This window comes from Ursus americanus, chromosome 1, assembly GCF_024610735.1.
Source record: "Ursus americanus isolate L20-20 chromosome 1, mUrsAme1.1.p, whole genome shotgun sequence".
Taxonomy (NCBI): domain Eukaryota; kingdom Metazoa; phylum Chordata; class Mammalia; order Carnivora; family Ursidae; genus Ursus; species Ursus americanus.
The window spans coordinates 2,175,751-2,236,698 of record NC_142127.1 but is presented as its reverse complement, the minus strand read 5'-3'; the positions used below and the strand labels follow the sequence as shown (position 1 = coordinate 2,236,698).

At 56.0% G+C, this 60,948-nt stretch overlaps 1 protein-coding gene across 2 annotated transcripts; it reads right to left on the bottom strand.

Moving 5' to 3' along the window:
- Nucleotides 1-263: 263 nt before the first annotated feature.
- On the bottom strand, nucleotides 264-59,741 carry HS6ST1 (heparan sulfate 6-O-sulfotransferase 1). 2 transcript variants are annotated; one of them, XM_087869815.1, is made up of 3 exons: nucleotides 58,905-59,741; nucleotides 16,207-16,911; nucleotides 264-501 (listed from the first exon to the last, which is right to left on the bottom strand). In XM_087869815.1, coding segments are annotated over exons 1-3 (1,233 nt in total). In that variant the 5' UTR covers nucleotides 59,432-59,741; the 3' UTR covers nucleotides 264-500. The 2 variants fall into 2 exon arrangements, with proteins under 2 accessions (XP_087725941.1, XP_045633619.1); XM_045777663.2 differs by lacking the exon at nucleotides 264-501 and having other exon boundaries at nucleotides 13,329-16,911.
- Between the last annotated feature and the right edge of the window lie 1,207 nt (nucleotides 59,742-60,948).

Sequence of the window (60,948 nt, the reverse complement as noted above, 5' to 3'; positions counted from 1 at the left end):
GACCCAGAAGCTTGGGAGATGAGCAGATGTTGTGAGTGGAGTAGTGGAGAGGGGCATGATTTGGGGCTGGCAGTGGTGGAGGGACCTCGCTCTGCTTGGCCCGGCTGCAGGGGCTTGGAGTTGGGCCAGTGAAGCTGTGCTCTGTGGACCCTTCACTTGCCTGTGCTCCAGCCCCATCCCAACGTCCAGAGCAAACCCCAGGCTGTGTGGACACTATCTCAGTCTGCGTGGGCCCCCAGAACAAATACCACAGACTGGGCAGCTTAAAGAACAGAAATTTATTTCTCACAGTTCTGGAGGCTGGAAGTCCAAGAACAAGTGTTGGCAGGGTTGTTTCTTCTGAGGCCTCTCTCCTTGGCATGTAGATGGCCACCTTCTGACTGTATTCTCATTTGGTCTTTTCTCTGTGGTCACACATCCCTCATGTCACCTCTTCCTCCTCTCCTCCTTCTCCTTCTCCTTCTCCTTCTCCTTCTCCTTCTCCTTCTTCTTCTTCTTCTTCTTCAGATGGGGAGAGGTGGGGAGGAGCAGAGAAAGAGAGAAAGAGAATCTTAAGTAGGCTCCATGCCCAACTCAGAGCCTGATGCAGGGCTTGATCTCACAACCCTGAGATCATGGCCTGAGTCAAAATCAAGATTCAGACTCTTAGCCAACTGTGCCACCCAGGCACCCCGTGTCACCTCCTCCTCTTATAAGGACATCAGCCCTACTGGATTAGGGCCCCACCCTTATGACCTCATTTAACCTTAATTACCTCTGTAAAGGCCCTATTTCCAAATACAGTCACTTGGGGGTTAGGGTTTCAACATATGAATTACTAATTCCTCTATAACAGGTACCAAAGGTGGAGAGCTGCCTCCTGTTGGAGGTGAGGCTGGGGGACTCATGCCCCAAGGTATCCATGAGCAATCCCTGTTCTGAGGACTTACCACTCATTGGCTTATTCTCTGCCACACCCTTGTTATCAGGTTGTCCCACTGACTGGAGTGGCCACTCTCTCTCTCTGGTCCTGAGTGGAGGTGACACAACAGAACATGTGTTCTCACTCTAAGTTCATGGTGGGCTTCCTGGTGACAGTGAGCCCTGAAGTTGTATGTGTATTTTATGGGGACACACATCTGTGCCTTTTGCTTTTTCCAGGGAGAAGATCAGCAACTTTCACTTGATTCTCTGAGTCCAAAAGATGATAGAGACCATTGTTCCAGGTGCCGGGGGTGGGGGGAGGTTGGGCCTAGATCTGGTGTCCCCATGCAAAGCTCTGAAGGGAGCACGGCTGTGCATGGGGTCCATCAACATGCTGTGTGGCTGAACAGAATCTCTCCTTGCCCATAGTGCAGAGATGTCAAGAACATGCCTGCATGTAACATGCAAAACCCTTCAAAGTCCATCATCCATCTTATTTTGTCCTCCCAACAATCTGGGCACCAGGCAGATATTATTTCAAATACACTAATAGCTCAGAGGAGGAAACAGAGGCTCCTATAATTGGCCCAAAGTCATTCCTCTGGGAGCCAAGACCTTCTGGCTCCTGACCTGGGTGCTCTGCTACTCCCGACTGCATATACTCTCTAAACAAGCTATTTCATTTGGCTGGCTGGGAGGTTTTGCCTGTATTTCAAGGCACATATTAGAACTTATGAGCTCAATTCTACTTCATATAACTTGTGAAGTATTGGTCCATTTCTCACCAGAGGCCAAAGTTCAGTGGTCTAGATCATAATACTCACACTTTCAAGCCAAGAATAAAGCATGGATTTCAAGCACCAATTCTCAACCTTGACAGCCCATGGAGACATCCCCTGGGAGATTACATCCTATTTGAAAAACAGGGTGCCTGGGCCTCCCACTCAGGCCCAAACTGAATTGTGGGCATTCCCACTTTTATAAGCTTACTATGTGACTCTGTTGGATAATGAGAATGAAGACTTGCTGATTTAGAGAAATTTTGAAACTAAAGTGAAAACAGAAGAATAATTAGTGAGTTTTCTAATTGATCTTTCTTTATATAAATGGTTATGATTAAGTTCAGCTATGAGGAACAAAATCCTGAGCCATAGAGGCTTTTACAAGAAAGAAGTGCATTTTTGCCTCATATAAAGGAAGTCTGGAAGTAGATAGTTTAAGGGCTAATATGGTGTCCTCATGATGTCTCAGGCTCCTATTATCATGTGGCTTCCATTCCCAAGACCACCTCATTGTCTAATATGGTTGCTAGTGCACCAACCATCACATATGTGCTCCTGGCAGCAGGATAGGAGAAAGAAAGGTGAAGAGCATGCCTTATCCCTTTTAAAGAGGCTTCCTGGAAGTATTAGATAGCATTCATGCTGACATTTATTTGGACAAAAAGACCCAAAATACTAACCAAAAGAAACAAAAAATTAATAATTTAGATTTTATTAAAATTGAGAACTTCTGTTCATCAAGAGAATAAACAGCCAAGCCAAAGACTGGGAGAAGATATTCAGAATACATACATCTGACAAAGGATTTATATCAAGAATATATAAAGAGTTCCTACAAATTAATAAGAAAAAGACAACCCAATTTTAAAAAATGAGCAAAAGACAGATTTCACAAAAGAAGATATCCAGATGGTGCATAAGCATATGAAAAGATACTTAACATCCTCAGTTATCTGCGTAATAAAAATTAAAAACCACCTGAGATGCCTTTATTTAACAGCAGAATGACTAAAATGGAACAGATTGGTGAATGAAGGCTGGCAAGGATGGGGAGAAATGGAAATAGACATCTACTGCTTGTGATGGTAAATTAGTTCAAACAGTTTGAAACAGTGCAAATTTGTTATAAAGTGAAACGTACTTTTATATGGCCCAGCAATTCCATTCTTTGGTATTTGCCCAAGAGAAATTAAAACATTAACAATTTAATAACAACTATTTTATAAATAGCTAAAAATTTGAAACAGTCCAATGTCCAACAACAGGGGAGTGGATAAACATATTATGGAACATTCACATGTCACAGATTTAAAAAGAACCAAGGTCCTTTGCTGTGGGCCATGCTGTCATCAGGCCCAGCTTTTAGCACAGCGAAAAGGCTCTGGGCCTGACCTGGGATCTTGTAGCAGCATGTTGGTGGGTATAGTTGGGAGTAGAGGGAGCTCAGAGCTGGAGAGGGCTCAGCCTGCCACAGCCAGCACCATCTCCTCCTGGGACTGGACTCAACTGGCCAGTGTCTGCAAAGAGTTGCATGTAACACATATGACATGTAACGTATAGCTTGCAACACACAACATGTAACACATACAGTGTAAAATACACACGGCACATTACATATAGCATGTGTACATGTATAGTATACAACAGTGACTAATACTGCAGCATGTAACATACGTAGCATATTGTATGTATAGCATGCAGCACATAAGAGAGCACATGCTGTATGCTACACACAGTAATAACACACATCACATATAATACACATAGCATACAACATACACAACATAAGGCACACGTAGCATGTGACACATACTATGCATACATTTATAGCACATAATGTACATTGCCTCTAACATGTATGCATGTAACACCTGGCACATCATATGCACAACATGTAACACACATAGCACATAACACACAGAACATGTACCAGATCTGGCATGTGCACATGCATAGCATAAACCCTATGGCTGTGGTTTGCCCTTCCATGAGGGACATCTGCCCTGGATGGGCTGGCCGGGGAGTAGCTTTTTCTAGCGGAATAACCAGGCTTGTTTTGCCCCACCCATTACCCTCTACTCTTTCTTTCCTTCCTGAGGTGTGGCCTGAATAAACTAGGATAGAGAGGGAGGGATCTTTTGAAATGTGGCTATGAGCAGAATGGCCCCAGAGGCTCTTTCTGGACTGGCGTCTGCAGGTCAGTGTTGGCAGCACCAGACCTCTGGCTGCCCTGCAGGCCTGACTCCAGGCTGAGTGAGTGAGGGGAGCTGGCTTTTCTCCCCTTCACCCCACTGGGGCCCCATCGAGGGAGAAGCAACATGGAAGGAGGGCTTCTGGCTACCCTGGGATCAGGGTCTTCAGATTGTGTTCCCCAGAAACGGACCTGGATCAGGGATTCAACTGCAAGCAGCAGATCCAGGAGCTGATCCCAGGAAGCTCCAGTGTGTGAATGCGGATGTGAAGGAGGGCACTTAGAGGTCACTGCCCCTGGGACCCAGGACATCTATCCCTTCCTTCTCCAGCTACAGACGCCATGTCACAGGCAAGTAGCAGCTGCTGGCTGCTTGCTTCTGAAATCGAACCTGACTCTCCTTTTACAGCAGAAACATCCTCAGTGAAATAAGAGTTTGCCCCAAAGCTCTAAGTGGAGGAGCTAGGGGTCCAATTTTTATACTGGTCACTAGGCCGGGAAGCTTAGGACCCAGTGATGGCCACAGGTGAGTGTGAAAGGGGTGCCTGTAAGATTGCCTGAGGGCAGTGGGGCACACCCCCAGAGCCCCTTCTTTCCTGATCTGCCTCCCATCTGGATGCGAGCAGAGGTGGGACTGCGGCATGAGCCCTCAGCACCGCACAACCTGACTCAGTGCCTTCCCCTCACTCCACCCTGTCTGATGAGGCCCTACAGCCCCACAGCGGCCCAACCCTGAAGGGAGACCAAGCCCTCTCAGGAGAAGCTGGCTGCATATAGCTCACAGTGTGGCCTTCCAAGGAACAGGTCCCTTAAACAAGCTGAAACAAGAACCAGGGGAAAGGATGGTGGCGGTCTGGCTTCTCGCCAGGCCCTCAGACAGATGGTGCTGGCCTTGTGGGGGCTGTCAGTCCTCCCTCTGGCGGGGGAGTCAGAAACAGTGTGTTAGGAGGGCCAGGGCCAGAGGCCAGGCTGCTCCAGCCGATGCTTGCTGCGGGTGTCCTGAGTTGGCATTTGTTGGCAGAGGGGAGCAGTGAGGGCTTGATATGGTCATTGTTTTTTTCTCACCCCAACTTTCTCCATGACTGTGCGTGAGGTCTATCTGCATGGGCCTCCCTTAAGTTGATTGAAGGAAATGTTGATGCCAGTCCTGGGTTAAGAATAACCATGTCCAAAGGCCACTTGGCTAAAATAAAATAATAGATAGGGAACTTCTGTTTCTGGGAATATGGAGCAAACATACTTCTCCCCATTCCTCCTGCCAAGTAAAACTAAAAACCCTAAATATTTTATAGAGATAGAGATATTTTATATAGAATATCTATCTATGATTTATATCATCTATCTATATCATTTATCTATCTTTTAAAAAAAGATTTATTTATTTATTTGAGGGAGAGAGAGAGCGTGCATGAGTGGGGTGAGGAGGATCCAGAAGCAGAAGGACAAGGAGAACCCCAAGCAGGCTCCCTGCTGAGTGGGGAGCCTGACACGGGGCTTGATCTCGTGACCCTGAGATCAGACCTGAGCCCAAATCAAGAGGTACCCAGGAACCCCTATTATCTATCTACCTATCATCTATCATATTTAGACCCTGAAAGCAGAGAAAAGAAAATAGATCAGACAGGGATCTTGAGACATAAGGAATGAAATGGTAGGTTTTCTTTTTGCCTCATGTGTCCCAGAATTGGATCAGGAACAGCCAACAACCCAGAAATGCCAATGGGCATGGACAACAAGTGTCTCTTAGCCAAAATACCAGTAAAGTAGCAGCCCAGAAGAACTGAAAACTCAGGCATTAGCCACTCCACTCCAGCCAAACACTACAGGAAAATCTGTGGCCCCATGCCCACCTCCAATGGCAAAGGCCAAGTGAATATCCCAGACTATAAGAAGGCCCTAACATCCCTACCAGAGTGGGGTCAGAGAAGGCCAAGTAGGGAGCCAGGACTTTTATTACCATTGGCTGGTAAAAGCCACCTGTGAGTGTCAGTAATGAGGAGCCCCCACATCAGGTGTTAAGAGAGGCCAGATGGGGAAACTGAATTTCTACCTATAACTGGCAGTAACGAGGCAGCACCCCTTATTTCCCTGCTAGCTCAGTGTTTGTGAAAACCAGCTAAAACAGAAAGTTAAAATAAGGTCCAGAGTTTTATAATATAAAAATGTCCAGGTTTCAATAGAAAATCACTCATCATACTAAGAACTAGGAAAATTTTTTAAAAAAGATTTTATTTATTTATGTGACAGAGAGACAGCCAGCGAGAGAGGGAACACAGCAGGGGAGAGGGAGAGGAAGAAGCAGGCTCCCAGCAGAGGAGCCCGATGTGGGACTCGATCCTGGAACGCCGGGATCACGCCCTGAGCCGAAGGCAGACGCTTAATGACTGCGCTACCCAGGCACCCCAGAACCAGGAAAATTTTAAGCTGAGTGAAAAAAGATGATTAATAGATGGCAATACCAAGATTACAGAGATATTAGAATTACTTGACAAGATTTTTTAAGCAATTATGACAAAAATGCTCCAGTGAACAGTTATGAACACCCTTGAAGGACATTAAAAAACAAAGTCTTGACAAAGAACACAAGATATAAAGAAGAACCAAGTGGAAATTTCAGAATTGAATATACAATAACTGAAATACAGAATTCAGTGGATGGGCTCAGTAGCAGAATGGAAGCGACAGAGGAAAGAATCAGTGAACGAGAAGACAGACGATAGAAAGGACTCAATCTGAACAGTAGAGAGAAAAAGCAGACTGGGGAAAACAAAAACAAAAACAAAAACAAAACAGAGCCTCAGGACCCAAGGGACTATAACAGAAGATCTTACATTAATGTCATTTGAGTCCTGGAAGGAGAGAAGAAAGAAAACAGGGCACACTAAAGACTTGAAGAGATATGGCTGTAAAACCTTGCAAATTTATCAAGAGACCTAAACCTGCAGATTCCAGAAGCTGAGTGAATGTCCAACAGGATAAGCACAAGGAAATTCACTCCAAGAGACATCATTATTAAATTTTTTAAAACTAAAGACAAAGGAAAAAAAATCTTAAAAGCAGCCAGAAAAAACCAACATATTACCTATAGGGAAAGAAAGCGTTAGAATGACAGTGGGTTTCTCATCAGGAGTTGTAGAGGCCAGGAGGAAGTGTTATAATATTTTTCAGGTGCAAAGAGAAAAGGGCTATCAGCTCAGAATCCTATACCCAGTGAAAATATCTTTCAAGAATGACGGGAAAATCAAGACTTGGTCGGGGGCACCTGGGTGGCTCAGTCAGTTAAACGGCTGCCTTCAGCTCAGGTCATGATCCCAGGGTCCTGGGATCGAGCCCTGTATCAGGCTCCCTGCTTAGCATAGAGTCTGCTTCTCCCTCTTCCTCTGCCCCTATCCCCCACTCATGCTTGTACTCTCTCTCTCTCTCTCAAATAAAAAAATAAAATCTTCTAAAAAGAGAAACGTAGTCAGGATTATTCTCTGATTAATCCAGCAAAATTATGTGAAACAGATGTTTGCAAGGTCCCACGTTCCTGAGCCCTACATCTCAGCCTGGGAGACCCTGGCCCAGGCTGCTGGCAGGTGTCCCCTCCTGGTTCAGGGGCCTGGAGCCTGAGTGGCAGCCCGAGTCTCTGTGTTTGCCTCACATGCGGGCTTTTTACCATGATGGCTTCATTTTGAGAAACATAAAACCATATAGAAAAGCACAAAGCATAACATGACAAAGCCCCACGTACCCAGAAATGACAGTTGCTGTTCCTCTATCTGCCTTGTTTTCACCCTATAATATGTAAAATGTTCTAGATAAAGTTGAAGTTCCCATATTCCTCCAAGCTGAGTCCCACCCTCTAAAGAGTGAACTCTGAGAAAATCAGTGTCATGAATTTACCGCTTATCTTCCATTTTGCTTTAGTTTTAATTTTCAGCCATCTGTGTTTTGATCAGGTAATTTATTCATGTTTTCAAAATTCTGAAGGTACAAAAGGGTTCCCAGGAAAGAGCCCCTCACCCCCCAGCATGTGTATGAGCCAAGAGCAGCAGGTGGGTAGTCTTAAAGCAGTATATCCCCAGCAGTTGCTGGAATGGAGGTGTTGTCACTTGGGCTGCAGCCTTCAGCTGTATTGCCTTTGCAGAAATATCATCTTTAGTGGCTGTGCCATGTAGTCCATTGTTGTTAGGATTAGGTTTATTAAGGTGACAGAAGTTTATTAAGGTTTGTTAAGAGTGACAGAAGCTCCAAGCAGCAGCTTAAGCAAGGCACATGTTTATTTCTCTCTTATGTGTCTTGAGGTAGGCAGGCCAAAGCTGGTAGGATGGTTCCACAATCATCAGGGACCTATCCTGTTGCTCAACCATCCTCAACATGAGGCTTCTACTTCATGGTCCAAAATGGCTGCCTCACCTCCAGCCATCACATCCTTAATCTAGCCATTAGGTAGGAGTCAGGAAGGAAAGTCTTCTGTTCCTCTTTCAGGATTATGTCCTGAAGCTGCAAGTGCCATCTCCTGCTCACTGTAGGCCAGAGTTTAGTGGTGCAGCCACATCTCATTGTGAGGGGGCTGGGGAGTGTAGCTGCTGGCCGGTTGTGGTCCAATTGATCCGTGAAGATTCTGTTGCTACGGAAGGAGGGGAGGACAGGTATCAAGGGACAACTGGCAGGTTCTCCTGTGATGCCCGAGTTTAGAATCCTCTGAAGCAGACAGATAACTTCCTGCCTGAAGTGTCTGCTGAAAACAGGCAAGGACTCCAGGCCACTTCCCGAGCGACACCTCTCAGTGTGCTCAGCAAGAACGATGTGAGTGTGACAGGCAGGTCTTGGTTACCCTGGAAGCCTTGTTCCCCTGGAAGCGCTTCCTGCCAGAGCCTCAGAGCAGCCCTTGTGTGTGTGGCTTTGTCACACGGCTGGCCACTCTCTGGAGATGGCAGTGTGGAACTACTAAGCTGAGATATTCGGCTGCTCGCAAACACTGTTGTCTGGAGCTGCTGGGACCCTGAATCTGGCCTCGTGGCTCCTGGGGAAGGGCAGGCACCATCGAGAACAAAGCAGCACTGCCGAGCCCCAGCCGCAAGGCTCCAGGCTGGCTCCCTCGAGTCTTGGAGAGGCTGCGTCTTGAATGCTTGGCTTTATGTTTAAGAAAGAAAAGTGGCTCCTCTGCCTAGGCTTCCTTTCCCAGAGAAGTCTCCAGGGTTCTGATGAGCTACAGACGGGGGCAGGAAGATGGGGCTGGTGAGGACAAGCTCATCAGCAGGGAGGGTGGGAAGCTGCTCAGGAGGAGAGGAAGGGGAAGGCACCCCAGGGCTCCGAGCTCTGTGCCCATGGCCTTCGCCAGGGCCAGGCACTGGAAACAACATGGATGGGCTGAGAGAGAGGCAGAAAGAGGCACCATCCCCAGCCTGTGTGGGACCTTGGAGCCGGGCATTTGCAGGATGGGGCTGCCGCAGCAGAGTAGAAATGGGAGTGTGGCAAATGTGGACGGAAAGCAGGCCTCCTGTGGCTGATGGGAGGGTAAAAAGAACCTGTGCCTGCTGTGGGGTGGGGGTCCCCGCAGCACGGGGAGGGGCTGGAGAGAGGGGCAGCAGTGCCAGCAGAGCTGAGGTGGGGACTCATCACAGATCATCAGAGGGGACAGACTGGCTCTCAGGAGGCATCTCTGTGCCTCACTCAAGGCATGAGGCTAGACCCTGAGTCTTCACTGTCCTGCACACCCTGCAGTGGAGCTGGTGAGGACAGAGGCTCGCAGTCCCAACCAGGCCTGGTGGCCTTCTTGACAAGGTGGCTTGGGGTTCAGCAGGGGAGGGGGGGCGCATATGTGAGCACCCTGCCACCCATCACTGGGGGATAGGAGTGTCCCCTGGGCCTCGATTCACCCAGAAAGGAGGGGAAGCAGAGGGGGGAGCCCTAACACACCATTTCTAACCAGTACAGACTGTTAACTTGAACAAATTAAAAAAAAAAAAATTAAACCCACATCAGAGGGAATGGAGACTTGAAGCTAGGTTGTGAGCAGTTTCTTTACAAAGGGCATGTTTGGGGGCATATCTGGGCAGTGCCATGTGAATTCCTCCCCTGGGCCTGCCCAGGAGCCCAGTTCCCCACCTGGAGCTTAGAGTCACAGCGAAGAGGTCCCCCAGGACTCGGCGGCTGTGCTGGGAATGGAGGGATGGGGGAGGTCCAGCGGGTGTGGGGCCAGGGGAATCTTTGTATTTGTTTGTCAGGGAGAGAAGGCAGGCTGGGTGACCCTACCCAACTTCTAGAAGCAGGAGACAAGATGGCACTGACCAGGAGGGGATGCATGGGGCTGGCGGGCAGGGGACCTTGAAAATTGTCACAGTCCTTTGAGGGAAAGAGAGGGAAAGGAGAGGAGATCTGAGGTGTGCCCATAGGCTGGGGCCCGTGTGGCTTTGCTCTATGGTGGGCGGCATGGCACGGCAGGTGTGCTAGAGCTGGTGGTGGGAAGGGTCAGGAGTGTGCCCCTCCCCAGTGGCTTGTCTGGGATCACGGCTGGAGCTGGAGATGAAGCCCTAGTCTGCAGAGTGCCCTCCCCGGGTCTGGCTCCTCCTCTGGAAGCAGCCTTCCCACTTCACGGAGAGGGGCCAACAGCAGGTCAGTGGTCCAGTAGGAATCCAAACCCTGATCTGACAGCACGCGGTAGGTTTCTCCACTGCCACAGCAGGGAGAGGAGCCAAGACCAGCTCCTCATTGTGGGGGGTCTCCTGGGCCACGGAGATGAAGCCCTCCCAGCTAGGCCTTGTCAAGGGGGCTGGGTACCCAGTGCACTAGGGCAAGAGCTTGTGAGGAGGGGGCTGGTCAGCCAGAAGGGGATGTGAGGCAAAGGGTCCCCATGACACTGATGCACACGGCTTCCTGTGGAGGCCTCCTAGGCTTGGAGGTCCGTGAGACCAGGTATGTGCTCCCAGGAGGGGACTGTGGGCTGCCATTCCCTTGGGGTTGGCCTTCAGCCCCCAGGGAGCCTGTGTGCTGTGCACTGGGAGCATGGGGGGCAGAGGCTGGGCTCCTTCCTGTCCCACTGTTAAAAGGGCACCATGCCCAGGCAGGGTGAGTAGGGACTACTTTCCCCCAGGAAGAGAGAATTGGAACCACACGGAGCACTGTGTGAGGACAAGGGCTTTTGTGGTGAGGATCCAGGGAACGCAAGTTAGTAGCAGGCCCACCCCAGGAAGTGACAGCTGTTGGTCCCGGTAGGAGTGTCGGGTGTGAAGAAGGGACAGCAGGGGAAGTAGCGAGGGGCTGGATGGGGCTGGATGGCCGCTGGCCACGATGGGGAGGGGGGCTGGTCCAAACCCAGAGATCAGAGGAGCTTGGTCAGACTCGAGTTTGCCCAGCAGTGCAGGAGGGCCGGGGCCCACATGGGTGGATGGCGTCCACTCACTGGGTGACATGGGGGAGGCTACTGCTGAGTGCAGGGAGGGGGTGAGGGGCTGGGCAGAACCCAGGAGCCTCCCCAGCTTCAGGCTCAGGAAGGCTTGAAAGGGGCCTCCAAGAGCGAGCAGTGCTAGGGGGATGAAGGGAGGAGGGGCAGAGGGAGAAGAAGAGAGGATCTTCAGCGGGCTCCATGCCCAGTGCGAGCCCCATGCGGGGCTCGATCTCACCACCCTGAGACCATGACCTGAGCCAAAATCAAGAATTGGTCGCTTAACAGACTGAGCCACCCAGGCGACCCAAGGGGCCTCCAACGTAAACAGAAGTAGGATGATGGAAACTCTCGTCTTTGCGGGGAGGTATTCTCAGGACTGACTTTGTCTCATCGGGACCCTGTGTTCCCTGTTGGGGAATCAGGCTGCAGGCTCCAAATGAAATGTTCAGGGAAGGCCAAAGCCAGGGGTGGGGGGTGGGTTGGAGATGTGGCGTGCCGCACAAGTCTTTCCACATTGGGGTTCCATGTGGAATGCCTCCCTTGCGGGACTCTAGTTACTAAAGAGATGCTCCCTCATGGATTTAGATGGTCAAGAACGCTGTTTGGAGCTGAAGGTAGCAACCAGGCAGTGGCCACCTTTGTCCCGTGGGACTGCTGTGGGAACTAGCAGTGACCCCCACGTCCTGGGGTTCCGCTCTGCCCCTCAGCTGTTCAGGGCCTCCTCTGCGGCCAGGGAAGCCTCAGCCACCCTGCCCTTCCCCCTGGTACCTCCCCCCACATGGACAGGATGAAGTAGGAGTATCCAGACACAGAATTTGGGAGGGGGAGGAGGGCCTTGAGGTCTGAAGCACTGGCTCCAATACAGCTTTTCTGGAGTCTTGCGTGGGAAGTCACTGGGAACTGATTCAGCCTCCCGGGACCCTCGCGGAAAAGCAAAGTTGGTGCACTTGGGCCCCTGGCCCTAGCACCATCCAGCAACAGCTAGCTCCTGGCTGTGAGTAGAACAGATCCATTTCCCTGAAGAAAAGGCAGCGAGCTGACAGCTTTTAACAGCCCTGTGGCCACACGAAGACCCAGAAGTTAAGCAAGGGCTCTCCCTCCCTGTCTTATCAGAGAACTAAAACCCATCAGAGTGTGATGCCGGAACAATCTCCCATGTGGCATTTGTACCCCAGTGTTTGATGGAATCTGATCATGAGAAGACAACCCGACTTATGCAGACGTTTTAAGAGACAACTGGTCTATGTGAAAATGTCAGCGCTAAGAAAGGGAAAAAGTAGGTGGTGCGGGGTGGGACTCTGGGGTGAAAGGAGACGGGAACCGCAGGACAGCACAGCCCTCGGCTCACAAGTGCAACCTGAAGATGTTGTGGGGACAACTGGGAAATGCAGACACAGACTGTATGTTAGCTGACATTACTGAATTTCTGTTAAATTCAGGGAGATGATAATGGGGTTGTTTTATAGCAGAATGTCATTTCTTAGGAGCTGCATGCTGGTGTGGTTAGAAGTATTCTGAGGACTGCAACTTATTTTCAAACATTTCGGAAAACTGCGTCTGAGTGTATGTGTGACTGTGTACACGCGTGTCTGTGTGGACTCGTGTGTGCACGTGTGTACAGACAGAGCAAGTGTGAGTGCAGCACAACGAAACGTGACAGAATGTTAATTCAGGCAAATCTAGGCTAAGGGCTGATGGGTGACCACGAGCTATTCTTTCACTTTGTTGTTTGCAATCTTTCCAAATTAAAAGTTGAGGAGAAAGAGGTCACCGAGAAGCACGTGGTGTCTGCATTTCTCAGCCTCACTTGGAGCTGGGGTCCTATTCTCAAGTGCTTGCAGTGGATGGCTACTAAACCGGGCTTTGTGGGGACGACAGGCACACCTCTGCCTTTCACAAAGCGCTGCTCCGTGAGAAAGTGTGGGAAGGCCTCCTTCCTGGGCTGCCCGCACCTGAGGGAGGCCCCCTGCCGCCACCTCCACCCTTGTGCCGGATGCTCACTTTGAAAATCAAACCCCAAAGGTCTGGTCACACCGCGTTGGGCGGAAGGCTGTCACCACAGACCACAGCACACCCGCGCTCCTTGTCAAGGGTTTATTTCATCTGCTAACATTCATTCTTGACCTAGACAAAAACAATCAGATGATTATGACTTGCTTTTCCATCACCAACTTGTTTGTCTTGTATGAATAACCAAAAGATTTCTTCTCAACACTTTTTTTTTTAATAAGAAGCTATAAATAAATAAAGCTTTAAACGCTCCTGGGTTCAAGTTAAACACTTCCAGTTCCCAAGAAGGTCACAGACTCATTGCTTGGACAGTTCTGCCGTCCCTGGTTCCTCCTCTGGGAGGGGACGTTGCAGGTCTGTGTGGGGAGTGGGCTGTTTGCTCACTGCGTGTTGCCTCTGTCCTCTCAGCCCTGGCCGAGCCCCTGGGCCGGGTCCCCATTTGTGGAGCCCCAGCAGGCGGCAGCGGTTGGGGGAGATGCTGCAGGCACGAGGAACCTTCACCTCCACGCAGGCGGCCTGAGCGGAAGTGCTGGCCTGGAGGCTCGCGGGGCCTAAGGGCACCGGCAGCTGGTGCTGTCTCTGGGCACCTCGGCCTGGGTGCTGGCCCCAGACGGGACCGCTTTCCAGATGCAGCAAAGAAACCAAGGAGAGACCCGTGTTTCTGTGTGAATTGGGACAACGGATCATAAGTTAAAACATTCCAATATGTACAAAAACAGATCCTACACTCAAGCCTGCACACACAGGAAGCCCACCTCGAGGAGGGCCAGGTGCCCAGGGAGTGGGGCAGAAAAGGGCCGAGCTTTCCATGTACGTATGCCCTGGAATTGACCACCCCCTGATGGAGGCGACGGCAAGGCCCCAGCACCTGACGTGCTTGTGCAAGACCCCAGAGTTCTCACGAACGGGTCCCGCCCTCCTCCCTGGAGCACGCCCATCCCACAGGATGAATGTCAGAACAGATCCCCCATGCTGACCTTCACGACCCCTTGAAAGAACCACTCAGTCACTTGAACACTTGCCTGCTCAGCATGGCACACCCACTCTGGGGGGGTGGTCCTGGGCTGGGCTGCCACGGTGCCCATCCCAGGCTGCTGAGCACTGCCCTTGGGCTACCAGATGAAGTGGTCAGTGCAGGAAGCAGGAGCTGTGGACACCATCCCTATGCCAGGCCAGCAAAGACTAAAGGCTGCTTCCTTTCCTCCCGGGTGGCCACCTCATTTGACAACACTTTAGCATCTCCTGTGCTATGGAAGGTTCCTTGCTTCCACACCTCTGTGGTGGGACGGCTGTGATGGCTGAAGAGAACCTGGGGCAGGGAGGGCCCCTGGTAGATCTGCCCATGAGGCTGCTGCCCTCCAAACAGGCCAGCCCTGGCCCTTACTGCCCTTGTGCCTGCAGGCATGTGTGGGTCCTCTCCTGGAGAGACATGGCACTCACCCACCTCGGGTGTGGGACTCACACTCTGCTCCCCAGAGCCCAGGTCTTGGGCCCCATGTGGGGAAGAGCACCCCCAGAGGAGACAGTGGCCTGGCCTCCTGCAGCACAAGACGGGTAGGGCATGGGGTATGTGTTTACGACGGATATGGAACATGGCTTCTCCAATCTGCAGGGCTGCCAGGAACAGGGCCTGACCAGCTTGTGGGCAGGGGGTGGGCAAGGGGAAATGCAGGGAGAGCCTGGGGTGGGAAGGACTGTGTATCTGGGTACCAGGGAGCCACTGAGAGCATTTCTTCCAACTCTAGTTGAGACTCTGAAAGACTGAGTCCCCTTTCCTGGCCATACAGAACCACCATGGCCCCGAGATACGGTTCATAGACAGCAGGTACAGTCTGCCGTGTTCTAGCCAAAGGAGGCTTGATTGTACTTTTGCACACGGGGCTGTGGGAACAGTGGGGTGTGAGCCCTGAATAAATGTCCAAGCGATGAGCCCGGGGCCAGGGACAGTCTACCAAATCTCAGAGGGTCAGAAAGGTAAATGGGGCAGGGGAAACTCTCCTCCTGTCTTGCTGGTCTGGCTAGGTGGTCACCTCCAAAGGCCAGTTGTGGGGGGCTTGGACACAGGTGGCAGCATCCTTGGACAGAGCCTTACCACTCCTGGGATGCACTTTGCCCACAGAATGGGGGCAGTGCATGTGGGCCCATCTCCCTGCAGCCTTCCTCAGCCTAAGGACTATGGGAAATGGGGCGGAGGGGTCCCAGAAAGTGTGCTTTGATCTCATGACCCAAAGCATGAAGCCAGACTGTGCGTTCTGACCTTGGGCCAGAGAGTGGGCTTCCCAGGGGAAGGACTAGAGTCTTCTTGGTCCCGTGAGGTGGATGGCCCTGACCGTCAAAGACGGGTGAGCTAGGAGCTCCATTCCTGAGGACACCTCAAGGGGCTGCCTGTGTGCCCAGGGAAGGGGCTTCACTCAGGCCCAGGGGCCCCAGGGTCACCAGTGACCAAGGGACTGCCTGGGGGGCCTGAGCCTGGGAAGGTGCCTGGAGCTGGTGTCAGGCTGCTCATGGCTTGTGGTGGGGAGAGAGAAAGCAGGGGTGCACAGTGGGTGTAGGTCGCACTCCTGGCGGGGCAAGTCTCATCTCCACTCTCTGCTTTTTCTTGTCTTCAGACCTTCGGCCACTGTGAGTGAGCTGAGGCTAGGAAAACAAGGGCGCCGCCTGCCCCTGGCCCCTGCCTGGGGTGTCCCTCAAGCACACACTCCTCCGGCCTGGGGGCTTGTACTGGTTGACTTCTCACACCCCTGTCTGGGAGGAACAGTGAGAACCAGCCCTGCCGGCTGCCACGTCCCACTCCCTCATCCTTTCTCAGCACGCATCTACCTTCTGGTGAGCGCATCTAGGACCCTCTCCCCACCAGAGTTCTGGGTGGGTTGGTCTGTCTGATTTCACCTCCCCTCCCCCGCCCCCCCGCCCCCAAGGGGCCACCCCCCACGGCCGGCCACCACTACCACTTCTCGATGATGTGGCTCATGTAGTCCTCGGTGGGCACACGGCCTGGCTCCTCGGCATCCTCCCGCGGCAGCGCCTCCTTGGCGCGGTGCAGCAGGCGCTCCTCCCGGCTCTTGAGACGCTGCTCCCTGCGCTCCAGCTGCCGCTTGTACTGGTAGCGCTGCTGGAAGAGGTCCTTGGCGTAGTCGTAGAGCTGCATGTCCAGGTCGTTAAGCTCCTCGATGCGCCGGATGGTGTCCTCGTCCACCTCCACGCCGCCCGCCCGCGTGCTGTTGTACTGCATGAAGGGCCGGATGAACTTGAGGTTGAACGTCCGCTCGAACAGGTACTGCGTCTTGCGCTGGAACTCCGTCAGGCCGAAGAAGGCCATGCCCCGCAGGTTCTTCTTGGCGCTCTCCAGCAGCAGCTGGGCCCGCTTGCCCTCAGGGATGAAGGACAGGTTGTAGCAGCCCACCAGGCTCAGGTCGGCCAGCATGCGCACCTGCCGGTTGTTGGCCAGGTTGTAGGGGCAGTCCATGAACTCCTGTAGTGTGCAGCCCGACCAGTCCGTGCCCTCGTAGCAGGGTGGCAGCTCCTCGGGCGTGGGCGTGCGCCCGTCACACATGTGCAGCGAGGTCTTCCACGTGGCCCCCCGCTGCACATGCCGCCACTCGCTCAGGTAGCGGGACACGGGGTCGCGCAGCAGGGTGATGTAGTAGAACTTCCTGTAAGGAGACAAGGACGGGGGTAAGGTAAGGGCACAAAGGGGGGTTGTGTGGGGTAACTGGGGGCCATTTTGGGGTGAAGGAGGAAGGAGGCTGGAGCCCCACATCTGACTGGGTGTATCCTGGGGGACCCCAGGCACCTCTGATACCAACCTTTATGTCCTCCGAACAGCCACTTCTGAATGAGAAACCCAGAATCTGAGATGTGACCTAACCTGCAAAGGACACATGGCCACCATCGTGTCTGCCAGCTGTGGCCATCACGGTGTCGTCCTGTAGTGCCTGGCCTCAGTGCCTCCTGAACCCTGGCACAGGCTCGCCTGAGCCCCAAGGCCGCCCTCCAGTCTGCTCACTCCTCAGAAGGGACAACCTGTCTTTGCCCTGCGGTGGGCAGAGTTGGGAGCCCCAGAGCCAATGCCACCTGGAACCGGTGGCCAGCTAGGTTCTGCTCAAGGGGCCACTCAGCAGAGGTCACTCACAATCGCAGGCTGCATGTGCAGGCCTGGTCAGGGGCTCCAGCAGGCCCACTCCACCCCCGCTCCAGTGGGGGAGAGGCGCCAGTAGACCACCCAACCCAGGACCCCCAGGTGACCCATCATTCATAATTTATTATCTTGTCTCCCAGGAACTGCTTCCATGCCAGGAAGTCATGCACCCCTCAAGATGCCACGTCCCCGTGCTGTATGCAAGGGGCACCCATACCACGGGAGCAATGCCTCTCTGTATGACAGGCACCCAGGATGACTCATGTCCCTGCTCAGCAGCATGACTGGCCTGATGGCACCAAGACACAGCGGGCAGTGCAGCAGCTGCCAGATGCTCCTGTGACAGGCCTGGTGTGTGTGTGTCAACCTCAGAGAGGTTATTCTTGGAAGCCTCTCCTCCAGGGCTGGTAGAACTGGCTGCCAGTGCCTGGTGGGAGGAGTCCCAGGCCAAGGAGAACCAGGTCCTGGCAGGAGCAAGGAGAACCACTCCTGGGGTGGAGAAGCTCCAGGAAGGGACCGCCCCCCTCCACCCCCAGACAGCAGCGTGAGAGCGCATCCACACTGCCCCCTCCTCACTGAGGCCCAACAAGAGCAACTAATCTACCAACCCTCCCACTGCCCCCTGGGAGAGCTGCAGGGGCACAAAGCACCTCGAGGGGTCTGCTGGCAGTGTGTTGATCTGATTGCACTTCTCCCAGGGGGCCCTGGGGGGTGGGCATGGCAACTGGCAAAAGCAAAGGTGGTGGGGTGCAACTGCAGGTCACCCCAGGCTGAGGGAGGAGCATCTAGAAAACTGCAAGGGGACAGTTCTGAAGGGGCCTTGGGATCCCCCAAGCAGAGGGGCGGAGGGGTAGCCAGCCAAAGGCTCCAGGGTGGGGTGAGGGAGGCAGAGGGAAAGACTGGTCCTTCTATGCGGATTGCTGAGGAGACAGGGCAGCAGTCGGCCACAGGACAGCCCCTGTGGCTCCCATTGGCTGGTACTGTGCCACCCAGGTCGGGGGGTGGATAAGGCAGACAGTGGAGAGCACCTGAGCAGTGGGGGTCAGGGGCCTCTTTCTCAGCAGAGAAGAGAGCAGGACGGGCATCCTGATGGCCAACTCCTCCCTGATGCCTGGGATCTGCTCTGTGATCTCCGCCTCAGGCCCTCGTTCACTCTGGAATCACCCTCCCTGTGTACTGTGCCCCAGGCTCAGCACCGACCGCTTGCTTCCGGCCTCTGCAGGCAGCTCACGTTCCAGCTCCTGCAGTGCGGGGAGCCCTGCACCCCCCATCTGACCCCAGCTCCTGTGCAACACACTTTGGTGGCTCTTGCTGCTCTTGGAAGATGCACAAAGGGCCACCTGCCCCCTCCTACACCCTCTGACCAGCAGACTTCCTTTTGACCCTCTCTCTGGCTCCTCGGGAGAAACTCCAGGGCCTTGGCACAAGCTGTGTTCTCTTCCCTCTCTGCTTCATCAGCTGACTCTGGCTCACCCTTCAGACCTCAGGCAGTGCCACCTCCCAGGGGAGCCTTGTGCTCCACCTCGGGCCTCTGTCACACTGACCGCTCAGCTCACTTGACCAGAGCCTCCTAAGGGGAGGGAGTGGGCAAGAAGGAAGCTGGCTCCTGCGTGTGTGCTAAGTGGGGCCAACATGACTCCCCAGGGTCCAGACTGAGATGGTCAGAGGATCCAAGACAGAAGGCACCTCAGGGAGGTCATCTCACACAGCACCTCAGCCCCCATGGAGGACACCAAGCCTGAGAGGTTAAGCTGCTGCCTGGAGGTGCCCACTGGCTTCAGCACAGGGGTGGGGTGGGTGGCTTCTCCTCAGTGGCTCTCCTCTGCAGACCCTGGTTCAGTGAGAAAACCCCTACACGCGGCCAGGACAAGAAAGGTCAGTTCACTTAAGGGTCAACTTTCTAGGAATGAAGTAGAAGACATTTATAAATCCTGACCACGTCAAGTGGTTCTGAAGAGGCCAGGACAGGTAGACACACAGGGACGCACCCAGAAACACGCCTATGAACAAAGGCAGCCCCACGTGCAGGTGTCCACTGCCTGCCCTGCCGGGTCCTGCATGTGCCCTTAGGCCCCACGGGGAGGCTGCGGGTTAGCTGGACTTCCTGCACGCCTGTGGGGCTCTGATCACTCACATGGAAATGGGCCAGCCTGGTCGTTCCTCCTGAACACAGAAAAGCAGAGTTTGAGTGTCAACGGACAGAGAGGCTTGTCTACTTGGTACCAGCCGAGGCCAGCTGGAGTCCAACATGGCCCCAAGGTGACCTCTGCGGGCGAGAGCACACCGTGCACGCAGAGCATGGGCACCCCTTCCAGCGTGTGCCCCCACGGTCTTCAGGCTGAGGTCCCGTGTTAGCACTAGGCTCCATCCCACCACAGGGGCAGGCTTGGCGGAGGCTCAGCTGCTCCCAGACCCTCACGGGTCCCTGTGATGGGAACAGGGCCAGGAGTCCTCCCACTGCTGATGCCTCCAGGTCCTGGGGAGACCCGGTGTGGACATCCCTGGAGCCCCTGGCTGTGAGTCTCTCCTGTCGTACTGATGTCGGCCAGAGATGTAATGGGTTACCCGGTGACCTACAGCTGCCATCTGGACAGCCAGGATTGATGGGAGTCCTATCCTCGGAGGCAGGCCCACCTGCTTTTCAAGTCCCTCTGCTCCTAGCCCAAGAGGGTATGTGACCTACCCAGGGTCACACAGCAAGTCGTGAGGCAGGACGAGTTCAGGCTGCTTCCTCAAAGCCCATGGTACGAGCTGCCCTGTGCCTGGTTAGATAGCTGGGCTGATTCTGGCAGAGATGCCAGGATGTTTGGGGGCTGAAGGCCCCATGGGTGGGGTCACTGAGGGGTCTCCAAGGGCGCTGGTGTCTGGATCTGGCAGGTTCCAGAAGATGCGGACGAATCTTCTTGTCTTTGGAGCTTCCTGTCCGTGCTCTCTGGTGAAGCCTGAGACGTTGACTCCCACTGAGCCTCTGGGGTTCACGCTGATCCCACAGCACCCTGTGCACCACACGCGTGTTAAATGGAGTGGCTTCTCTTCTCGCTGCACCCCTGGATGCTGGCCCAGTTGGGCAGGAGCAGGGGCTCACCCATGCTGGATTACTGGGAAGGGCATCAGGATGGAACATGCGGCACCTTCCCTGTGCAGGACATTGCCATGCCCTGGGCGATGCCCTCCCCCCACTCTGTCCCCCAGACATGGCCTATGATGGAGAAAAAGGGCTCAGGCAGACTCTGGAACCTGCTCAAGAGGCCAGCAGCCCCAGGCCTCCACCCAGCTCTTGTCTGGACAATGTGGGAGCCTCTGCAGGCGCACACTCCTAGTCTGTTGGCCTCTTCAGGACCTCATGAGCCTGACACCCACCTCCACCTTGCCCACCCTAGTCCTCACTTTCACTGCTGCCATGACACAGAAGGTAGCTCTGGCTACAGGCCTGTACCCTGGCCATTCTCTGCCCAGGAGCCCTGCTCCTGTCTCCCTGACGCTGCCCTCTCTGCCCATTATACACACCACCAGAAACACTGCTGTTCATGTTCTGGTTTATTGTCTGATGAAAGAGGGTATGGGGGCATTGTCCAGAAATGAACAGAGGGCAGAGAGTGGTGTGGGGCAGAAGAACCCCCCAGAAGACTGACCACACCCCACATCAGGCAGCTTCCTATGAAGGTGCCAAGGGGCTCATGACTCAGGGATACAAGGAACTGGGCAGGGGCCAAACAACAGTCAGCACCCTCACTGGTGTCCCCAGCACCTGCCCTCCCTTGTCCAGACAGCTGTCACCAGGGTAATTGAGACCCTGCCCCAGAGCAAAGTTCTTCCTGTACTGACATCTGGGGTCCCCCATAAAACTGGGGGCTTTCTGCCTATCACTCTCCAGCAGGATCTGTCCATTGCCAACCAACAAGGTTTCCAGAAAGAGGGGAGTGAGGAGGCAGAGGGGAGATGAGGAAATAATGAGAATTCGATTATATAATTCGTTTAGCCTGAAATGGCTCCCCAGGTGCCTGCAAGTGAACGTGGGGAGCAGACCCAGGATTAAAGAGATGGCCCACGCAGCACCTGGACAGAAAAACAGAACACACAAAGAGGACTGGCTGTCGGAAAGGGACCCACTTTCTCTAGCCATACCATATGCTACATATCAATGGAGCAAGGGCTTCAAAATGCTGAGGGAAAAGGACCAGTGACAGGTCAGACCCCACCAAACTATCAAGCAAAAGTGAGGGGCGACTGGAGACATTTCAGACATGCAAAGACTCAGGACATTTATTTTTCATAAATCTTGCTTTAGAAAGACATTGGACTAGGTATCTTATTTAGTAAACAATAACAACAAAAAATTTAGCACGGGAGACAGGAACTCAAACCCAGGAGAGAGACTGAACGTGTCAATTGTGCGTCCCGCTGGGCCTCCCAGGAGCAGAGGCGCAGGGGTTCCAGGAAAAAAGGGGCATGGACAGATTACCTGCTGCAACAGGATATTTGTGGAAAAAAATTCACTTGGAAAAAATTACGTTTATGAAGATAAAAAACAAAGCAAGTAAAAAAAATAGGGCTACCATTAATTCCAGGAAAAAACAAGAATATAAAAAAAGAAAGTAAAGCATTCTATTAGGCAAAAGAAGTAAACAATGCTTTTAGAGACATCATAATGTACACAGTGACTATTGATTTAATAAAAACTTGAGCTTTTTACTCGACTTGGAGGATGGGTGGGGTATGGAGAAGGATGTGCAAAGGCTTAAGAACATTTAATCTTCATCTACCAAACAAGAAAGCAAACAGATAATGTTTAAATCAATAAATCAAGAAATAGCACCATAAATTATTTAGAAATATAGAAGTAAGTACATGAAGAATACTGAAAAGAGCTGCAAGTGATAATCTGGAGAGGATGGAAAGGAAAGCAGATCTGTTGGTTTTTACTACAAGCCTCCTGGAACTATTTGTCTTGAAGCCTGTATGTACACTATTTTAACTAAAACATTAAAAATACAACAATGAGGAAACTGGCCAAAAAAGCATATGGAAACATGCTTCCCCTTCATCAGACATTGAGGAAATGGCACACTGAGCCACGATGTGATACCCGCTAGACAGGCGAAACAGAAGCAGGGCAATGCCAGCTTTCAACAACTGCTAATGGGATGTGAACTGGGGACAGTTGTTATGGAGTGTCTTCACTGGAAAGCTGAAGGCACACCCATACCCTGTGACCCGATTCCTCTGGTAGGCACACGACCCAGGGAGACCCTGTTCAGGCACCCTGGAAGGTGGGGGTAAGACTGTCCACAGCTGCATGCTGGCGACAGCCCCAGACACCCGCCACAGTGGCATGTGACCGTAAGCCGTGGTGTACTCTTCCAGCGGAATACTGCTCAGCAACACAACTGAACCACCTATGGTTACAACAACTCGGGTCAATCCGATGAATAAGATGTTGCAAAGGAAAAGCAAATTAAGAAAATTTAATAGAGTATGATGATACTATTTATAGTTTCCAAATATAAACACAGCCAAAGAAAGTACTATTTAGTGATACACACATAGATGTTGAAATTAAAAAAAAAAAAAGGTGATGAGGTGATACACACAAAAATTCAAGGCAGAAGTTGGCCTCCGCGTGTGCTGGGCTGGGAGGGATGCTGGGGACGGCCCTAGGTCACGGCGGCTTCCAGGGCACTGATCACATCCTTCTTAAGGTAGGCCATGGAGGTGTGGGGTTATTTTATGTCTTATTTCTTATGTACATTATGCAAATTCTCTTGTATGTTTACAAAACACTTTGTGATAAATAACGGTTTAAAAACGTTTTACCACCACCACCAAGATTCTCCCTAGCAGGCTTTGCAGGTGAACTAGCATTTCTGCCAAACCAGGAGCCTCGGTTTCCCAAAGTGCAGCAGTCCCCTCTACCTTTGCTCCCATGCCTCCCATCCCTCTGCCTGCAACCCCCCCGCCCCCCGCCACCTACTTGTTAACACTGCCACAGTGAGTAGTGTAAGGTCTGTGGAGGACCCCCTGTGGGCATCACCTTTGGGGATGGTGAGGGTGGCCAGTTTTCCAGGCCAGCAGGGGCTGCCTGGCTTGTGAGCTAACCTTGGTAGAGTGAGCTGGCTGCTCTGTGACCTCTCTAGGAAGGAACCACAACTCCTCCCAAGCTGGAGCATCCAGTTGGTGGTTGGCGTCCCACCCAGGAGGTCCTTGGGGTGCAAACAGGGTCAGCTCCATTCTTGGGGCTCCCCTTCAGTGCTGCCAATTCCAATGCAGGGACTCTGTTTAGTGACTGGGCTGGCAAGTTATGCTCTTTTGGGGTGGCAAACTTCTGGCACCTTCTCTGTGTAGAGCCCTAAACCACGTCCTGGCCTAAGTGGGTGGCCATGGTACCCTGACCTCCAGGACAGGTGTCTGTGGAGCGCAACTGCCTGCTCTGCCCTGGGACAGGCCTGGGAAGTTGCCCAGAGCACGTCTCGGCCCAGACTGTCCTGCCAATGGCTAGGCAGCAGGGCTGACAGCACTGTTACCCCCATAAAGGACACATACTGGAACTGGAGGGGTGATGAGGAGGCCCCGCCCACATCTTCTCCTCTGAAGCCTTAGGCACAGGGGGTGCTCACCGCCATTCACCCAGTCAGTGCCCTGCATGGCAAAGGACACAAACTGGCTGTGCCCCCAGGTCCCTCACACCAGTGACAGCACCATGGTTACTGAGGCTCACAGCATGCCAGGCACAGCCCGGGGGCAGGCCTTTCTCCCCTTTCACAGAGGACAAGTTCCAGGCTTAGAGGCGGGGTATGGCTCTCAGTTATTCAGTGTCCAAGTGCTCTGGGCTGGGTGGGGTGGGCCCCACAAGGACAGTGGGAGGTGACAAATGGGGGGAGGGCAGAGGGCACTCGGAGGGGCACCCCTCCCAAATGGGGCAGGGCCTGGGGGGCTTCATGGAGATGGTGGGGGCACAGCCTACTGTGACTTGAGAAAGGGGGCAGTGGAGGCTCAGGCAGGACCAGATCAAGAAAGACCTTGTTCATCTGACAGGAAAACCAGCTCAGATGGGTAATGGCATGGAGGGCAGCATGCACATGGATTTCAAAGATTAAACTGGTACTTCAAAGAAATTTTATGCTGTGAAGTAATTCTTGTCCGCACGGGCTGCAGTCACTCCTGACAGCCCACAGGATTTATTGCCTGTTTCTTGCATTCTTGTGTTGATTACTCAGGTTTAATGCTTTCTGCGCACTTAGCTGCTCTGACATTTTTGTGTACACTGGTTTAGTGCGCCTCACGATCGTGTCAGATCCTGGTGGGCAAGGCCTGTGTCTTGTTCTTGGGTCCAAACACTGCTGTCAGGCAGTGGCCGGCTCAAGTTTCAAGTCTGAGTTTTTACAGGACAGCTCTGCCCCTGGTCTGGGAGCCCTGCTTTGTTGACAACATAACACGCAGTCTCTGGAAGATTCTGCAGGGTGCGGCAAATGAGCTTTGAGTCCCTTCCTGGAGAGGGGGTGGGGGGCAAGTGGGTGACAGCTGCGCTGTGGCTTCTGCTCAGCTCCTGCTCTGCTCCGGGGCTCGGGTCAGGGAGATGGCGCCTTCTCACTTTGTCCCCAGAAGCCCCTCCCCCTCCTGCCACTGCCTGTGGACATCAGGCAAGTCAGCCCACGACCGTCTCTGTATAGCTCCGTAGAGCTCAAACTTTATCAATTATGTGAAAACTGGGCTCGCAGGGGTGAGGTCCAAGGCCAGAGCCCGCACCTGTAGTTTAACTGGAAATCAGCCCTGCTCCCTTACCCCTCCCACGGGTTACATTAGTGGCCAGAGGAGGCTTTATCTTCCTTTCTCTGCCCCAAGAGTGTGGGTTTGATCTGAACCCCATGCCTGAACCCACCCACTCCCGCCCCGCCCCTGGCAGCCCAGGCCTCTGACTGCAAACCAGACTTTAAACCTGGCTCAGGCAGAGGGAAGCCCCGAGCTGAGTGAATGCACAAGATTCTGTGGCTGGGTGAGGGGCCAGTCGGCTTCAGCTTCCAGGAGTCTGCCCTACCAAGAAGGGCTGGGCTGTGGCGAAGCCGTTGCAGAACGCTGTCTGCATGTTAGCTACCCAGGAGACGTGGAAGCAAGGCAGGGAGGCGATTGCGGACACCCACTGCAGGCTGTGGCGGAGCAGAGACACTGGGAGGCGAAGACGGGAGGAAGAGCCCATGCCGACCCCCAAGCTGCACTTGGTGGTCACCGCCCAGCATACTTAAGCGTACGATTAAGTGGCTGCCTCAGGATGGTGAGAGTGTGGATTCTTTCTAACATTTCACTATAAACATTTTCAAACTCACAGCAAAGTTGAAAGTCTAGGGAATACCCATATGTCCAAATGGGTTACTTTAACATTTTTATACATTTCTGTATTGTCTACAATGAGTGCACACTGTTGAAATCACTGAAATAAAGAAACAGGGATTTCAAAAACATCTCTGCTGTCTGGTAGGGGTGTTGGGGTACACAGAGGCCGTAGGAAAGTGCCAGTTTTGCGTTGTTCATCAGCTATGACAAAATGTCAGCTGGCTGGCATCTCAGAGTGGCAGGCACGCTGCTGTTCACCTCCTTCCTGGGCCGTGGGCTCGCATGGCAGGAGTTTTGTGAATGAGGGTCCCACCCACCAGTCTCTCAACTCACACCCTGAAATAAAGGCAGATTTTTCTAACCAGTGCCAACAGAGCTGTAGCTCCCTAATTGTGGGTGAGGACACTGTCATTTACAGCCAGAATCACACAGTCTTTAGGTGGGGAAAAAAGAAATACTGCTGTATTACTTCTGGATACACAGTCACTGGAAGAAAATTAATGCTGTGGGTCACAAGAAGAGCCCCTGGAGGACTGGCCACTTTCTCCCCGCTAAGGATGACCTTACTGGGGGTCCCAGAGTGGCCAGGGAAGCTCCATGAGGGGTTCTCAGGCTCCCTTTCACCCCAACTGTGTACTTTGACCTCCCAGGGCCCAGGAATCCCCTTCCTCGAGGACAGAGGCCACACCATGAGGCCAGGATCTGGATGGTTATTGCTTTAAAACCATACTCTGAGAAGTATCTGGGAATTCAGAGGGAGGACTCGGGAGAACTTGCCTGGGTGGGTGGGAGCTGACCATAGTACTCCAGCCCTTGCTCACGGGCTGGCTGGGGCTGGTGTGCCAGGAGCCCTGCCTCCCCAAAGTCTTGCTCTGATTACTGTCTCACCCCAGGGCCTGTGGGGCAGGGCAGGCAGCTGGCACCGTCACCGAGGCCTGGCTTCACGTTACAGAAGGAAACAACCTTCAGGGGTGGCTGGAGCTGGAAGCCATGGCCTGACCTGCTGTGGTTAGCTCACTGAGCTGAGCCCCATCAGGACTGCTTGCTGCCGACTCTAGGCCAGGTACTGGTGGCCCCAGGACCCATGCCTAACAGCACCCAACAGCCCAGTCCTGCTGCTCTCGCTGGCCTGATGGCCTTGGAAAGGGCCGCACGTACACTAGGCCAGCCCTGGGGAATGCAGCTCATGCAGTAAAATAACCCAGCACAGAATCCAGATGGGGGATTTACCGCCTTACAAAAATCCAAGTCTGAGTTTTAGCTCTGATTTCCCGGGACTGCCCTACGTGGGGCTGGCTGCCGCCTCCTTCCTGTGACAGGAAGAGGCCTGCAGGTGCAGCTCCCCCGGGGGAGCACCTGGCTGGCCGTCAGCTGGGTCACCCCTCCTCTCTGAGCCAGGATCCTCAAGTGTATCATCAACAGGGCCTGGCTGGTGATCAGTGCAGGCCAAAGGGAGAGGGAGCACCGTGGGAGGGAGAGGTGAGGCCCTCTCAGTGCTGGCATGGCATTGGGAGGCTGCACAGGAGATGGGCCAGTTCCTAGGCAGAGCAAGAGTGAACCAGTGCCAGCCAGCGGATTCTCCACTGGCTCTGGCCATGACTTACCTCCCCGCACCATACCCAGTGCTGCGGGAGCAGGTCCCACCTGGCACCTGCAGGAAAAACCTAGATCACCAAGTGCTGAGTGGGCAGTGGCAGGCTGGGGAGTCCCCTCTCCAAATGCATTGTAGAAAATGACTCTGTAACGCCATCCCTTCTTAGGTATGTGTCCACAGAGCAGCTGTGACCAACTGACTCTGCTTCCAAATATACCTGGGTCTGTGATCAGGGGCTGTGTGAGTGCAGTGTGGACAGTCCCCGCCCCTCCTCCCAGTACAGGTAGAGACCCCAGCTGACACAAACCTTGGTGAAACACCAGAATGGGACCTCTGGGGTACGTGAAGTCTGACCGAGCCCCTCATGATTACAGTGACCTGTGAGAGCCAGGTAACTGGCCCGGCTGGAGAGGATGGAGGTGGGGGTGGCTTATGCAGAGAGATGAAAGACTGGCCCAAGACCACTTGGCCCCTGAAGGCAGAGCTGTGCTTGGGCAGGGACTGAGCAGCAGGGCCTCCACCCACGTGTTCTTTTGTGCCCCTCCAGCAGGGGGCGCACACTGGGCTGGCCTGCCTCACCCACCTCCCGCAAAGTGAGGAGGGCCTCCCAGGCTCCCCCAGTGAGCTAAATTCATCCAGTGGGAAGGGAGCCCAGCTACGGGGAGCAGACTCACACAGGCCCCAAGATGACTCCTAAGGCTTAGGAAACAGAAAGGAAGTCCCCGAGGAGGAAGAAGCCCAGGGAATGTTTCGTAGCCAGGTGTGGCTGTGTGACTAAGTCTGGCCATCAGGATGTCCGCAGAGACACCTTCCTCCCCCTGTTCTCCTGCCAGCTGGAATATGGATGTGACTGCACAGTGCCAGCAGTTATCCTGGATCATGAGGCAGAAGCCCTGCTCTCTGGGGATGGCAGGACAGACAGATAGAACCTGGGTTCTCGGGCTTCCTGCGGCTGCACCACCACTCAGGCCTGCCTACACTGGACAGGGAGGGGAATAAATGGCTACCCTATTTTGGTCTCTGAACCTAATCCTTCTATTCAGGGCCGGGGTAAGCTCCTGGGGTGGGGCCAGCCAGGTCTGGGGCGGGGCCCGGGGTGTCAGGGGCTCAGTAATGACTGAACTAATTCATTTGGTGAACCTCAGTGCTTTACCCTGGTCATCCTGGACACTCAGAGACACTCTGTGGAAGGAAGTATTCCCACTTTACAGATGAGAAAACCAGGCCCAGAGGTTAAATAACAAACCTAGCCACCGAGCTGGCTGCTGGTGGTGCTGGGGTTTGAGCCCACCTGAACCCAGACCATAAGTGCCTGATGAGAACTGCTTCCCCACGGGAGCCCCAGCCCCCAGAAGGCATGTACATATCTCCCAGCAAGGCTGGCCCCCAGCCACCTGCTGACCACTCACCAAACCACAGCCAGGAGTGGTGGTATTTTTTAAAGTAAACAAGGAACACAATCTCCAATCTATTTCCTTTAAGGTACACTGAGCTGGTTAAGAGAGTGGTCTCTGTAAAGAAAGATACACATCCAGACCAGCAGCTAGGATGCACGGAGCTGCTACACTTCATACGGCCACCCTGACTGTCCTCCCCACACGGTTTCCCTGGGGCGTTGGTCACGGGGAGCAGACAGAGCCAAAGCCCTGGACTTTGGCCTGGCCCAGGCAGTCCCTTGCTGTGGGATCCTGAGCGGGCCTCCTGGATGGGCTCTCCAGTCCTGCACGGGCCCCAATCCAGCTCCTCCTGCCTGAGGGCAGATGGCCACTGACACCGCCGCAGGCATGGAGCTGGGGTGGAGACCTAGCAGTATTTGTGTCCCCTGCTGGGAAGCCAGAAGGGTGGAGACCCGTCCCTATAGGGCTGGGGGATGCACGGGTGGTGAGTGTGACTCTCACAGGGCAGAGGCAAAGAGCAGTGGGCGTGAAAGCAGGGCTGCCATGAGTCCCCACCCCTTCCCCATTGCTGTCACACAGTCCAGCTCCCAGGGAGAAGTCCGTGCCCTAAGGAACCCCCACTGGCAGGAAGAAGAGGGCCCGGCGAGAGGCCCTAAGTGTGTCCAGACAGGCCTCTCTGGCCTTGCCCCCACCAACTTCCAGTCTCTGGGATCCAAGGCCTTGAAGACAGGCAGGGTGTATAGGGGCGTGGTATGGCTCCCAACGCAGTGCACCCCCTGCACCCCAGGGGCTGGTTTGCACACCTCAGCCCTTACTGTTAGGAGGGGTTGTCAGAATGAAAGGACATATAAGCAGAGCCCTTGCATGGGGGTGCCAGCAGGCCAAGGTGAGGCAGGCTGTCTGACTAGGGACCGATGGAAACTGAGGACGGGGCCTTCCAGCAAGCTGCCGGCAGCAGAAGGACCCTTCCCAGGCATCCCCTGCCTGCAGGGTCATGCACTGACTCTACCCATGTGGGCACCCCTGGCTGCCAGTTCCTGCCTGCTGCCGGCTCAGGCTGAGCGAGACCCTGCTCCCCACAGAGTGGTACTGGGAGCTGAGAGCCCCACCCCTTCCTTGTGCCGGCACAGAGCCATCACGTGCCCCGGGCAGGCTTCCTGGTTAGGAGGCTGGGAATGTGAAGGTGAGACTGGGGTGAGATGGAGCTCTCCGCATCGGGTTGGTTTGATCTGAGGCACCCTCACGGAGGGACCGCTCCAGTATCAGACTCTGTCAGCTCTCTCCCCTCCCACGAGGCCTGGGCAGAGTGAGGACCCCTCTGAGCCTTACTTACCACCTCCTGGCCTGCCAGGCTCCTGTAAAGGCTTCGTGAAAGAGCGTTACACCCGGATGGTGAGGAGCCCAGGCAGGTACAGGTGTGAGCCCGGTGACCTCACCTCTCTGCCTCAGGGCTCTGCACCCCATCCTGGGCTCCATGGTGCCCTCGGTCTGACTTACTCCTTTCTCCTTCAAAGGAGCACCTGCCGCATACAGGATGTGTACAGCTCTGCCCTCCCGGAGCACCTGAAGGGCTGGAAGAGTGGCCAGTGCCAGGAGCAGAAAGGGGGGGTGCCTAATTCCAACTCAGGGCCTCTGAGGTGTGACATCTGAGCTGATATCTGAAGGACAGGGAGGAGCGGCATTCCTGACAAATCTCCAGAGGAAGAGGAGGTGGGATGGGGGAGGGCAGCACGCAAATGCAGAGGGGGAGCTCGTGATTTCAATAAGGAAAGGACACTGTCATTAAACAGTGGGAAAAACAAAATTTCTGTTTAAAAATTCCAAGTTGTTGACAAAATGTGAAGAAGAACAAGTTGATTAGTTTAGGCTTAGGAAATACCTCAAGGGCCCCTTCCTCCTCCCCTGACAACATCTGTAGCAGATGAAAATACTCCCTCCGTTTACAAACAAGGTTAGCCAAGTTTTAGGAAAGCACAGTAAGGGAACTCAGCCCCTGGCTCTGTGGCACAGAGAATCTGAGGCACTGGCTGGGCGGCACCATGCCCCAGGCTGGACCCCAGTGCAGCGCATTCCTGCAGCCTGAAGCCCTCGCCTTCCCCTTGGGGCAATAGACCAGGGAGTGGGGCTCCACGCCTGGGGAAGCCCAAGCTTTTTCTCCCAAGGCCCCTGACCCTCGTGATCCCACTGGCCCCTCACAAGGGCCCTGGGAGACCTGTGGGGCAGGAGGTGACTTAACCATCAGGCCAACATGCTCCATGGCGTGTTGTGGAGGCCTCACCCACCACACCTGAGCTGGCACAGACTAGGGAAAGGTCCTAAGCCAGGGCTGGAGTGCCATGAGGGGCGCTCCTGGCTCCAGCCTGTGTGTCAGTCACTCTCCATTCTTGACCAGGGATGATCCCCCTTCCCTGCAAGAGCATCTCAGTGGACACATCTAGGACCTGGGGCTGGGGGTGCTCTGTGAAGGAAGTCTGGGTAGGGCTGCTTTCCCTGGAGATGCACTTCCCAGCTATGTGCAGGGCTACATGCCACTGTGCACAGCCAGGGTGCAGGACACCCTCAGCAGGCCTCTTGCTGGGGAGCTGTTTCCTGACAGCACTAACACCGAGGCGCCCAGGGGCTGGACGGTGAGGGCTGGGATGCCAGGCCCACAAGTGCCCCTCCTGGCAGGTGACCAGAAAGGCCCTTGGGGCCTTGGGGTTCTGGAAGCCCTGCTCGGGGGGGGGGGGGCACATCCTCCCAGCAAGGCCAGGCTTGGGGCTGCTCTCCACCAACCCAAGTGTGGGCCTTTCCACAGACATCTTCTCCCATGAGCAAAGGACTGGCTGATGGCATTCTGGGAGACTGCCTGCTGTCCCCAGACCAACCATGGCTGGAGTCAGCCGCAGCCCTGGATTCTCGTTAGAGCAGCACAAGTGGTGCTTGGTTCCAGGTGTGAGGAAGACCTCCTCACGTCTCCTTTTGCCTTCTGACTCTACGAAGCTCCTGCCTGCTGCTCCTGGGCAGTGCTCCACCGACCAGCAGGTGAACCCAGCCAGGCCTCCAGACACGGTGGCTGCCCATTCATATCTCATGCCTGCCTGCCTGGCACTTCCTGGCTTCCGACACCCAGCAGGAAAGACTTCTGCCTGAACATACACACTCACACCCCACGGGAAAGAGAAGGTGACTGTGCCCTACTCCTTCCCTGGGTGGAGCCATGTGCTTGCTGACTCAGCCCAAGACCTGCCTCCAGAGCCTTGGCCTCTGCTTGTTATCTGCCTGAATCCCAGACACAGGCTCGTGGGCTTGCTCTTGCAGCTTCCAGACCTTTGCTGAGGCTCCTTCCCCCACATCCGCACAGCCTGGACCGGCAGACCCGCCACAGCTGCCTGGACCCAAGGAGGACGAGGTGGGGGCCCACAAGGGAGGCGGGAGGCAGTGCCAGGCCCTGCTGGGCTGTGCAGCACATGTGCGGGCTGGACCTGCTCCTGCCACTTGCCAGGCAATAGCAACTTCTGGGACTCTGTGCCAAGATGCATCCTACAGCTAAGCCCGAGCACGGAAGGCCCATGCAGCACAGTACAGCTTGGTGGACACGGTCCCTGCCAGGCTACAAACAGCTCAGGGCTTAACCCACGCTCAGGGGCACACAGCTGGATACCTGCGCCCAGCAAATCCATGGCCACTGGGACATGTGGCCCTTTGGGGACTCTGCAGTGACACGGGAGCACACGTGTGTGCACCATGAGCAAAAGCACCACATCAGAGCTCGTGTTACACCTTGATGGCATTCTGGAAAACACACAAACTGGGCACAGATGGAAGATGGGAAGGAAATGTAACACGGGCCAAATGCAAAGGGGGCTGGTCCCAGGGCCTGGGCAGCTTTTACTTCTGCTTTTTTCTCATATTTTTGCTATTTTATATAACCAGGCATGTATTACAAAACAAACAAGACACAAAGATTAAAAGCCTTTTATGTACCTGATATAATCTGATTTTTCTCACAGGAGGTGCAGAGTCAGAGGCCTGGGCAGCTGTGGGCCTCCCTGGCAGCCACTAGGATGTTTCCAAAGCCACGAGACTACCAGCTGTCTGCTCTCCTGGGGGTCAGGAAGGCCAGAGCTGGGCTGAGGACCACTGGGACTCCCTCCAGGCTCAACCCGCTGACCCCACGGCTGGAGTGTGGTCCCACAGAGCCTCTGAATGGAGGGAAGGGGGCTGATACTCCCTCTTCCATGTGCACCCATCACCTGCACAAACACACAGCACGCCAGGGAGTGATGGCTTTGTGTGCTCTCTGAACGCAAACTGTTTTTCCCCAGACAGAGCCATTCAGAGCCTACAAAGCACGCTCCAGACAGAGTCATTTGATGCCCAAATTAACTGCAGTGTCCCACTTTCTTCTACCCCGTGGTCCCTGCTGACCCAGCTCTGTTCTCCCAGGGAGGGTGGCCACCTCTGGCTGATGTGCTGGGAGAGCTGCCATCTGAGCACCAACCCTTAATCCTGGGGTCTGGGACACCAACCTGTCCAGAACCAAGGACCCCTCTATCGAGTGCTTCTGTGGGGGTGGGAGGAGAGGCTGATACTTGGTGTGAGGAGTGGGGTCTAGTAGGCACTCACTAACTTTGCTCCTACAACCTCTGGGGTAGGCACCACCATTAGACCCCCTCTGTAGATGGGCAAACTGAGGCTCAGGAGAGCTTGCTCTGCCAAAGCCTCCTAGCTACCAGGGGCATCCACACCACTGAGCAATCCCAGGCCCAGGGTCTCTGAGAGGAGCTGGGCAAGGCACAGGGTCCCGAGTGTGTGGTCTTCCAACTTGCCAAAGGCTCTGCCACTTAGCAGCTGCGTGGCCCCGATAGGTAGCCCATTCCAGGGCCCCTGGACCCAGCCATGAGGGAAGGAGAGAAAGGCCTCTAGAGAACGAACAGCCACATGGACTCACCTGCTCTCGCCAGCCATGGGTAAGGGCACCAGGAGAACATGAAAGAGACAGAGAGAAAAGCCATCAGTCAAACATAAAAAGCGTAAGTAGCCCTATCACCTTAACAACGAAAACAATCAAAACAGTATTTAAAAATCCTCCTACGAGTAGTCAAGTACTGAGAGATGTCTACTTTGAAATCATTCTGCCAAAAAGAAAAAAAAAAAGCAGACACACATATAAGTAAACCTACATGTGTACGTGTAAGTATGTACACACAGATACACGCGGTACCCGGAGCAAGAGAGCTCTCGTGCACGAGCGTGTGTGCCCCAGGGCCAAAACAGTAACACTCGGTGGGTCTGGTGACGGTCGAAAGCTTTGCTACTTTGTAGGTTTGTTTTTCAAAACAAAAAGGTGGTGGGGGGAAACTCCTACAAAGAAAATGCCAGGCTATTTCTACCAAATTTTTAAATAACAGATTATCCAACTTTGTGCAAACAGTTCTAGACAACAGGAAAGAAGGCACCCCCAGCCCATGCTAAGAGGCCGACATCACCCCAGCACCAAAATCAGACAGAAGACAGGAAAATTACAGCCCTTTTCATTCACAATGCAGATGTAAAAAACCCACACAAAAATCCTACCAAATCCTATCCCCAAAATGCATGGAAGATATCATACTATGACCAAGTCAGCTGACCCCAGGTATGCAAGGACGGGTTACTGTGAGAAAATTTATACATGAGACTGATCATACAAATAGATCATAGACCTCGACGGACGTATAAGACATGTTAAACACCTATTCCTGACAAAACTCTCAGTAAAGTAGCAATAGAATGATAAAGTATACAAAGTAAACTAGAAGCAACACGGTCCTCAGGGAAGAGTCAGATGCATTCCCTCTAAGACTCTGTACCGGGGCGTCTCACCTCACGCAATAAAATGACAAGATGGAGCCTGTCCGTCCATCTCATCTTTGCTAAACACCTATGTGCAGGCACTGGGCTGGGGACTTTGCCCTCAGAATCCCAGCCACCGGAGGGACTTTTTCCCCTATCCAGTGCCCTTGTCCTGAGTCCCAGAGTGTCTGACAGTAAAAGGTGTGGCTCGCTCTCAGAGGTCTGCAGGTTCTGGAGGCTGGGGGCAGCCACACCACTGGAGGAGTGCGAGAGGCAAAGGCCTCATCAGCTGGCACCCTCCCTGCTCCCGGCATCCTCCCTGCTCCCAGCCTCCTGGGGGCCAGGCGTCTGGCAGGAAGGGCCCCAGGCACCAGGTGAGCTCAGCAGGTGCGTCAGTCACAGCACCTGCTTCCGAGTGAGCTTAGCAGGCTGGCCTTGGCCCCAAGGGCTGCATGACATGGGTCTCCAGAGGCTGATGCCTTGCCCGGAGCAAAGTGGATCGGGAGGGTCCACATGTAGGAAGGATCTGGGGCCAGGGCCCCCCCAAGCTTCAGTTCCTGTTTCATGGCACCAGCCTTTGCCACCTTACTCTAGCTGGACCCTTCTCCGTCTGTGGGAGGTGTGGGTATGCTCAGGAAACAGATGGCAAGCAGGATCCTGAGAAAGGCCTCTGGACAGACCTGCAGGAAAACCATCCCTGAAAGGACATGTGCATAAGACATGAGCACAAATGGCCCTGGGCCCTCTCACACTTTTATCTCAGTTAGTCAGGGGCCCACAGCCTCATCTCCTTGAAAATGGTTCTTGGTCCTCCCTTTCCTCTGTCCAACTCTCTCACTGCTCAGCGTCCCCCCAGTGCACATTACTCCTGATGCCCACCTTGGTGAACCCCTGCCAAGCTCCCTGATGCCAGGGCAGCTTTGGGGGAGAGGGTCTGGCCCAGGAGAAGGTCCCTGCACTTCTGGCGGAGGAGCCAGACCTTGTCTGGGGTGGAGGGAACCAGGTGGGGGAGGAGGCTGGGAGAAGAGAGCAGCGGCAGAGCCACGTAAGCCCCAGGCCCTCCCACTAGCACAGGAACAAGCCTCGGTGAAAGGGGTGGGATAGGGGACCAGAGAGGGACTGTTCCCAGAAGCCCTGCCTAACACCCCTGCTTTTTTTTTTTTTTTTTTTTTTTAAAGATTTCTTACTTGAGAGAGAGAGAGAGAGAGAGAAGGAGCACGCTCACAAGAGCTGGTGGGGGCGGGAGGGGCAGAAGGAGAGGGAAAGAATCTCAAGCATACTCCCTGCTGAGCGTGGAGCCCACGTGAGTCTCGATTTCATGACCTTGAGATCATGACCTGAGTTGAAATCAAGAGTCAGACCCTTGACTCACTGAGCCACCCAGGCACCCAACTTGCCCATCCTTTCCTGGAGTCCAAGCCCAGTAGAACACTGGCTAGGACAGGCTCCTGGCCCGGCGTTTGAGGGAAACTGGCAGTCCATGGGGCAGGGATACCCATACCATGTACAGACAAGGAAGAAGTGGGCCCCAGTCCACACTAGCCTGGACACAGAAACAAGCCAGGGCTCAAGTCTTGAACTGGAGGGGAAAGTGTGTTCTGTGCCCAGGAGCTCAGAGACTTTGCTTTCCATGAGGAGCAGGAAGAAAAGTGCCCATCAGCAGGGCTTTCTGGGGCATGGTGATGGGGTTGACAGGGGAGGATGGTGGAGGGTCTGGGGTGGGGAAGATGCATGCAGGAAAGGGCAGTGGCAGCACAAAGGGGCCAGAGTTCTCCTGGCTGTGGACACTGAGCCCGGGCCACCATGCAGGGGATGGGCCTAGCACGTGGGTGGAGACACTGAAGCGAAAGGAGCAGTATCTGAAGAAGATTCAGGGCCCTCTGAGGTCTGAAGGATAGGGCACGTGGTGTGAGGAGGGCCAGTGACTCAATGGGCGCATGGGGGGCGGGCTCAGGGGGCAGGTGGGGTGCCGTCAGCTGACAGGCTCCAGCTGGAAAAGATGAACTGACTCACACAGGAAGGTGTGTGAGATGCAGGAGCTTCTGAGACGGGCAGCCTCCCAGCGGGGCTGTGGTCAGGCTTCTGCTGTCCACATGAAGGCCCCTGGTCACTGGTGCTCCTCCTCTCTGGTAATGACAGGTCCCCGGCACCCACACAGTACCCACCCCACCTCCCCATGGCTGGCAGCAGACAGAACTATGGGGACCTCCTTCCCAGGCTCAGACACAGGGGGTTATGCCAGCGTGTGGGAGCCGGGGAAGGAGGGCCATAGCGTGGACCTAGTGAGCAGGACACTGCAGGGCCCTGACCATGAAGTCACATACCCCAGGGCGTCCACAGACAAGACCAAGGGGATGCAGCACAAAGTCGCCGTGTCCTGGAGGGAGGGCCCCACTATCTCCTCCCCCCAGCCACACACTCCCACTGAGGTTCCCACCTGGACACGTCTGTCTCTTCAAGCTTCAGAGCAAAGCCCATGGCCAAGGCCTGTCTGTGCACTTCCCTGTGGGCCCGGCTGGTTGGGGGCTCAGCGTGGGTCCAGGGAGAGCCAGCCCTACTGCTGCTGAGCCTGGTGCAGCTGAGTGCAGGCCCTCTCAGCACTTCCAAGGGGCTCTAGGGGTCCCCGGAGTTATCTGAAGACACACACCCCTGTCGTGACCAAGGTCCCAGCCTGTGCCATGGGTGCCCACTCAGTTCCACATCACCCCCTTGGGAGCAAGGACTGGCACATCAAGGGAGGACCACACAGCTGCAGCCATTGGGTGTGGCCAATGGTTTCCCTCTATGTGCCAGGCCCCCAGGGGAGGGGAGCTCCTCAGGGCTCTGCGTCCAGGCTGGCCTCCCTCCCCTGCGTATTTTCCTCCTATCTGGCCTGTGTTCTCCATACCCACCCACCCCACCCCATGCCTGCCCCTCCCAACTCCATTCCTACTCCTGCTGCAAATGAGCCCCCAAGGCTACCCTGGGTGCTGGCCCAGGCCCAGGTGTGGGGCCCTTTGTGTGGCTGCAGGCCCCTCCACCTGTGCAAGGCCTGTGGGTCTCTCTCTTCATGGTTCCCAGCAGAGCTGCTCTTCTCTCCTTCCCTGTTGGCACTGTCCAGTGCCCCCTGCACACCTGGCCCCCGTCAGAAAGCACTGTTCGTCCCAGTCCTGTTTCAGCGAACCTCCCTCTCCCCTTTTCTTTCCTCTCAGAGCCTTCTGCCTGGCTCACCTCTCAGCCACGGGCGTGGTTTCTTCCCCTCCTGGCCTGTCTCCATGGGGCCTGGGCAGAGTGAAGACTCAGAGAAAAGCCGAGGCTTTGTATCTTGGACTGAAACTGACAAAAGAGCATGCGTGTGCTCCATACAACCAAGAGCAAACGCAGGCAGTGGTGGCCACTTTGGTGGCCATCAGCCACCTATCAGACAATTTCCTCACACAGCGCTGGGGAGGTCAGCAGGGCAGCTTCCGGACTTCCCAGAAACCACAGCTCCGCCCCCCACTACAGGAGGGGACCTCTGCTGAAGGAGCAGCAGCAGCAAACCATGGGCCCCAAGGGACCTCAGCTTCAGGGTGTGTGGGCCTGGGCATGCACGGCACCCGGGAGACCCAGGAGAGGAAGGCCTGGCGAGACGGGATATGAGTCAGTCCGTGTTGGAGGGCAGCATGAGGACCCCACTGCATGCCCTCCCAGTGCCCACACCTACTGGAGGCCCCAAGGGGCACTCAGAAGTGGGAACACATACACATACGTACTTGTAAGACTTCTCAAAGTGGGGGAATAAACACACAGCCCAAAGAGTGTCTAGAAGGTTAGCTACAGGATGGTGGTCTCCATCCCACCAGGGTGCTACTGCGGCCCTTCCTGCCAGCTGAGAAGGCTCCCCTCTGTGCATCCAAGGCCTCATTTGTTGAGCAGCACCCCCAGAAGCAAAGGCCCCTGCACTGTCCCCGAGCTGACACCAACCTTGGTGGGAATCAGGAAACACAGCAATGTAAAGGTTGCAGGCCGGCAAGTGGCGCCAGCCGGGCCATAAATATCCTGCCTGTCGTCAGGAGCCCCCACACCCAGGAGTGAAGCACTAAGTCTCTTACAGCCTAAGACCCGGGAGCCTCCAGAGCCATAAATGACCCTATGCAGGGCTCCCTCCTAAATCCAGGGTTTCTGAGGCCGTGAGAACTCGGCATGCACCCCCAGCCTCCTGCAGGCTGGCTTGCACAGGGCCTACACAGACAGACAGGCAGAAAGGACCTCAGGGTGGCCTGGCACACGGAGCCCATGTGTGTGCAGCCTTAGGCCACTGGTGAAAGAAGGCACCTCAAACACCTGAGCATAGACATGGCTGTTTCAGGGCTGCCCGTGGGTGCTGAGAATTAACCATCAACCCTCCGAGGCGGGAAGTTACATGGAAGCGAGCACTGTGTGAGCAGGGTCTGCGGCCCTGCTGAGCCAGGCAGAAGCTGAAGGGCCATTAAGACCTCTCAGGTGGTGGTGGTGGCAGCGGGGTGGGGCTGAGCCCAGAGGGAGGTCTACACTGAGACCGCCGCAGGGACACGCCCACTGTGACGGCGGCCACTCCTCAGCTCTGCCCTGTGGCCCCTGGGCTCAAGCTCCACACCTCCCAAGGGTGGGGACCTACCCAGACCCTCTGCTCAACACCTGTCCCAGACTCCACTAAGAGCTGTCCTGCGCCTCTGCCCTCCCCAACTTCTGGGCCCAGAGTCTGACCCTGGCTTTGTCAGACTCCTCCCCTGAGACCCCGAGACAGGGCTCTCGAACCCCAGCATAGCCATACCGTGCGCTGGCGTGTCCTACTCACTCTGGTAGAGAAAGTGGATCCCAGAAGCATTCCTGGTGGGAATACAGATAGTACGGGGGTCCTCAGGAAATGAGACATCAAATTGCCATCTAACCCAGCAACTCCACTTTTAGCTATACACCCCAAGGAAGTGCAAGCGGACTTGAACACCAGTGTGTGCACCTATGTTCACAGCAGCACGATGCTCGACAGCGCTAGGCTGAGACAAGCCACGGGCCTATCCTCGGAGGCGTGGATTAAAACGTGGTATATGCCTACAACCACGGAGTGCCCGGCCTTGAAAAGGCAGCGCTGACACGCGCTACAACATGGATAAATCTCGACGACGTGACGCTAAGCAAAATAAGCTGGTGACAAAAAGGCAAATACTATAGACCGCGTGTACGTGAGGCATAGAGAGTCATCCTAGACCGCGCGTACGTGAGGCACAGGGAGTCATCCTAGACCGCGCGTACGTGAGGCACAGGGAGTCATCCTAGACCGCGCGTACGTGAGGCACAGGGAGTCATCCTAGACCGCGCGTACGTGAGGCACAGGGAGTCATCCTAGACCGCGCGTACGTGAGGCACAGGGAGTCATCCTAGACCGCGCGTACGTGAGGCACAGGGAGTCATCCTAGACCGCGCGTACGTGAGGCACAGGGAGTCATCCTAGACCGCGCGTACGTGAGGCACAGGGAGTCATCCTAGACCGCGCGTACGTGAGGCACAGGGAGTCATCCTAGACCGCGCGTACGTGAGGCACAGGGAGTCATCCTAGACCGCGCGTACGTGAGGCACAGGGAGTCATCCTAGACCGCGCGTACGTGAGGCATAGGGAGTCATCCTAGATCGCGCGTACGTGAGGTATAGAGTCATCCTAGATCGCCTGTACGTGAGGCATAGGGAGTCATCCTAGACCGCGCGTACGTGAGGCATAGGGAGTCATCCTAGACCGCGCGTACGTGAGGCATAGGGAGTCATCCTAGACCGCGCGTACGTGAGGCATAGGGAGTCATCCTAGATCGCGCGTACGTGAGGCATAGGGAGTCATCTTAGATCGCGCGTACGGGAGGCATAGGGAGTCATCTTAGATCGCGCGTACGGGAGGCATAGGGAGTCATCTTAGATCGCGCGTACGGGAGGCATAGGGAGTCATCCTAGATCGCGCGTACGGGAGGCATAGGGAGTCATCCTAGATCGCGCGTACGGGAGGCATAGGGAGTCATCCTAGACCGCGCGTACGTGAGGCATAGGGAGTCATCCTAGACCGCGCGTACGTGAGGCATAGGGAGTCATCCTAGATCGCGCGTACGTGAGGCATAGGGAGTCATCCTAGATCGCGCGTACGTGAGGCATAGGGAGTCATCCTAGATCGCGCGTACGTGAGGTATAGAGTCATCCTAGAGCGCCTGTACGTGAGGCATAGGGAGTCATCCTAGACCGCGCGTACGTGAGGCATAGGGAGTCATCCTAGACCGCGCGTACGTGAGGCACAGGGAGTCATCCTAGACCGCGCGTACGGGAGGCACAGGGAGTCATCCTAGACCGCGCGTACGGGAGGCACAGGGAGTCATCCTAGACCGCGCGTACGGGAGGCACAGGGAGTCATCCTAGACCGCGCGTACGGGAGGCACAGGGAGTCATCCTAGACCGCGCGTACGGGAGGCACAGGGAGTCATCCTAGACCGCGCGTACGGGAGGCACAGGGAGTCATCCTAGACCGCGCGTACGGGAGGCACAGGGAGTCATCCTAGACCGCGCGTACGGGAGGCACAGGGAGTCATCCTAGACCGCGCGTACGGGAGGCACAGGGAGTCATCCTAGACCGCGCGTACGGGAGGCACAGGGAGTCATCCTAGACCGCGCGTACGGGAGGCACAGGGAGTCATCCTAGACCGCGCGTACGGGAGGCACAGGGAGTCATCCTAGACCGCGCGTACGGGAGGCACAGGGAGTCATCCTAGACCGCGCGTACGGGAGGCACAGGGAGTCATCCTAGACCGCGCGTACGGGAGGCACAGGGAGTCATCCTAGACCGCGCGTACGGGAGGCACAGGGAGTCATCCTAGACCGCGCGTACGGGAGGCACAGGGAGTCATCCTAGACCGCGCGTACGGGAGGCACAGGGAGTCATCCTAGACCGCGCGTACGGGAGGCACAGGGAGTCATCCTAGACCGCGCGTACGGGAGGCACAGGGAGTCATCCTAGACCGCGCGTACGGGAGGCACAGGGAGTCATCCTAGACCGCGCGTACGGGAGGCACAGGGAGTCATCCTAGACCGCGCGTACGTGAGGCACAGGGAGTCATCCTAGACCGCGCGTACGTGAGGCACAGGGAGTCATCCTAGACCGCGCGTACGTGAGGCACAGGGAGTCATCCTAGACCGCGCGTACGTGAGGCACAGGGAGTCATCCTAGACCGCGCGTACGTGAGGCACAGGGAGTCATCCTAGACCGCGCGTACGTGAGGCATAGGGAGTCATCCTAGACCGCGCGTACGTGAGGCATAGGGAGTCATCCTAGACCGCGCGTACGTGAGGCATAGGGAGTCATCCTAGACCGCGCGTACGTGAGGCATAGGGAGTCATCCTAGACCGCGCGTACGTGAGGCATAGGGAGTCATCCTAGATCGCGCGTACCTGAGGCATAGGGAGTCATCCTAGATCGCGCGTACGTGAGGTATAGGGAGTCATCCTAGATCGCGCGTACGTGAGGTATAGGGAGTCATCTTAGATCGCGCGTACGGGAGGTATAGAGAGTCATCTTAGATCGCGCGTACGGGAGGTATAGGGAGTCATCCTAGATCGCGCGTACGTGAGGCATAGAGAGTCCTACTCAGAGAGGGGACGGTGGTTGCCAAGGGCTGGAGGAGGGACACTAACAAGTTAACATCGGCACAGGTTCAGCTGGGAAGGTGCAAAAGTCCTGGAGATGGATGGTGGTGATAGCTGCACAAGGGGGATGGACTTAAAACCACTGAACCGTGCACTTTTAAAAAAATGGTTAGAATGGTAAATTTTATGTTATGCATATATGAACACAATTAAAAAAAAAAAAAAGCTCTCCCATGATGGGTCATCTGCAGCCAGTCCCGGGGCAGCAAGTCCTCAAGAACAAAACCACAGCAGGCTTCTCAGGAGAGAAGACATTTCTCTGGGTACAGTCACCCCAAGGGACCCTCAGTGACTGAGTGACAAACGGAGTCCATCCAGTGAAACCTGCCCCCAGTGGGAGTGTGTTTGGTCGGGGGGAAATTCCTCGGCTCTCCTGGGGAATGACAGGACCAAAGAGAAGACCCCGAGCACTACGCTTGGCCTTGGATGGGGCCGAAGTGCATGCAGGCCCAGCCTAGGACTCAGGTGTGACCCGAGAACCCCGTGTCTGTTCTTGCACTGGACAGAGCAGGGGTTCGGCAAGCACCCATCCCTCACTGTGGGGACAAGGGAGCACACAGCCCCCTCTTCAGCCCCTATATCACGAGCTCCCATCACATGTGATACTGGGGACCCGAACTCCACCAGCTAAGGGGGCCTCACACCCCTAATAACCCTGAGGTGATGCTCTGCTCCCCTGTCCTATGAATGAATGAAATGAATGACCAGGCTCTGGGAGGCTCTGGTCTGGCCCTTGGCTGCAGGACCACCAGCAGTCTGCCCCGCTCTCAACAAACTGCAACAAGTCACTACCAACCACAAAAATTGCTAATTCAATCTTATCTCAAAGTTGTCATCTTAAGGTAAACAGAATGAATAGCCCTCTCACCGAGGACCCTTCCCCTGGGTTCCAGGCACCCCAGCAGGCTGCATTGTCCCTCCCAGCCGCATTTGACAGATGAAGAAACTGAAGCACAGGCAGGTGACCCTTGCCTGAGGTCATACACTGGTGAGGAGCACAGTGGGGCTTAAGAAGGGCTCTGTCTCTGAAAGTCAAGACCTTATCTGTGCCAGGTCCTCAGCAAAGGGCGAGGACACATAAGTGAATCATGGTCGTCCAGCCTGTCTTGAGGGACTCCAGCTGTTGGCGGGACAGAGGCCAACAGGGTGGGGGCTGTGCTGGAAAGCAGCTCATGGCCCCTCACCCGCTCTCAGCCTTGCAAACACTGTCTGTCTGCCAGGCAGAGAAATGAGGGCTACAATGGCAAAAACACCAGCCCCCAGCAGGCAGAAGGCTGCACTGCATCTTGGGGCTGAGGACCACTGGTCTCTTCCTCCCATCCAGCAAACATCAGGTTTCTCTTTTGAGGCCCAGGCTGGGACAGCAGGAGATGTCAGACCCTGGTCTGGGCGAGCTATGCCTCGCTCTGCCAACTTCATCAGGCACCTTATGTAAAATGGGGGACTTTTTCAGGGACCCCCAGCAGATTTCAACCCCAAATTTCTGCACAGAATTACAGGCACACAAGGCATGCACCAAGGGCGGGGCTGGCGTAGGCAAGATTGCACAGGAAGGCTCTGGATTGGGAGGCTGGGACCCTGGTCCCTGACCCACCTTGGCAGTCCCCCAAGTCCCTCAGCTCCCTGGTTTGACACTGGGGTTGATAAAGTGGAGACTGCTGCCCAGGACAAAGACCAGCACCCTGCTGGAACCTGGCAGGGATGGGGCATGCTGGAGCAGATGGCGGGCTCACTCACCCGCCCCACACTGGCCTCACTGCAGGGCCTTTCCCATCACCATGTGCCATGCCCAGGAGGTGTGCTGTCCTGGAGATGACTGCCCTCCTGGTCTACCTGACGTGTGGTGGTGGTGGTGGTGGTGGTGGTGGTGTGTGTGTGTGTGTGTCTACTGGGGAGGGGTGGTGTGGGGGGCAGGGAATGTGTCTACCTGGGGGGCTGTATGTGGGGGAGTGGGCATGTGCCTCCCTGGGGGCTGATGGTGTGGGGTTCCCTGGGGCAGCCAAGTAGCTCCTGTGGCTGGAGGTCTAAAGCCCCTGCCCCAGGCCTGTCCTTAGACACCCCTGTCCCCTTCTTCCACCGTGTCTCAGGTATGGGGAGGACAGTGGTGAGGGCAGCCACAGACAGCACCCACGGTACCCTGCCTGTCATGCCTGCCTAAGAAACAAGGATGGCTGTCACTGTCATTAGCCGGAGCCCCTTTGCCTGGGAGGGCAGGAAGGAGGAAGGGAGCCCCAAGGTCCAACTGTCTGAGGAGTCTGGTCTTTGACCCCCGACAGAGCCTCCTGCAAAGCTCAGCCCTCCCACCTCTCTCCTGGGCCTCCGGGCTGCCCCTCCACCCCTCTGTGATGGCAGCAAATCTTCCTTGAAAAGACACTTCCTTAAAGTCCTGGCCTGCTCGGAAGGGGTGGGGACGGAGGGAAGGCCCAGCCACGGAGTGGAAAAATCGCTCAGCTCTTAAAGGGGGCTAGCGGGAAGGAATTTCAAATGGGAGGAAACATCCCAAAGTGCCCACCACTTGTAAGGAAAAAAGGAATTCTTGTTCCAGGATGTTTCTGAGTCACTGCTGGCTCCACAGCTCAAGCTACCGCCGGGAGCGTGTGTGAGTGTGGGTGTGCAGCATGTGTGGCTTTGAGTGCGGTGCCTCATGCAGCCTGTGGTCAGCTCTGGGAGCCCTCTAGCCTCTCCCCCTCCTGGGGAGGGGGCCAGTGTCCCCCAGGCCCACATGAATGCAGTGCCAGCCTGAGGCTACTGCTGTGAGGCGGAGGATGGCCTGTGATTGGCAGTGACATGCAGCACAGGCCACAAAAAAGGCCTTCAAACTGGAGAAGGGGCCATGCTGTGCGGTTGGCCCGAGAAAGCCCAAGACCCCTGCTGTAGCAGCACTTGCCTGTTACCTCTTCTCCTGGGTGATGTGCATGGCAGGCACGAGGGTGGGAGGGGGCTGGGAACCCAGGGGAGACCCTGTGGTTATCAGACTAGTGCTGCCAGTTGCGTATATAATCTGTGCAGAGGAGGGAGGTGAATGTGCTTCTCCTGACCTCAAGGACATGTGTGTGCAGGTGTGAGGCCTGATGGCCCGCCTGCTGGAGCCTGGCCCTCCTGGGACCCCCTGGTACCTATGGAACTTGGGGCTCCGCTGGCCTGAGGGCAAGGGAGGGCAGAGGGTCAGGCCCTCCGTGGTGCCCACTGGGTCCTCTCCCTTGATAAAGTCAAGCCCAATCAATCAGAAAACATTCCTGCCTGAGCCACGAAGCCAATCGTGTCCCTCAGGAATACCTGCCAGCACCTGGAACCCAGTCGGGGGTTGGGAACATGGAAGGCTGCCAGCCCTCCTGACCCCTCGCTGCACACTGCACGGCCCCAGTGCGGAGGCTTTCAGCTAGGCCCTGCACTCTCAGCTGGTGCTGCTGCGTCAGACGGACTCAGAGAGGTGTAGCAAGGGCAGAATGCCCGATCCCCGGCCCATGACTCCCCAGCCAGGTCCCCAGCTATAGCGTGTACTACCGTTCTAGGAAAAAACCCTGACGATACATATTTAAAACATGGCTTCCAGGTCTACCAAAAAATTTTCCATAGCTTTGAGCTTCCTCTTTGCCACTTGTGAGCTTGATCAGGTTAGCTATGGGTGACTTCTGACCCTGCCCAGGAGGGGGTACATTCCCGCAACCGTCTGCCCTCAGTAAGTGGCAGCACCTTAGGGGCAAGACCAGAGCCCATCCTGACCATCTCTCCCTCTCTGAGGACTGGCTCTAGAATGACAACTGCCAAGCAGCTGTAGCCATGGGTGTGGTTAGAGCCCAGACAGGGCTCCAGGACACCTGAGTTCAAGTCCTGGGTCTCCTACCTAAGCCACGCGACATTTGGCAAGTCACCTGGACTCTCTGGGCCTCTGCCTTGGCATCTGTCATGGGAGAACAGTGGAGCCACCTCCGAGTGACCTGGACAGTGCCTGTCCCTTGGCCCACTGATCCCTGCAGGCCAGTGCCAAGTCCCCAGCAGGGTGAGTGGGGGTCCAGGGTGCATCCAGATTAAAGCCAGAGCAAGATGTCAAAGGACCCTAACGTGGTATAACTTGGAGAAAACCTGCATCTGGCCTGGCAGATGACAGCAGAAACGCCACCCAAGGGGGTCAAGACCCTCATAGTGCCCCTGCGAACTGGAGGGAGCTGACAGTACAAGCCATGGGCGGTGCCTGCTGCCAAGACCCCTGAGCCCTCCTGCATCTGGGCTGACTGTCAGACACAGCTGGGCAGCCCTGATGGGGAAAGGCAGGGACCACGATCTGATGGTGCCCCTCTCAGGACTGCATGGAACGAGGGCTCAGAAAAAACCTGCTGAACAAATTAAAACAACTCACAAGGCTCCGTGCACAAAGCCCAGGCTGGTTAAGGCCAGGATTTCCTGTTACCTCAGCAGGCAACAGCTGCTGGCCCACAAGGGTCAGGCTCCTACGCCAGCTGGCTCTGTGGCCTGGCCAGGGCTCAGAGCTGAAGCAGGCTGGGGGAGGCCACACGTGGCTGCAGGCCATCACCCCTAGGCTCTCTGGTAACCCCCTGACCCTCCCGGGGAGCGTTTCCTCTGGAAACGACCTGCAACAGCTCACATGACGTCATGAATGGACAGGGCACTGTTCTGCAGGAGGCTGGTTGGGCTGCAATGCCACCCCTAACCCAGGCACACCATTTGTGGCACCCTGGAAGGGCCTGAACTCAACCCTGTCCGCAGCCCTAGGACGAGACCTCCATGCCTAGCACCACCACAGGCTGCCTCTGGCCTGCGGGCAGACGGACAGAGTGCCCAGAGATGGGAGGGCTCAGGCCGGGAAGCACGCAGAGAATGGGAGGGGGGGCGAGAGGGATGATAGGAGTTTGCTCAATCTTTCCACGCCAAGCAAGGCCCATCTCCCCAGCCAGGTGGGGTTCTTTGGTCTGTGGGGAGCCCCTGCCAAACGCTGAACCACTCCGTGGTTCAGACTGGGCCTCATGGACAGTGCCCATCTTCCAGACAGACGTGGTGGTGTGTGAGGGAGCCCAAGGCACTGGCTGCTGGCCTCTGCTTCTCGAGTCTTCTGCACATCTGACAGGCAAATTGAGGGCTCCACGAGGTGAGAGAGGGCCTATGCTGTGGAATGAGCCAGAAGGATATATCAGGACCCCAGGGCCTCCTAAGCAAAGCTCTCATATTCTGGGATTCTGCTGGCCTGGTGTGCATTTTGTGCCCCTGGGTGAAGCCCTGCCTGATGCCCACTGGGTCCCCTTTCCACTCAACTGCTTGAGGACAGGGTCTGCTCCCGCTCTGAACAATCCCACTACCATCCTTTTATCCACTTGGCTAAAACCTGACCACCTTTGACTTGATAAAAATGGCATTTTCCACTGGGCACACTGTCAGCCTAGCTTCCAGGAAAGTGAAGGAACAAACTTCCCCTTACGAGACTGGGCTTTCTGACTGCTTGTGTCGGATGGGTCAAAGCAGGAATTGGGAGGCCTGAACTTCCAGGGTTCCGATGGTGGGCTGACAAGCAGCCCAGACCTGCTTGCCCACCTGCCTGCCGGCCGCTGAGGGGACAGAGGAGGGGAGGAAGAGGCCTGTGCCTGGAGCTGTGGTCACTCCTCTTTGGGATGGGGGGCCCTGGAGGGCTGCAGTGGGCTCGGCAGGAAGGAGGGCTGTGGTAAGCAGCGGCCCACCTACTCCCCGGCTTTGTGCCTGCCTGGGCAGGGCCTCTCCTTACAGGGGACATTAGAAACCTCCGAATACCCCTGGGAGGCCATCTGCTCTGCACTTCCTCTGTTCCACCTGCCCTTGATCCCCACTGTACCCTGTTGGGCTCCGGAAAAGCCCATCCTTGAAGCAGCCCTGTTGTCCTTCACCATGGCGGGCAGTGTGCTGGGCTTGAACCCCATGCCCAGGAGATGCCTGGCTCTGCCCTTCCAGGTGGGGACCTGGGGGAGGGGTTAACAGGAAGCCCTGGAACCAGAGGCCTGTGTGTGAATCCCATCTCTGCCAAATGACAAATTATTTGGGCTCTCTGAACCTGGTTTTCTCATCTATGAAGTGGGGCCCCTGAGAGTAAGGCATGAGCACGGACGGCCTGGCAATGAGCGAGTGTGGCGGTCAGTGCAGTCACTCTTTGCTCCTGGCCTGTGCCCTCCAGGTGAGGACACCCGCTTGTCCTGCTCCCCAGCCAGCACAGCATACACCCTGGAAGCAGGGTACACGTGGCACAGCAACTTCACTTCACACAAGCCCCCCTCCGCTAGTTGCAGTCTGGCTGGAGGACCTCCTCCTGCTGGTGCGAAGTCCAGACAAAATGCCACCCGGCCACACTGCTCTAAGACGACAACCTCATCCTGCCTCTTGCTGCTGGGGTGTAAATGCCGGACTCCGTGTTTGCTGGTCCTCCTTTCCCAAAGACACCAATGCTCCAGAAAAGTAAACATTTACACGTGAGGCTCTCAAGCTCGTAACTCAGAGGGGAGCTGCTCACCGCTGCCTATGTTTGTTCTTGGGGCCCCACGAGCCCTGTGGTGGCAGGGGCTAATTCTCAGATGGACAGTGATGTATGGGCCAATCCTCCCAGGCCAACTGGAGAAGTGGTCTAGAAGCAAATGCTGCACATATGGGGCTGGGGCCATGTGGGGCTAAGCGTGGGTGGGGCACATTCTAAGGCCCAGGGATGACGAGAGAAGGGTGCAGGAACCTCATCCACAGAGGAAGGCCGTGCAAGGACTGACCTGGGTGTGGCTGCAGCAGACAGGGACCAGGCACCAGACTGGAGGCCAAGGCAATGGTATCTGGCTCCTCAGTCAGGCTGGGGAGTGACACGGGCCTTGCTCTGGGGAAGCCCTACCTAGGTTTCCACTGGATAGGAAGGAGGCTCTGGTGACTTCAGAGCCGTAGGTTCCAGGCTCTGGTTTTGACTGTAGGATCCTCTTCCCAATCCAATCTCACAGGGACCCCAACCACCGGGATCTGTGGGTGTGAGACGACAGGCAGGAGGACTGCGTACTTGTTTGACCTTCTGGGCTAGGCTCATGCAGTGGCTGTCCAGGTGCTGCTGAGGGCTTCCAAGGAAGGCCCTGGGGGTATCCCTGCTGCAGGAAGGATGGCTGGTTAGTCCGCCATCTGTCCATCTACTCAATCTTCTGGGCTTCTGGCTGAGCTCCACCCACAGGGGATCCCACAGGGGTTCAGACATGGGTAGGCCTCCATCCCCTGCACGTGCACTAAGCGCCACAGGCTGGAGGACAGAGGCCTGGCCCACACCAGTGCAGGCATCAGTAAACCAATGCTCCGGACGACTTGTAATATGCAAGGACAGTAGGGAGGAGAGGCCTGGCGAGCACAGCACCCACGGAACTCCGTACCAGGAGGCGCGAAGAGGACACACCACCCCTCAGGGCAGAGAACAGCCTGGACACACAAACAGGTAGGTGGCGGGGAGGACACCTGAGTGGTGGTAGCCTTGTAATGGATGCCTGTCTCCCAGGGACAGGCGCTAAGACCACAGAGGTCCATCTCACAGCGGCTGGCCTGGCAAAGATGACAACGTCTTACAGGCCACATGGCAGGGGCACGTCAGGCATGGTGTGGGGCATGAACCTCAGGCACGGCGTTGGGAGTCTGAGGAGCCAGTCTGGAGAGCACCAGTCATATCCAGTAGGGCTGAGCATGGACCACCTGCCCTCCAGCCCACTCCTAGGGACACGTGAGGAGGGGTGGCCAGGCCTGGGCACTGCCACCTGGTCTGTGAAACGTTACGCCTGTCTGCTCTGGGAACAAAGCAAGGAAAAAAAAGAGATGTGTCTAGACAAACTTGATGTTAAATCCAGCAGTCAATGAATTAAATATGCATGTCATGGACCAACATGGATAAATCTCAACAACAAGGCTGAGTGGAGAAAGCAAGCTGCAGAAGGTCAAGTACAGTCTGACGCAGGTTCTGGAAAGCACGTAAACAGTGCTGGGAGCTGTTTAAGGGATACACGTCTGCACTGAAAATATAAAAAAGCGTGCCGAAAACCATGAAATGCACACAGTGGTGAGGGGGGTGGATGGCAGAGGGAAGCCGCAGCAGGCTGCCTTGGTGCCCCTGTTTTAACCTCTCAGCCCGCAGTGAAGACAGAGGGACTGGTGGCACAGATCACGGCCACCACCAAGTGAAAACACGGGCCTGCCACATCACACCCATCAACACCTGTGGGAGGGTGAGCACGGCCTGGGGCTTCCTTGACATCCAGGGAGGAAGCACGGCAAAGCCCTCAACGGGAAGGAACAGGGTGGCCAATGCCACAGCCCGGGGTGAGCAGGAGACCCCCATGCCCGAAGTACAGCACGTCTCGGGTCGTCATGTCGGCAGGCCAGTGATGCTTGGTGGATGTCCCACATAATGGGACCCTAGCTACCGAGACTTTGGTGACGTAAGGAAGCCCCTGCTGGCCCTCAAGCTGACGACAGGTGCCAAATGCCTCGCTGGCCCTCAAGAGCCCTTTCCTGTCCACAGAAAGAGGGGATGCACTGTGGACTCTTGTAAAAAAGAGTCTCCAGCACCAGGCACAGTTCCAACTACTCCCCTCTGAGGCAGGCACTGTCAGTATGCCCATTTTACAGATGGGGAAACCGAGGTCACAGAGCTTGTGAGTGACAGAACCAGGATTCGACCCAGCTGGTCCGGCTCCAAGCCCAGGCCCCCACCCTTGCTCTGCTGTCTACCCTGACCACCTGCTGTTCCCGCTCTCCCACCTGCTTTGAGCTGTTTCCTCCTGCTGGCTTCTTCGATGCTGGGTTGCCGGCATCGGCCGGCAAATGCCGGACGGCCTTTGCCCTTACTTACCACAGTGGGCAGTGAGAAGCTTACAGAGCTCACTACCTGCTGGGGTCTGGTGGTCCGACGCCTCCTGCTATGCCCAGGCAGGCAAGGGCAACAAGGCTCAGAGAGTTCCAGGCACATCCTGGTCCCAGACTAGTGTGACTCAAAAGCTCAGACGTTCAAATGTCCGCCCTGGTGGATTGCGGCAGTCTCCAGAGACACTGGAGTCCCCAGCTCCTGCCTGGCCACTGACCCCCTTCAACTCTACAGCTTTACAAACAATTAACTCTGGAGTTTTAATCTCTCTAGTTACTATCTTTCTAGACAATTATTGATTTGCTGTGATCCCCCCCCCCCCCGTTGCGCCTTTTAACGTTCCCCATGTAAACACATGGAGGCAGCCGCGCTGCTTACACGCGGCCCTCAAAGCCAGGCCAGATGCGCAGCTGTCGGGGGCTGCCTCTCACTGAAGCCCCAGCCCCGCCACCACAGCCAGCCTCACGCTGGGCTGCGGCAAGCCACTGACAGCCCGCTGTACACCCGAGGGCCTGAGCCTCGCTCCTGGGCCGTGAGGCCTGTGTTCCACCTCAGACCACAGAATTCTAAAGGGTTAGACAGCGGGGCTGGAAGGACTACACAGTCACAGGAGGTCATGGATAACAAGTCACTGGTTCCTCTAGAGAACCGAATGACAAACTCCATGTCCCCATTTTTGAGATAGGGAAACAGACTCAGACCTAAGGTGAGAGAGGCTGCCCAGGGGGCTCCTCTCTCCTCCTCTGGTTCCTTGTGGAGGCCCCGAGCTGCTGCCTAGACCCTATGAAAGGAACCCAAAGTCCAGTCCCACCTGTCTCCAGCCTCACTGGGGCCTCGGAGCCCCGTCTACATAGACAGGGCCCATGAGCTCCTGTGGAACTGGGGATGTCAGTCCCCATAGGCAGCCCTGGTGAACAGAGGCCCCAGACCCAGGATGGCTGGCTAAGTGAATGAAGGACCAGCAGCTGGGGTGAGGGCAGGGCTTGCAAGTGGTCCAGGTGCTCTGGAGGAAGCCTCACGGGAGGTGGAAGCAGACAGCACTGCAGGGAAGGGCGGCTGGCTGGCCTGCGGGGCTGTGCCTCCCAAGCAGAGCTCCTAGCACCCAGAGCTGGACGGAGCCTGGCCAGGCGCAGTGGGTGGCCATGGGAGAAAAGGGCTGCCCCAGCTGGTTTCTGCTCCCCCATCAAGGAAAACAGGCCCCAGGCCCAGGCTGGGGCAGGATGTGTGTAGGCTTCAGTGGCTGGACAGCCTACACCTACCGCCCACGCAGCTGATCCTGCTGTCCTCTAACAGCTGCCCGTGACGGGCAGCCTGGGATCAGCACGCTAGTTCTCCGGTGTGTGGCTATGTGCGTACCACCCTTCCAGGGTAACAAGCCCTCCAAGCCAGGGACTTGGGACACAGCCACACCAGGAACCCTGCGAGGACAGAGAAATCAGACCACAGGTCCTGCAGCCCAAAAGTGACAGGCCTACACTCAGGGGCAGCCTGGACACCAGCGCCTGGGCCTCTGTCTGTAATTTTGTAGCTGGGATAGCACCTCCCCCAGGGGCCCTGGCAAGCCAAACAGAGAGCAAAAACTTCATAGGAAGAAAAAGAGCCAACGGAGTTCTGGAAAAGGCAAGACCAAGAGTCTGGAGAGACAGAAAGTTTCCCGCAAACACATCTCCTCATCTGTGAGTGCTAGCAAGTGAGGCCGAGGTACAGGCCTCAAGGAAAAGGAGAGCAGGGTTGCCAACGAGCAGTGTCCACGTGGTTCTAAATAATTGCTGAAAAGTACTCGGAAACCATCTTCTCAGGAGAGAGCCTGAGCACCCTTCCCGTTTCTCGTCCTTTCCACAGACCAGCTGAACCGTGTCCTAGCTGGAATCACACAACCCCTCCAACAGGACGAGGTGGCAGGCTGGCGGCTGCAGGTCCTCAGGACCACCTGGGGACAAGCCGGGCACGTGGGAGCGGCAGCAGGGGGCACCTGCCAGGCTGCGCTGGAGGCCCCTGCGAGCTGCCACAGATGGCTGCCAGCAGCGCCATCAGCAAACCTTGCTGGTGCTACCTTGCCAGAGCCAAGAGGATGTGGCCTGATTCTTGTCTTACTGCTACTCTGGTGAAGGCCGCCAGATGTTTTCCAGGAAAGTGGAGACACAGGTCTGCATGTGAAATTGCCCGTGTCTGCCCAGGGTCTTGGAAGCTGCATGTGCTAAACCTGGCTGGTCTGACTGAATGGTTGGCTATTGTTCTCACCCACAGACAGTCTTCCCGGCTGGGGGTGGGGGCCGGTGGGGGGGCAGGGGGAGGGGAGCTGGTGTAGCAGAGGGCTGGAGGGGCACACAGGCTTCAGGACAGACAACTCAATGTCGGCTCCTGGCTCGCTAGGCTGAGGGACTCTGCCAGTTCCCCAACTTTTCTGGGCCTTGACCTCCTTATGTAGGAAATTGGGACAATTGTCATGTGCCTGCATCTTTGGGGTGGTGGGGCCAAATGAGATGACCCATTCCAAGTACCCACTGAGTGCTTGGGGGACAAGAGCCAGCCTCCTTTTTGCACCCTGGCTTCCTCAGATTTGGGTCCCATAGCCCACCACCTCTTTCCTTCAGACCCCAAATGGTAGAGCTGTACCTGGCTCTCTGGGCAGGGCCAAAAAGCAGGCATCTGTGACCACATGAGCAGGTGTCTGGGGTGACTGGGCATAGCCCCTCCCCAACCCCTGAAGTTTAGACCACCCCTAAGGATGCATGCACCAAGCAGGATTTTTTGATAAAAATCAGAGAGAGACACATTCTGCTGATTTAAGAAAGAAGTCTTTTTTCAAACCCACACCACTATTCGACACCAACAGGAATGCCGTTGAAGCAGCACTCAAATACCACATGTGCAACATGGTAAGGCACAGGCCTTCCGAAAAGTAACTGCACACTTACAGTGACAGTATTTGAACCTTCAGACCTTTCAACGCAGAAGTTCCACTCCTAGGAACTTACAAAGGACATCAGAGCTATGCAAAACATCTATACACAAGGACATCCACTCCAGCACACTCACAGGAGCCAGAAACGGGAAATCTGCATGTTCAACAACACGGCAGAACTAACAACGCACCCAGAGAGGGGTCGTCTGCAGCTACTAAAATATTAAGTTTTTAATAAGAAGGAACAACATTTATGGAAAATTTACATTATGGTTTCAATTATAGTAAAAAAAAAAAAAAGCATGTGTGAGGAATACAGTCAGTTTTCTTTTATGTTTTCCTCCCAATTATCACATAATCATTACAACAACAAAAGGATGAGATGTGAAAGAAAAAGAGTTAGGGTCCCTTAAGGATGACAAAACCAGGCCTCAGCTGACCGGCTGACCCCCTGCCGCTCCCCGAGTACAGCAGCTAAATCTCTCACGCCGCCAACTGAGAAAGAAAGAAAAAGACAAGGGGCCTCACAGGCCCCACCGGTAGGAGCTGCGCCCCCTGGGAAAGGCTTTCTGACCCGGGAGCAAACAGAGCCCAGATCAGAGCCAGCCGCACTACAGCACAGTGGCCCAGCCCACTCCTCACAGCCCCAGGTTTTACAAGTGAGGGGCCCAGAAGCACAGGAAGCCCTGGTCTTGCGAGTCCTCGGTGCTTTCAAGAAAACATGAGTTATGTACATAATTTCACAAGCCAGAGCACCATTTAACATAATTGTCAGTAAGCTATTTGAAAGTTTGCCTTCTCATGCATTTGCCTAAAAGGAAGATGTGTTTTGTTTTGGCTATGAATGAAAATCTAATTGTGAACACCTTGACCTCACATTCCCCTCATCTCCATGCAAGGCTTCCCTAGGTGAGTCAGGCCATGGTGGCACCCCAACCAGGTCCCTTTGGTGGCTGGGCCCCAACCATGGGTTCCCGTCACGTGCTCTAGGTAACATCTGCCCTAGTGCAGGCAAATGTGGGCTCTGTCCCCTGATCACATGTAAGACAGTAATTGTGAAAGCAAGTTGGACATTGTCGAGTGCCACAGAAAGAACTGTTACAAAAACACCCCAATCTTCAGTGTGCCCAACCTGGCTGGGCCCACTGAGGGGCCCCTGAGGCCCTCTGGGACCAGCACTGCACTCAAGGCTGCCGCTGCATCTCATTCACTAGAGGAATCATGGAGGGGCACAGCTCCTGGAGAGGGTGTGGGGCCAAGAAGAGAGCATTCTAGTTGGTGCCAACATGTGGGCATCTGGCTACTGCCAACATGCTGTGTATACCAGGATGGCCAAGGGCATCTAAGGGAACAGGGTGCTGCCAGGGAAGGCTTCCTGGAGGAAGGGGCAGCAGAGCTGAGGCTGAAGGGAGAGGAGCCAGCAGGGGAGTGGGGCACGCTGGGGCAGAAGGCAGCAAAGGCTCAGCTGAGAGCACTGGCAGATTTCTGGAACACTGAGGAACTCAGGATAGTGGAGGGTACATGACCAGAAATGAGACTGGGGATTGAGAGGGTACAGGCCATCGATTCTAGGGCTCCCACACAGCAATATCAAAGATGCTGAGAACTCACCAGGGGTTCGTGGGGGCCCTGCTGCAGAGAGGGTCTGGCTGAGCCCAAGACCCCATGGCGGTGGCCTGGAAGCCATACTGGGGACCCAAATACCCCTGGTGGCTCCAAATGAAGCCTACACAATTTCAGGAACATTTCCAAGGCCACCCAGGCCAGACTCAGACCATGTCTCTTCTTCTGCCCCCTTTAAGGCAGATGGGGAGAGGAAGGAGAGACATTTTGGCCATTAGGAGCACCATTCTGACTCTATGAAGTGACAAGGAGCATGAGGTGCAGAGACACTAACCAAAGTGGCTCTTGGCAACAGCTGGCTGGCCACGTGCCTGCTGCCTGTGGGCAGCCTCACTATTGCAAGGTCAATCCTTCCTGGGGGCCTTTCAAGCACATTGGCTGATGCTAGCAGGTGTGGCAGCCCCCTCAGTGGACACAGGCCATAACAGGGACTTACTGATGCTCTGCTCACACACCTTTTTCTCTCTTTCACCTTAGGAAGTACTAACTACTGCTAGAAGTTGCAAACTGTATTCCAGGAAGGTACATCTCCTCACCTTGAAGTTTGTCACCTCAACACCTGTCCAGCTTAGAACCCCCAAGGCTGATGAGGTTCTGGAGCTGTGGAAACCCCCACTCCACTGAGTCACAAGGCCTGCCTCTCTTAGGCCCCCAGTACTGCAGACACTAGCACTGGGAGCTGGGAGAGGCTTGGTGGAGCTTCTAGAAGCATTCCTCATGGCCAGGAAGCATTCATTCATGCCCTGCAACATGCTTGGCTCTGGGGACCAGGGAGGAAGGAAAGGTCCTCACCCTAAGCTCAGACCCCCAGGGACCCGTCCGGATGGCTCTTGGAGCCAGGCCCATCCCCTCCTCAGTTACCCAGCCAGGTGGTCACTCCAGCACCCACAGGGACATGGGGGAGGGCAAGCCCTGGTCTGCTGGAAGGAGGGCAAGGGTGACATCTGGAGCTCCTGAAACCAGGCATCCCATGGAATCTGGGCACTGACAATATTCGTCCAGAGACATGCTCGGTTGCTGGGGCAGGTGGGAGAAATGTATCCTGACCTTCAAAGCACCCTGGTCCAGCCCCAGACTAGGGGAACACTCAGCAGGTGAACCTCGGTCAGATGGGCTTATAAACACACAAAGCCAAGATTACCCTGGCCTCTTAGGGAAGCTTATTAAAAAAGCAATCTACCCAACGCCTAGAACAGAAATGAAGGGGGCGGGGAGAACAGCACAGAAGCTGAAGCTCTGTCACCTGCCTCACGGTACAGCCCACTCCCAAAGTGGACAGGAGAGGGAGGGCCTCCTGAGGGCCCCGGAAACCCCTCCTGCACCTGGCCTGCATGCTGCTGAGCTCAGCAGTTTCCAGACAGAGGGGCTGGCAGCCCACCACAGCAAGAGGCATCCAGCTGACTAGGCACGGCATTTTCTATTCCTGCTATACACACCCACCCTGAGGAGGGGGTGCTGGGCCTCCCTTGTGTAGCACCTGGGGGCCCTGTCTGCTCCACTGGGTCTCCCGACTCTTGTCTGTAAGGGTGGTGGGGCCTCCTGCTCTGGTGGACAGACCCCAGAGAAGGGAGATCAGAGGCCCTTCATCTTGGTGACCCAAAGGCAAGCAGCCTCAGGAGATAGGCTGCGGAAGGAGTGTCCCAGTCTTGGCAGCCCCCAGAACAAGTTTTGCACACTGTCCCCTCTGGGATTCTCCCATGCTAATTCCCTCTGGCAGACAGGATGGTGCCTACCCCCATTCCCACTCCTGCAGGCAGGGAGGTGCCCACCTGGGCCTATTTGGGTTGGTCAGTGCCCAGTTCTGGGGGACTACAGTCCTGGCGGGCCAGCAGCTGCAAACCCCAGACTTGGCTCATGGGGGCAAAAGGGTGGGAGGTGGGTGCTACACCAGGAAAGTACACCCATGCAGAGAAGACTAAGTGCTGAATAAGAAGCAAGGCTTTAAGGGTTTTGGGGTGGTAGATCTGTTACTAGTGGGGCCTTAAGAGACTTGGAACATCACCTCGAAGGCTAGGAGCTGCCATCTGGGGGCAGGGAGTGGGGCAGCCAAGGGAAAGTAAGATGACCTCTGCCCCAGCTCTAGGGCCCTAATTTCCTGACAGTCCAGGAAAGACCAGAGTAGGAATGAAGAGCTGAGCAGGCGAGCAAGGCCATGGACCGCGTTTAATTGTGGACTGGCCAGATCCTCAACCTTTATCCCCCAAACACACCAGGGACCCTGTCCCTGCCTGACCCAGAAGAGTGCCAAGAAACACAGCTACACGGCTCACATAAGCTCCTCCACCCCAGCCTGTCTGTAAGTGCAGTCCTAAGACAAATATAGAAGATAGACAAAAGACAGGGAAGAAGACCTCACTCCTGGCCCTTCCCAGCCCAGATATCATGGGGAGAAGGCCCCCAGGGCACCAATATGAACAGGATAAAAGAATCCGAATTTTAACCACTGGAAACCCAGCCTGCCTTCTAGGTTGGGGTTACAAAGTGTTTCCCAGGAGTGCTGCGCCCCCCCCCCCCAGGTCAGCCCTGTGCCTCCAACCTCCAAAGAAATGGGGGACCCCCTAAGGAAAGTGTCTGGTTGCATAGGTACCCCTGACCAACTCAGCTCCCTCAATCTAGCTGTTCAGAGGGAGCTTGCAACCGGTTCTGGCCCAACTGGCGAGGGCTGGCAGCACTGCCTCCTCCCGGCCCCCAGGCCCAGGTCACACTCAAGCCTTTGTTCTACCTGCATACACCGACAGGCAGAGCCCACCCCCTTCCCTGGCAGCTCCTCCCCAGCCCTCTCCAACTCGGCTGGGGGGCGGGGAGCCTCACAGGTGCAAGGGGAGGGGCACTTCACTTCTTTCACTTCTGCTTCAGGTGTGTGTGCGTGGCCAAAGTAAGCGAACACTCCCGATGGGCTACACACGCAAAAGAACCCACTTTCCCGCCCGACGACACCAGGCTAGCCCGGACGCACAGCTGGGGTGGGCCAGATTTTACACTAGGCCCGCGGTGCAAGACAAGTGACGGCCCTGGGACAGTGCGCTGTGACCCGAGGGAAGCCCAGGCACTGCGCAACCTGGGCGCCGGGGGTGGTGGAGGGGAAAAGTAGAAAGGCGAGGAGGAGGAGAAGGTGAGAATAGAGGGCAGGGAGACAACGGGCTGCAGCGGACGAGAGCTCCGGGTGCCCAGCAGGTCGGGAGGGGGTCCAGAGCGGCTGCGGCGAGTGGGGGCCCCGAGAGTACAGGAGAGAAGGGCAGGGAGGGCAGCGCGGGCCCAGGGCAGCCCGGCGGGGGCACGGCCCGGGGCTGCGGCCTCCAGCTGGGACTCCGTCGCTCCGGGCGCTCACCTGGGCGTGCGCAACGCGGCGGGGTCGCGACGGTCCAGCACGCCGGGCACGCAGTTGGTGAGCTCGGTCCAGTCGGCATGCAGCCCGCAGCTCCAGCCCGTAGAGAAGCGGGAGAAGAGCCAGGTCTCGCGGCGGTTGGGCCGGTAGCAGGTGCACTTCTTCTGACCCGGCCGGCAGTCGCAGGGCACCTCGAGGCGCACGTTCTGCACGAGGTGGCGGCCGAAGGTGGTGCCACCGGTCTTTTGGATGTGCAGGAAGACGATCACATCGTCGCCCTTCATGTCGAACCGCAGCGAGCGCTCTAGCTCACGCACCGGGAAGTAGTACTTCTTCTCGTAGTGCGGGTCGGGCGTGGGGAAGAGGTCCAGGTCGTCGGGCGGCGCGCGGCCCCCGGGCGCGCCCAGGCTCAGCCCCGGGCCCGCGTACTGGTACAGGATGAGCATGAAGCACGCCGAGCCCGCCACCACCAGCACGAACTTGCTGGCGCGCTCAACCATGGTCCTGCCGCCGGCGCGCCGCCGCCGCATGTGTCACCATCGCCGGCGGCCCGGGCGCGGGGCGCAGGGCCTGGGAGGGCGGGGGGCGCGGGCGCAGTTGCCTCCGCCGCCGCCGTCCGCGCTCCGGCCCGGCCCAGCCCGACTACTCGGCGCCCAGGCCGCCCGCAGCGGCGCGGGCCCCGGCCCTGCGCGGCGCCATGGCTGCTCTCTGCCCGGCCCCGGCTCCGGCTCCCCGGGCCCGACCCCGGGCTCGGTTCCGGCTCCGGCCCCGGCCCGCGCCCCCTGCGGCCCGGTGCCGGCCACTCCGCTCCGCACCGCGCCGAGAACGCTCTGCGCCGCCCCGCGCGCCGCCGCGTCTCCGCAGTCCGCCGCCGCCCCGCCCCGGCCCGCCCCCGGTCCGCCCCCGCGGCGCCTCTTGCCGTCGCCGCCCGCGCCGATCCTTGGCTCCGCCCCCTGGAGCTCTCGAGGCCTCAGGCTGGTGCTGGGTGCTGGGACCGGGTCTCTGGCCATGGCCAGAGCGCTCCGAGGCGGGCCGCCGCCGACTGGGGACTGGTTCCTGTCCGCGAGTCGGAGGGAGCGACTGGGAAATTGGGGAACAGGGCTGCGGGCGCCCCTTCTGGGCTAGAGCGGGGCGTGCAGCAAACAGCACCCTGGCCCTTGGGTCCCCCTCCCCCCAAGTCCCGGCTGCGGTTGGAATGCCCCTTCCGCGCTTCTCCGGAGGAAAGCCACTGACTGACCTTGCACGCTGGGCGCTCTGAAGTTGCAAATGCGAAAGGACCGGGCTGCGATTGGTGGGACCTGGGGGCGGTAGGGCCCGGGCGAGGGGAAGAGAAGCGAGGGCTGGGGACGCAGAACCCGGGGCGCGCGGCCGCGATCGGTATGCTTCTGCCCCATGGCTTTGGGACAATGACCCAGAGCTCCCCTTGGAGAGATACTAAGGTGTCCGTCCGCAGAGGCCTACGACCCAGCTTTACGCAGTCCCTTCTTCTTTGAAAGGAATTTCAGCGAGTGTGTATTTTTTTCTTTATGATTATTATAGCCCCAATGAAAAAGTTATGACGAGTTGAGCCAATATTTAAAATTGTGAAAGTCCATAAAAAATTTCCAACTTCCAGCTTTGGTAGGTCGGTCAGAGGATCTGGCAGCCCTGGGCCTGTCCTGTTTTCGGGTTTTCGGTGGCGCCCTCACGGGTGCCTCGGGCTTCCCTGCCCTGTCGCCCACTGCCTGCTGAAGGCCTTCCAGCTTGGGCCAGGTGCCAGGCTCCTCATCAGAAGGCCCCCCACCTGGGTCCTGCGGTGAGGGTAGGCCACGCCCCAAACGCAGGGCCCTGGCCCTTGACTGTGTTCAGAGGCTGTGGCACCTCCGTGGAGAGGTGAAAGGGGATGTGAAATGACCTGCCAGAAGAGCACCTGGGATGGGTTCAAATGCTCACATCATCCCCTGCAAGGAGCTCCCCGGGTTTCCTTCTGTGCGGGTCCTGAAAGCATGCCGGGGTGGGGGGTTGGGAGGGGAGGGTTCATAAGGGCTTATTGTGCCAATTATGTGTC

Excerpts from the sequence above, each read along its gene's own strand:
- HS6ST1 (XM_045777663.2), bottom strand. The coding sequence starts at position 59,431 with ATGCGGCGGCGGCGCGCCGGCGGCAGGACCATGGTTGAGCGCGCCAGC. Across the intron at positions 16,912-58,904 it reads GCCGCGTTGCGCACGCCCAG|GAAGTTCTACTACATCACCC; the intron begins GTGAGCGCCCGG and ends GTCTCCTTACAG.